Source organism: Lampris incognitus, chromosome 18 (genome assembly GCF_029633865.1).
Source record: "Lampris incognitus isolate fLamInc1 chromosome 18, fLamInc1.hap2, whole genome shotgun sequence".
In the NCBI taxonomy this organism is placed as follows: Eukaryota; Metazoa; Chordata; class Actinopteri; order Lampriformes; family Lampridae; genus Lampris; species Lampris incognitus.
The window spans coordinates 8,510,581-8,582,669 of record NC_079228.1 but is presented as its reverse complement, the minus strand read 5'-3'; the positions used below and the strand labels follow the sequence as shown (position 1 = coordinate 8,582,669).

General features: G+C 45.3%; 1 protein-coding gene and 2 long non-coding RNA genes across 3 annotated transcripts; 1 reads left to right on the top strand and 2 right to left on the bottom strand.

Moving 5' to 3' along the window:
* Positions 1-380: 380 nt before the first annotated feature.
* Positions 381-989, bottom strand: LOC130128262 (uncharacterized). The gene is made up of 3 exons (XR_008811905.1): positions 879-989; positions 582-676; positions 381-488 (listed from the first exon to the last, which is right to left on the bottom strand). It is a non-coding gene; the product is annotated as an uncharacterized LOC130128262 (long non-coding RNA).
* Positions 990-10,999: 10,010 nt separating this feature from the next.
* Positions 11,000-13,998, top strand: LOC130128191 (uncharacterized). The gene is made up of 4 exons (XR_008811893.1): positions 11,000-11,039; positions 12,989-13,105; positions 13,775-13,857; positions 13,985-13,998. It is a non-coding gene; the product is annotated as an uncharacterized LOC130128191 (long non-coding RNA).
* Positions 13,999-33,361: 19,363 nt separating this feature from the next.
* pdik1l (PDLIM1 interacting kinase 1 like) lies at positions 33,362-64,591 on the bottom strand. The gene is made up of 3 exons (XM_056298574.1): positions 64,396-64,591; positions 56,094-56,389; positions 33,362-36,760 (listed from the first exon to the last, which is right to left on the bottom strand). Exons 2-3 carry the CDS (start codon positions 56,376-56,378, stop codon positions 36,020-36,022), a joined length of 1,026 nt encoding a protein of 341 aa, XP_056154549.1. The 5' UTR covers positions 56,379-56,389; positions 64,396-64,591; the 3' UTR covers positions 33,362-36,019.
* Positions 64,592-72,089: the final 7,498 nt, after the last annotated feature.

Here is a 72,089-nt window from a genome sequence, read left to right as displayed (position 1 = left end):
CCTGTAATGTCTTCCTTGTATATTTTTCTTCCCCAATTCCTTTTAATATGACCCAATATGCAAGTGCGAGTTTCTTCCTTCTTAACTCCAGTGGTGTCTCTCCTGCTTCTGTTAGTACTGTATTACTGGGGGTTGACTTAATAGCTCCTATACATATTCTAGTGCTCTATACTGTAGTCTGTCCACTTTTTGTAACAAAGTATTTGCTGCTGCTCCCTATACTACACAACCAAAATCTATGACGTCCCTCTCCACAGCAACGCCCTTCAGCTCCTCCTGGGGAGAAAAACGAGATAACCGGGACAATATTGGTGAGTAAATCGTGATATCACGATGATTTAGAAATCAGGCATATCACTTAATACCATGAGGGAAATGTACATGGAAAGATGACCCGTGTGATTTCTAGGTTATCCAATGGACTTGAAGTGGTCCTCATCAATACTTGAGTAGATGAGACCTCATGGAGGAGAAACTGCAAGGTCCTTCTGCATGAGAACAAGCAAAACTCAGCAGTTGAAGCATTTCGTTCTAATTTTTGGATAAAAATAAAACATATCAGTGATCAGCTCAGAGGATACCTGATGGATGTCCTGCTGAGGAACCCAGGCTCCATGCTCAAGTCCATGAAACTGATGCTATCGTGGAGGGAGCAACTCTTTATCACCGTCCATACCTTAACAAAAGGCAAGAAAAAAAGTCAAATTCCAGTCCAACAAATTTATGGAGCAGTTTTAATTTCTAGTCCAGAGGAGCTAGTAGTGGGGATTGCCAGTTGATGCTTATGGTAACACTGAATCCTCAGGGCAGCTGGTATTGACAGGTGATTGCTGAACACCCCCCCTACTTTTTCTCCCAAACTGTATCCGGACAATTACCCCACTCTTCCGAGCCTTCCTGGTCACCGCTCCACCCCCTCTGCCGATCCGGGGAGGGCTGCAAACTACCACGTCTCCTCCGATACATGTGGAGTCGCCAGCCGCTTCTTTTCACCTGAGAATGAGGAGTTTCACCAGGGGGACTTAGCGCATGTGAGGATCACGTTACCCCACCCCCCAACAGGCGCACCGACCAACCAGAGGAGGCGCTAGTGCAGCTACCAGGACACATACCCACATCTGACTCCCCACCCGCAGACACACCCAATTGGGGGTCTGTAGGGGCGCCCGGCCAAGCCGGAGGTAACACGGGCATTCGAACCAACGATCCCCGTGTTGATAGTTTCGATATATTTTCAGACAAGATATAGGATGAGACGGTACCGTTTATATCGATATAGTTTGTTGCGTAAAATACATAACCCGTTTCTAACACGTGGGGCGTCCTGACGGACGACCTAGACGAGGTGGGGCGAGGTTCTTAACACGTTTCTTGTCATTTTGACCGCCGCGGTTTTTAAACTATATTCTGTCAAGATAGATACCCAGTTGAGATATTAATGCAGTACATATGTTAGTATGTCTGTTAAGGAACTAACTGACACCAAAATTAACATTTTAACAACGTTTAAAACCGTTTTTCAAACAACTTAAAATGGCCGCCGTCCAACGCCTGTAAGCACTGCAACACCTCGGTGGTTCATGGCGCGTCTGAAATGGCGGCTGTTACCAGACATGTTGGCAATAATCACAAATCAAGTTTAGACCATTTCTCTGTACTGGGGAACGCTAGTGTGTTTCTAGGACAGAGCAGCGAACCCCCCCCCCCCTCCCCAACAAAAAAAAGTTTATTCACAGCAAACAGGTAAACAATTACCATGCAGAGGAAAAAAACAAAACAAATTTGTACAGAAAGTTTGTGTCCGTGTATCTGCAAGGTAAATACTCCCTTTTCAGGACTTTTACACTGACAGCTTGGTCAGACTTCCTGCGTTTGTGGTCGTGGGATGAATTTGCACTGGCTTTTGATGGTTTTATAGAACTAGAAAAAGAGGGAAAATGGAAATAAATAAATCCATAGTGTAATGAATGAAAGGTCACGTGTTTAACTTGACCTACTCACGGGTGTACGTGCAGTGCGTGTGACGTATACAGGAAGTGAGACGCGCATGTTATGAAGGTTGTATGTCGGATGAACGCTAGTAAAAGCTACACAGTTAAGAACCTACGAAGTCGGCTCGTTCTTGAATTATTCTTATGTCAGTAAGACAAGGCGTCTACGGACATTACATGGTGTCAGAATAGTCTGTGTATCGGAACACGAGCGGTCATGCCGAAGTTTAATCCGCCGAGTGAATTCAAGTTTGACTGCCCCGTTGAATGGCCGGAGTGGAAACAACGGTTTTCGCGCTTCAGGCTCGCGACAAAGCTGGATAAAGACGACGGGGAGATTCAAGTGAGTTCGCTGATTTATGCAATGGGCGGCGAGGCTGAAAAGATATTCAGCTCGTTTGACTTCGCGGCGGAGGGTGATAAAGTGGACTATGATATCGTACTGGAAAAGTTCGACGACTACTTTATTGCCCGCCGTAACGTCATACCCGAGAGGGCGTGCTTCTATCAACGTAGCCAGCAGCCAGGAGAGACAGCGGAGATGTACATCCGGACATTGTATGAGCTGTCTGAACACTGTGAGTTTGGGGACAAGAGGGATGAACATATCAGAGATCGTCTGGTAGTGGGCACAAAAGATAAGGTGCTCTCCCGTCAGTTCCAGCTCACAGCGGACCTTACTCTGGTGAAAGTCATTGAACAAGTGCGCCAGGCGGAGGCAATAACAAAGCAGCTCAGCCTCCAAGCTAACCAACCAGAGGCCCAGCTGGCTAACGTTAATGTTGTCCGACGGCGGGACGGACGCGAAAAGAAAAAGGGCGGACAGCGTCATGGTGGCAGCAGACCTGCAACCAACAAAGTAGATGAATGCGGGAGGTGCGGCAAGACGCAGCACACCGATGAGCGGAAGTGTCCTGCAACGAACAGTAAGTGCAACAAGTGTCATAAAAAGGGACATTGGGAGCGTGTATGTCACTCTAAAGCGGTGAGAGAAGTCACTGAAGAGGTTAAACAGCTGTACTTTCTGGGAGAAGTTGGCAAAGAGAGCAGTCAGGAAGATTGGACTGTTAGTTTAACAATAATTGATGTACCAATAACCTTTAAAATTGACACGGGGGCTGACGCTACTGTTATCAACCAAGGGACATTTAAAAAGCTGAAGCCAAACATAAAACTGGGACCTCCTGACACATGCTTCATAAGCCCAGGTGGAAACATCAGCTGCATAGGACAGTTTCAAGCCACGACCAACTACAAGGAGAAACAATACTCCTTTCCAGTGTATGTGATCAAGGGGAGAGGCAGCTGTCTGCTGAGTCGTCCAGAGGCAGTGGAGATGGGTCTAGTGAAGCGGATGAATGAGGTCAGTGGAGTTTTCGGTTCAAGTGGACTGCTGAAAACAGACCCAGTGAAAATAGCTCTGGTGGAGGGTGCCCAGCCATACGCGGTGCATACAGCCAGACGGATACCGCTGCCACTTGTACCACTGGTTAAGAAAGAACTGCAGCGCATGGAAAATGAGGGCATTATTGAAAAAGTGACTCAGCCCACAGAATGGTGCGCCGCTATGGTGCCGGTGCTGAAACCGAACAAGAAAGAGGTTCGCTGCTGCGCTGACCTCAGGAGGCTGAATCGAGCGGTGAAACGTGAGAAATACGTGCTGCCCACTATGGAGGAAATAATGCCAAGGCTCGCAGGGTCAAAGTTCTTCACAACGTTGGATGCAGCAAGTGGGTTTTACCAGATCCCCTTGCATGAAGACAGCAGGGGGCTCACCACTTTCATCACCCCATTTGGGAGGTATGCTTTCTGCCGCCTTCCATTTGGTATAACGAGTGCCCCAGAGATTTTCCAGAGAAAGATGGCGGAAACTCTGACCGGGCTAGAGGGCACAGAGGTGTACATGGATGACATCCTTATACATGGAGAGACTGAGGAAATCCATGACCGGCGCCTAGCAGAGGCGCTGGGGGTCATTGAAACAGCAGGTCTCAAACTGAACCAAGCGAAATGCAAGTTCAAACAGAAACAAGTCCGCTTCCTTGGTCATATCATCAACGAGGCAGGCATCAGACCTGACCCGGACAAAGTGGCCGGAATAGAGAACTTTCCTCAGCCCCAGAACGTGACGGAACTCAAGAGGTTCCTCGGGATGGTGAACTATTTGGCAAAATACGTCCCAGAGCTGTCCACTGTAGGTCAGCCGCTTTATGGACTGCTTAAAGCAACGACAGAGTGGCTGTGGGGACCTGCACAGAACACAGCATTCCAAGACCTTAAAGCAGCACTCGCCACCGCCCCGGTACTCACCTTTTATGACGTCACTAAGGCTACGGTGGTGTCAGCAGATGCCAGCAGCTACGGGCTGGGAGGCGTTCTGCTCCAGCAGCACGGGGAACACTGGAAGCCCGTGGCCTACTGCTCCCGACGGCTGAGTGACGCAGAGACAAGGTACGCACAGATCGAGAAAGAGTGCTTAGCCAGCGTCTGGGCATGTGAAAGGTTCGAGAAGTACTTGTTTGGGCTTGACAATTTCAGATTTGTCACCGATCATAAACCACTAGTGCCTCTCATGAACAGCAAAGACTTGGATAATGTGCCCATTAGGTGCCAGAGACTGTTAATGAGGCTGATGCGTTTCAATGCAGTGGCTGAATACGCACCAGGCAAAACTTTAGCTGTGGCTGATGCACTCTCCAGAGGCCCAGAGCAGTGCTACGGAGATGGTGCTTCTCATGATGATGTTGCAGCGCACATTGATGCCATCGTGTGCCAGGTGCCTGCCACACCTCAAAGGATGCAGGAGATAAAACAGAGCACGGACGGGGATCTGCAGCTCCAGACAGTGTTGGGCTTCATCAGACACGGCTGGCCTGAGTATGTCGATAAAGTGCCGGAGACAGTCAGAGACTTTTATCAGGTGAGAGGGGAGTTATCTGCGGTAGATGGTTTAGTCATCAGAGGCAGTCGTATCGTCATTCCCACAGAGATGAGGGAGGTGATCTTAGACAGAATACACGACGGGCACCAGGGGATAGTTAAGTGCAGAGAGAGAGCTAGCCAGTCAGTGTGGTGGCCCAAAATGACAGAGCACATTACAACAAAGATACAGCAATGTCAATGCTGCAGAGAACACAAGAACACACAGAGAAAAGAGCCTTTAATGTCAAGTGAGCTCCCATCCAGACCATGGCAGAAAGTTGGCATAGACCTGTGTGAGTACAAAAAGCAAAACTACTTGATAGTGTCTGACTATTATTCCAGGTTTTTGGAGATCCTAAATCTACCAACAACTACTAGCAGTCAGGTTGTAGCTAGGCTGAAGGCTACATTTGCACGTTTTGGTATCCCTGAAATTGTAGTTAGCGATAATGGGCCACAGCTAGTTTCAGAAGAGATGAGGAGGTTCAGTGAGGATTATGATTTCATCCATGTGACTTCAAGCCCACACTACCCCCAGAGTAATGGACAGGCAGAGAGGGCTGTTCAGATAGCCAAAAGCATATTAAGGCAGGAAGACCCTCTCCTCGCCCTGTTGACATACAGAGCTACACCCTCTTCTTCCACTGGAGCCAGTCCAGCGGAATTGCTCATGGGTAGGAGACTCAGAACCACCTTACCCACATTGCAGCATAACCTGAAACCGGCCTGGCCTAAAGAGGAACTGATCGAAACCGCTGACGCCGCAGCCAAATCGAGGCAGGCTTTCTACTACAACCGCAGGAACGGCGTGCGGACACTGCGCCCACTGAACTCGGGTGACGCAGTACTCACCAAACTTGATGGACAGAAAACATGGACAATGCCAGCAGTTTTTCACAGTCAGAGCTCCACTCCCAGATCCTACATAGTGGAGACAGCTCAAGGTGAACATTACAGAAGGAACAGGCGCCACCTGTTGGCCACACCCAAAACACTCACCTTTGTCAGAAGGGATCCTGACCATGTCACTCCAGGGGAGAGTGGAAACACGGATGAGTCCCGAGCAGCAGAAATGCCAACTTCCACACCATATGTTACTCGCTCTGGCAGGGTGAGCAAGCCTGCAATCCGGCTGGATTTGTGAGGCGTATGGACTTGTGTACTGTGGGGGATTTTTTATTTTTTTTGTGAAAAGGGGGGTGATATACAGGTTAGAAAATCATCTTAGAGGGGGAGATGTAATGAATGAAAGGTCACGTGTTTAACTTGACCTACTCACGGGTGTACGTGCAGTGCGTGTGACGTATACAGGAAGTGAGACGCGCATGTTATGAAGGTTGTATGTCGGATGAACGCTAGTAAAAGCTACACAGCTAAGAACCTACGAAGTCGGCTCGTTCTTGAATTATTCTTATGTCAGTAAGACAAGGCGTCTACGGACATTACACATAGATTTAGTTTAAACCAGTGGTAGGTCGCTAATACAAGGCGCTGGGGCGCTGCCCCCTTCAAACACCAAGAGATGTAGCTGCTCGCATCCAGTTTAAGACTCTGGTGCTAGCCTACAGGGCAGTGAAAGGAACAGCTCCTTCCTCTCTCCAGGCCATGGTCAAGCCCTACACCCCCACCCGACCCTTTCGCTCTGCTGCCTTGGGACGCCATGTTGCCCCGTCGCTCAGAGGCCCCTACTGCCCATCGACCCGGTCACGGCTCTTTTCTGTCCTGGCCCCACAGTGGTGGAATGAACTCCCCACGGAGTCGCTGCCCATCTTTCAGTGCAGGTTGAAAACTCACCACTTCAAGAACTACTACCCTGTTACTTGTTCGTAGCACTTATTGTATTCACTCATTTAAAAAAAAATTTTCTTGCGCTTTTACTTTAGCACTGGTTTTGCTCTTAGATGCTTGTTTAGAGAAAAGATGCACTTATGACCTCAGAGGACTAGTAGTTCTCCTGATTTCCTACATTAAATGCACTAATTGTAAGTCGTTTTGGATAAAAGCGTCGGCTAAATGACTGTAATGAAAATTATGTTAAATATAATTTAGTTGTATAGTTAAAATAATTATGAAATAATAAAATATTGGCTCCAAATGGTATTTGGTTGAGTTCTGTCTGAATACATATACTTCCTGGTTGAGGGGCGCCGGCCAAACGATACCTTATGTAAGCCCTCAAACTTGTGGTGAGCAGGTGACCTGAGGCTGCTGTCTGATTGGTTTCTTCAGATTTTCCATGGGGCGCAGTTCTGTGTCGCCCCAGACACTCCCACTCTTATTAGTTAGTGAAACATGATATAACGTAAAAAGCCGATGTAGCCCTAGAATAGTCTACAAACCAATGTGTAAGATTTTAAGGTTTTCCCTCCATACTACTCAAATCGGTTAGCATTACATGACGTTAGCATCGTTAGCATATCGGTCGTCGTTAGCATTACACGAAGTTAGCATCGTTAGCTTATCCGTCGTCACATAATTAACTTCGTTACTCCACAATACACGGACATACCATAAATACTGATACTTCCCAGAGCACATATACACATTTAACACACCTGCGAACACCAACAGTTGATCTGAAGTGACACGTCTTCTGCTTCTTCTGCATCGTCTTCTTCCTTCTTCTCTCGATATAATGGCGGATCGCACACAACTTCAACGTGCCTACCGCCACCTACTGTACAAGAGTGCGTAAAATCATGTCATTTCACCCTAGTTGTTAAATTAGACCCATCAAACTTGTGTCACTTAAGCAAGTAAAGAGTGCCTTCCTGGTGATTTTACTCCCCTGTTCCTCTCCTTCTGTTCCCAGTTTCCTCATCAGATTCCACTACCGTCCCGCCTCTCGGACTATAACCTTTCTCTTTCCACTTCATACATGTTATAACGCAATATTACATGTTCAGCGTTTTCTTTAACTCCACAGTTCTCACACTTACCACCGTCCCCTTTGCCCATTATAAACAAAGTGCCATTTAATCCTGTGTGATCCAATCAGTCTTGTTACTATGATTTTCTCCCTTCTGTTCCATTCTTTATAGCTCTTTGTTATGACAGATTTTTGTATTTTGTAATACCCCCTTCCTTTCTGATCTTCCTCCCAACTTTTCTGCCATATCTCCATTTCTTTCCTCTCAATTACTGCTTTTCCTTCTCTTTTTCCAGGTTGAACTGATATTGTTATTTCCTTTTGCAATGCCCTTTTTGCTAGTTTATCTGCACACTCGTCCCTTTCCGTCCCTCATGTGCTGGTACCCAACAGAATTGTACATCTATACCACCTCTGTGAAGTCTTGGCAAATTATGGTAAAGTTCAATGATTAACATCTTCTCTGACAGTTTTTGTTCACTGTATACTTTCCAAGACTGCTATTGAATCTGTGCACATCACCACCCTATCAGGTCTGACCTCTTCAACCCACTGTAACCCAATAATGGCTGCCACTCTTTCTGCTGTATATACTGATAACTGGTCAGATATTCTTTTGGAAATAGATATTTTAAACTCAGAGACATACACACCAATGTCCACACATTCATGGTATGTCCATGTATTGTGGAGTAACGAAGTTAATACCAATTCACACATATTCATGTTTGCTCTCTGAACCATCTGTGTAAATTTTGGGATAACTGTACTGTTTCTCAGGTACAGACATGTTTTAATGCCCTCTTCATTCATTCACAATTCTCTTTTCTTTTCCATAATACGCATGTCTATCTTTACTTCTGGGGACAGCCCAGGGGGTACGCTGCTAAATGGGGTGGACCTGGTGAACTCTAAGGCCACCATTCCATATGTCCTCTCTCTTTCGTCTCTTGCCCACCCAAACCCATACTTCTGGAACTTGGAATATTCACAACAAGCCAGTAATGTCTTCTTTGTATGGTTTTCTTCCACACTTCCTTTTAATCTGACCCAATATGCAAGTGCGAGTTTCTTTCCTCTTAACTCCAGTGGTGTCTCTCCTGCTTCTGTTAGCATTGCATTACTGGGGGTTGACTTAATAGCTCCTATACATATTCTAGTGCTCTATAATGTTGTCTGTCGACTTCTTACGATGATGTCTTTGCTGCTTCTCCCTATACTACACAACCATAATCTATTGTTGGCCTTCATAACTGCCCCATAAATATCAAGTAATGACTGTTTATCTGCCCCACCCCCCACCCCGTCGCAGCCAGCCACAGCTCGTAATAAATTTGACTATTTATGTATGTTTACTATCTAGCCATAGGCCCAGGTACTTAAATCCAGTCATACTGTCCAACGGCTGATCATAGTGTAACGTGCATGGATATAAGTAGACACGTTAGCTCTTGGCTAACGGGCCGGACCCTTTAGTCGACTGGTTAACATTGTTGCCCGCGGTACAGGAGTTAAGGGTTCGCGTATTTGAAAAAAAATGATTTTACATGAGGAGTACCATAATCTCAACCCACGACATGTAAATGTTCTCCAACTTCAGTTTCTGTCAACAATGCAAGTGTCTGGCCTACTTTTACATCTTTCATATTGTAGTGAATTAGGGGGGCAGTCCAGGAACCGCCGCAGCCGGGAGGCGAACCCAGAACTCCCGCACGACAACATTAACCAGTCGACTAAAGCATCTGATCCGTTAGCCAAGGGCTAACGTGTCTATTTATTCCTGTACCTTACAATATCAAGGAATCTTTCTGCTGCCTCCACAATGTTCCTGATTCTGTCACTTTTCTTTTTCATCTGTGATGCAACATTAATGGTGTGGCACATGAAGGCCACAAAATTCACTTTGTTCACCACTAGTGTTTCCTTGTTAACTTTACATTTACGATCACAAACACTTTGCATAGTTGTTTGGGCTTGGTTTTGGGCCTGGTTTTCAGGTGTGTTACTGTCAATTTGTACTGCCCTTCTTTGAGCTATTCCACTAACATCCCAGTTGTTTGTTCCTACTCCCCTTACTTTCTTTACTGTTTCTGCGTATGAAACTTTGTCCATGATCTTAACTTTCTGGACTTCTCTGGCTTCTCTCTGCACTACACAGCCTCAATATGCAGCACTGTGCTCTCCTCCGCAAGACAACATTTAACCTTGGCATCCTTTTCACAGTTTCCACACTCGTGTTGGCCTCCACATCACGCACACCTTAGCTTGCCTTTACACTGTTGTGCTGTGTGTCCCATTCTTTGGCATGCATAGCACCTCGAGTGGTTTGGCAAAGTATTCCCTCACACTGTAGTTCATGTATCCCATTTGCACTGATTTAGGGAGGGTTTTCTCAAACTGAATTACAACTGATGGGGTTTCCTTCAGTGAGCCACCCCTTCTTCTTTTAAGCCTTGTGGCATCAATTACTTTTCCTCCTCGCATCTAATTTTTAACATCTTTCATAGACATACTTAGTGGGACTCCTGAGATAACTCCTCTCAACTTTGCCATTGCTCCTGGGATATGAGCCTTCATCCTTTCCCCTTTTAGTGACGACATTCTAAATATATTTTCTTGCTGTTGTTTGCTAGGTGCATGTATCAGCACTCGTTTGTTGTTCATAAACCTAACGTGTTTGATTCAGCCGATCTCTTCCTCGATCGCTCTGGTAAGTTTAATTGGGTGATAGTGCCCACCATCCTGACTGAATTCGATTATTAATTTCCAAACGGTTTCTTGTGTTTGATCCATAATTATATGCCTTTCATTCTGACTGGTTCTTGATTTAAAAAACTTTTTTTTTTTGCATTACCACCTTTTTCCTCACTGTCAACCGACCAACTTCTCACATGAGAGAGAAAACGCTGAACATGTAATATTGCACTGTAACGTGTATGAAGTGGAAAACGAGAGGTTACAGTCCGAGAGGAGGGACGGGAGTGGAATCTGATGAGGATACTGGGAACAGAAGGAGAGGCAGAGGGGAGTAAAATCACCAGGAAGGCACTCTTTACTTTCTTAAGTGACACAAGGTTGATGGGAAGAAATAGGGTGAAATGACATGATGTTACACACCCTTGTACACTAGATGGCGGTATGCACCATAAAGCCGTTTCCGATCCGCCATTACACCGAGAGAAGAAGAAGAAGACGAAGCAGCAGAAGGGGAAGAAGCAGAAGACGTGTCACTTCAGATCAACTGTTGGTGTTCACAGGTGTGTTAAATGTGTATATGTGCTCTGGGAAGTATCAGTATTATGGTATGTCCGTGTATTGCGGAGTAATGAAGTTAATTACATGACGACGGATATGCTAACGATGCTAACTTCGTGTAATGCTAACGGCGACCGATATGCTAACCATGCTAACGTTATTTAATGCTAACGGCGACGGATAAGCTAACGATGCTAACGTCATGAAATGCTAACCGATTTGAGTAGTGTGGAGGGAAAACCGTAAAATCTTACACAGTGGTTTGTAGACTATTCTAGGGCTAGGCGGTACGTCGACCTTTGACGTTATATCGATATATTTTCAGACAAGATATAGGATGAGACGGTATATCGATATAGTTTGTTGTGTAAAAAACATAACCCGTTTCTAACACGTGGGGCGTCCTGACGGACGACCTAGACGAGGTGGGCCGAGGTTCTTAACACGTTTCTTGTCATTTTGACCGCCGCGGTTTTTAAACTATATTCTGTCAAGATAGATACCCAGTTGAGATATTAATGCAGTACATATGTTAGTATGTCTGTTAAGGAACTAACTGACACCAAAATTAACATTTTAACAACGTTTAAAACCGTTTTTCAAACCATTTAAAATGGCCGCCGTCCAACGCCTGTAAGCACTGTAACACCTCGGTGGTTCATGGCACGTCTGAAATGGTGGCTGTTACCAGACATGTTGGCAATAATCACAAATCAAGTTTAGACCATTTCTCTGTACTGGGGAACGCTAGTGTGTTTCTAGGACAGAGCAATTAACTTTTTTTTTTCCACAAAAAACTTTTTATTTATAGCAAACAGGTATACAATTGTCATACAGAGGAAAAAAACAAAACGGATTTGTACAGACAAGGGGAGTTCAGTGTCGACTCGTTTTAAGTCCTGTCAGAGTTCATATAAAATGTACTTGATTTAAAATATCACAAGTCTTTATACTCACCTTGATTTTCAGTGAAGGTGCCATACTGCTGGAGTTCAACAACAAGTGGATGAAGGCAGGGTTTGGAGCCAGACCATTTAGTTTTGTGGATGTGGAATTTACCAAGAATAACCGAAAGCTGAATTACATAAGTAATATTATTTTCCGTCCTATAAAACACAAAATATAACATCACATCAAATACATTAATCTGTCCCTTAGTACCCACTTTACCATTTACAAAGTCTTGCCTGTCAATCTCGGTAGTAGGCTAAATGTTCAGTTGCAAGTCAAAGCCACATGTGAGATGTCACGAGAACTTGTATTAAAACAGATTAAACGGATCCAAATAAAAAGTAAAGACGGTGTTTCCTCCCCTGTTTTAAAATATACTGCTGCTACACAATATATCAACATGCAAATGAAACTTCGCAAAGGACATGACGCGACCAACACAAGTCATAGTGACATGGCGCGCACGATCACGCGCAAGTTACGAGCGGCCATTTTGACCGCTCATGGTCGTTTTAGGTAGATCTTATAGCTTTTTTTGTGCAATTGATCTGAAACTAATTTTAAATACAAATATATGCAGTTTTAGTAGAATTCACGGAGCGGCAGGTCTGTATCTTTGTTTCGTTTTTTACACAAAGTTTTAATGCGGTTTGCATTCTTCGACATTGGCTTATTTTTATTCAATATAGGCTATTTTAGATATTTTTACATTTACATGTTGGTGTATTGTGCAGCTGTATATTTTAAAACAGGGAAGGAAACCCTGTCTTTGCATTTTATTATTTTTTTGTAAAAATGTTTTATTGGCATTTTAGGAAAACGTAAAACAATGCATCAGCACGAATTGTTCCATTATTGAACCTGTCCAGTACAGGGCGCTGGGGCGCCGCCCCCTTCAAATATCAAGAGATGAAAATCTACTTAAACATGTTAAATATAGTTTAGTTGCATATCGTCATCTGTAATTTTTTAAGAAATTATAATTTTACAATTTCTTAAGGTTGAGGTGTGGCACTAGAATGATACAGCCCTGTGATGGCCTGGCGGCCTGTCCGGGGCATCTCCCTGCCTTCCGTCCAACGACTGCAACCCCGCGACCCTGAGAGCACGATAAGTGGTTTGGATAATGGATGGATGGATGTATAATGCAAATAATGATGAGATAAAAGTGTTTTCAGTCTGTCAGCGCCTGTCAGCAGCATTAAATATTGGTTCCAAATGGTATTTGGTTGATTCCTGTCTGAATACATATACTTCCTGGGTGAGGGGCGCTGGCCAAACGATACCTTATGTAAGCCCTCAAACTTGTGGCGAGCAGGTGACCTGAGGCTGCTGTCTGATTGGTTTCTTTAGATTTCCCACGGGGCGCACTTCTTTGCAGCCCAGACGCTCCCAATTTTATTGGCAGTGAATTGGTATTGTTTTGTTTTTTGATCTAATGTGATTGGACGATTCTCGTGGCTGTCAATCATGTTCACACCCACCACGACGCTTCGTCTCGACTGTCAATCATCCACTGTCTATGAACCCTGATAAAATCTATAGGCTCCATTGTCCTTCTTAATAACTCTGTGTGGACATTAAAGCAGCTGTCAGGTGTGCTGCACCAAGGTACATTGTGCCCCCCCCCCCAAATTTTTTTTAGCACCAGCCGCCACTGGTTTAAACGCGCTGAGTGATACCGGGGTGTGTGTGACTGTTAAGTGGAAGTTCTTTTGCTCAGTGGCGTGTGGTGTTGTCACAAACTGTAGTTGAAATAGAAAACATGTAAGTTTTTTTGACACAGGATACAGGTGCTCAGAAATGGACAAAGAGGATCAACAAGTGGTTAAAAGCGGGCAGAGCGGCCAAGAAAGGGAAAGCATGAAGGTGTGTTAGCTGCTGATGAGCACTGACTAATTTCATGGACTATCGATGGTGTTTAGAAAATGAGTTGATATTTCATCTGTGTGGACTGTATGGAAAACGTGATACTTATGACTTGTTCCTGGCACAGAGGGCGACTCTTCTGATGATGCCGTGCACAGTGTCTCAGCTCCTGTCCACTGCAGAAGTCAATGGTGCTTTCCGAATTGGCGACTTGGAGCTCAACCAGGTAGGAAGAAATGAACAAAAACCTCAAACCTAAACTGTACAATGGCTAAGATCAAGTTGTGTGAACTTGTGTGTGTGTGTGTGTGTGTGTGTGTGTGTGTGTGTGTGTGTGTGTGTGTGTGTGTGTATGTGTTAAAATAGATATCTGTAGTGGGCGTTGTCAGAAGATGTGTTCCTTCGGAGGTCAAAATCCAGTACTCTGTGGATGACATGACTGGCCCACCTATAGACGTGACACAGAATTCAGAGGCGAGTACTTTCTACAAAGATGTGTCGAGAAATACTGCAAATTGTCCTTGTCAAACATCTGTTTTTTGTTCCTACCAGGCTCCAGGTGTGCCGTGCAGTTCAGATGTCCTTGGACAATATGTGAAGGTTATAGGACGTCTCAGGAACATTCAGGTAGATGAAGGTATATTTTAGGTATTAAGTAAATATGAGTACGTCAGTAGTTTTTTTGTTTATTCAAATGATTATCATATGGCCTTGTTCCTGTATTCTACATTGTGCAACAAGTAGAATCTGTCGTACTTTGTTTTTTTAATAACATGGAGTAATTTTCCCTGAGAATTAGGGACAGAGATCACTGCTGGCAGGGAACGTCGTCATGTTTAAAATCTCAATGAAATCACATCCCACATGTTGGAAGTTGTCCAAGCCCATATGCAGCGTTCCAGAAATGCTCGTGAAAGGGTATTGGAGCCGGTGTTCATCTAAAAAGAAATCCTTCGAACTTGTACTTATGTGAAAACACTGACAAATCACTGACAAATGATGGATGCTTTTTTTTTTTTAATTAGGTGGGTGACATGCATACCAACAGGATGGATACACCTGGAATGGTCAACAGTGACAGACATGTTGATGGAAATTCTAAGGAGAAGGCTCCTCAGAAGTGGACAAAGATGGCAGGAAACTGAAACACAAACAAAAGTACTTTTCTTTGCCTCATGAAAATGACTGCAAGTACACCTGTTGTAGAGATTAGGACACTTGACCGTTGAAAAATGCTTGTAGCAACAAATGTGATCATTTTTGTTGCACTGAATGGCACACGTGGCGGCACGGTGGCGCAGTGGTTATCGCGGTCGCCTCACAGCAAGAACGTCCTGGGTTCGAGTCCCCGGGGTAGTCCAACCTTGGTGGGTCATCCCGGGTCGTCCTCTGTGTGGCGTTTGCATGTTCTCCCCATGTCTGTGGGTTTCCTCCGGGCGCTCCGGTTTCCTCCCACAGTCCAAAGACATGTTAGGTCAGGTGAATTGGCCGTACTAAATTCCATCTTGCTCCTACTGACTTTCATTCCTCTTCTCTTCAGTGCATACCTCCACCTCTCCAGGCTCTCTTCAACCTGCACCCTACTCTCACTACAGAACACAATGTCATCCGCAAACATCATAGTCCACGGAGACTCCTTACCTGATCTCGTCCATCAACCTGTCCATCACCATTGCAAACAAGAAAGGGCTCAGAGCCGATCCTTGATGCAGTCCCACCTCCACCTTGAACCCATCTGTCATTCCTACCTCACCACTGTCACACTTCCCTCATACATATGCTGCACCACTCCTACATACTTCTCTGAAACTCCCGACTTCCTCATACAATACCACACCTCCCTCCTCGGCACTCTGTCATATGCTTTCTCTAAATCTACAAATACAATGTAACTCCTGGCCTCCTCTATACTTCTCCATCAACATTCTCAAAGCAAACATCACATCTGTGGTGCTCTTTCCTGGCATGAAACCATACTGCTGCTGGCTGATCATCACCTCCCCTCTTAACCTAGCTTCTATTACTCTTTCCCAAATCTTCATGCTGTGGCTGATCAACTTTATACCTCTGTAGTTGCTGCAGTTCTGCACAGCTGACAATCTGACATGTTTTATTCGTTTATTCAAAGATCATAATCCCATGCCTGTACAAACAGTTTTAAAGTTTCTTTTTAAAATATTGAGTTGATATTTAAAAGTCCATTCATCAGAACTCTTTTTTTTTTGGCCACCCGGATGTGGGACGGGGAGACGAGAGACTACAATTTTGCACTTGAATGCAGTAATGTGGGTCTGTATGGGTATTGTAGTTCTACTGTTTTTGTACTACTGAAAGGTGTGAATATGAAATTAAGCATATTACTATGTATCTGGGGACCAGGAACGTGCCTGTTTTGACAGACTTGTGCTATTCTGACTGGGGGAAATGGGTGAAATTCTTTGACTTTGCTCAGTGGTGCCCCCCTTACCACGTAATGGTACAGATTAGTGTTGCATGTATTGTTTTTAAAAACACTGGAAATACTTTTTCGAGCTAGAAGTAAAAGCCTTCCTGTTTGTATCAAACAATGTTTCTAAATTAAGAGAAGGAAACTATAATTTAAGAGGGTTGTGTATTGTTGAAACATGTAAAGTGAGAACCAGTGTAAAATACACGTGTTTCAGTTTTGGGAGTCAAGCTATGAAATAGTCGTAATGATGAGTTGAAATTGTGTAGCTCCCTGTTGAGATTCAGAAAATCTTCAAAATTCAAAATAATTAAGGATTACAACTTAGTATAAATTCTTTTTTTTTTCTTCCTTTTGTAATTCTGATATTCTAGGTTAATTTAAGGGCTGTATAGGATAGGCAACAATAAGCCTTGGGCTTCAGCGTATTCCATTTTCGGTCATTGATTGATTGAGTTTTGTTGTGTGAAATGGACCAATGTAAATATGTACGATGATGTTTGAGCAAAATAAATCATCCATTCAAGACGACAGTTATGTAGAGGACCTACCTGTGAAGGAGGCTGTCCTTTCACCTGTCCCAAGTGAGCACAGCAGGACCAGTGAGTAGGGGCCTCAGCAGCCTAGATGACAGAACAGACAACCTAAGTTCTTCACATGTGATCGACGTGGCTCACCAGCTTGCTGCAGTTTGAGGACACCGCCACATCATACAATCTTAAGGTGCCATGGACACAGACTGTGCAGCCAGACTACTACCAGCAACCCTGTGGACATGGACGGTAGGAACATTGTTATCACACTCGCCACACATCGCTGAACTGAGTTAATGGTCATACATGACACTCAAGACAAAGTAAATGGACTGTTGAACACAGAATTAGCATTCAAAGGGATGGTTGAACATTACACACTTGTATATACTGTCATTACAGCTTAACATACACACCTAAAGTAAACCAAACCGTTTTGGACAGTCATATCACTCATAGACCTTTATCAAAGGAGGGTGTAGTTGCTTTGGACCTGCTGTACTAGTAGAACTATGTTACAAGCCAGCAATGGACTGTGTTAACTGTATGTAGCTAAATGGAGGCTGTGGGTATCACAGACCAAAAGAGAATGTGAAGGACTCTGGGTATTGACCCATATGAAAGAATGTACCAGAAGAGTTCCAGTCTGTAACCGAACTGTGAAAGTGACTGAAAAGAACTGAATGTGTCAAAGAAGTTCCAGTCTGTAAACCCGTGTTTTGTACATGTTTGAGGGTATTTGAGCACTTCAGCTTAAATGTAATGATGTTGAAGAGAACATTAATGTTGAGGGGTAGTATGTGACCGATGGAATAATGTTCATTACCAGCATTTCATGATATATTTTATCCTATGTTTAAAATGTTTGTCGTCAGCTGCAGCAGTTTGAGAACAGTAATTCCTGTTTCCCTATGTTTTGTGTTGATAATGTCACCCTAACACCAGCAGCACTGAGTAGTTGTACTTACCAGAAGGCTCCAGCAGAGGGAATGTAGCGCTGCTGTGCTCAGCGCTGTGTATAGAGACGGTCTTGCCGATTGGCTACACGGGCGCCATATTGCCTACCAACTGGTAGGCAGCCCTATGCGCGCTATTCAAAATCGCCCTGACTTCATGATCTCTCAAGTTGCACTTCCAAAGAAATAAGGGAAAACAGAGACGGGTTGCCGGAGAGGTTCTCAGGTACGGTGGGCGTGTCTATGGTGCGGTAGGCGCGACAAACGCAGCGATGGGCATGATGGAAAGAACGGTCAAGCGGGTACATTTCGAGTATTGCGAGTGTGGTTGAAGTCAGCGTGAGTAAACTGGACGGCACTGGTGATATACTAGCTATACCTACAACATGCGCGGATCCAGGGGGCCCACCCGGACCGACCGTGAATTTTTCCCCCAAACGGCATAACAATAGGGAACACATTTACCTAGAGCAGTGAGACTCAAGCCGCAGTTCCTTTATGACTAGTTGTTCTTTTAAGTCCTACTTAAAAACAAAAATCTAAAAAATCTTAAAAAAACTAAAAAACATTGTCAGCAGAATTCATCAATGTTTCGTTCTCATTCATTCACAAGTCACATCAAACGCTCCCCAGAGGCGAAGCTTCTGAACAGGCAAGCCAGGCAACTGCTCGGAGCCCCAGGCAGTAGGGGGCCCCCGAGGGCTGACAGAATTTACTCCAAAGCAGTGACCGCAACCCCCTCTGCCTTAAACAACCAATGGACGATATGCAATGACATGACAGTTATTTTGTTAGTTAACCTAGCTAGCTAACAGTAAAGGAAAGGAACACTCAATTAGTGTTTTCTCATGTTTTTCACACTAACAGGTAAAGTGCTTTGAGTGGCTGTTGCAGCTAGAAAAGTGCTATATAAAATGCAACTTGATTGATTGATTGATTGATTGATTGATTGATTGATTGATTGATTGATTGATTGAACAGGCGTTCTCCTAGTGTCTCATTGCTTCATTTTGCAAAAAATATGCACTTTGCAATATATTTGATTTTCAAAAGCTCAGAAACACTGCTGGTGAGCGTCTATTAACTTAGCTAGCACAGGTAGCTAACATAGCTAACTTTCTAGTAAGATCTGGTGTTCTGTATGAACTAGCTAGCAAGCTACGGTAGCGAGCTAGTTGTGTTAGATTAAACAACTTCCTTGCTCTCCCTCAACTTTCTTGCTCTAACTGAGACCTGGATCATGCCAGAAAACACTACCACACCCACAGCTCTGTCTGATGTGTACTCTTTTTCTCACACTCCCAGAGCTGGGTGGTACCGGCCTGCTAATCTCCCTAAAATGGAAATACTCTTGTTTCCATTCCACTATTTTCTCCGCCCTCTTTTTAATTTCATGCTGTTACTGTCTCTTATCCAGTCAAACTCACCATCATGGTTGTGTACCGCCCACCAGGCCCCCTTGGTGAGTTTCTGGAGGAGCTTGACACACTTGTCTCGCACTCCCCTGTTGATGACTCTGCACTTATCCTTCTCGGTGACTTCAACATCCACACTAACAACCTAGATCCTCTTCTCTCTTTCCTCTCCTCCTTTGACCTTCACCTTTCACCCTCTCCTCCTACCCACAAGGCCGGCAACCATCTGGACCTTATCTTGACTAGACAGTGTCCTATTTCCAATCTCTCTGTTACTCCTCTCCAGCTCTCTGACCACTATTTCATGTCCTACTCTCTCTCCCTCTCTTCACCCCCCTCAGCCCGTTCCCCTACCCCCATGGTTTCCACCCGTAGACACCTCCGCTCTCTCTCCGCCACTGATCTTTCTTCCTCTGTTACCTCTATCCTCCCTACACCTGAATCTTTCTCTCTCCTACCCCCCGACACTGCTACTGGTCTTCTTCTCTCTACCCTCTCCTCTTCTCTGGACAATCTCTGTCCCCTCACCTCCAGGCCTGCACACCCAACTCCACCTGCCCCTTGGCTGACCGACTCAGTACGTACTGACAGATGGAGCCTAAGAGTGGCAGAGCGCAAATGGAGAAAAGGCAAACTCCCAGAGGACCTTCTCAACTACCAGTCTCTTCTTTCCATTTTCTCCTCCTCCCTTTCTGCTGCTAAGGCTGCTCTAAAATCCTATCCTCTGCCTCTAATCCTAAGAAACCATTTGAAACCTTCTCTACACTTCTTCAACCCCCACTCCTCCTCCTACTTCCTCCCTTCTCCCTGATGACTTCGCTAACTTCTTTGACAAGAAGGTAAATGACATCAGATCCTCCTTTTCTCAACACCCGGTTAGTGCCATTTGCACTATCCCACCCTCTGCACCCTCCCTCACCTCTCCACGTCCCACCCTATCCCACCTCACTCCCCTCTCCCCTGACAAGGTTCTAAACCTCATCACATCCAGTCGCCCCACCACATGCTCCCTTGACCCGGTCCCCTCCCCTCTTCTTCAGTCTATAGCACCTGAACCCCTTCCCTATCTAACCCACCTCATCAACACCTCCCTCCAGGCAGGATGTTTTCCATCTACCTTCAAGACTGCTAGAGTCATCCCCCTTCTCAAGAAACCATCACTTAACCCCTCTTACGTCAAAAACTACAGACCAGTTTCCCTTCTACCCTTTCTATCCAAAACTTTCGAACGTGCTGTCTTTAACCAACTTTCTGTGTACCTCCACCAGAACAACCTCCTGGACCCCAACCAGTCTGGGTTCAGGGTGGGTCACTCGACAGAGACGGCCCTCCTTGCAGTGACAGAATCGCTGCACTCTGCGAGAGCAAACTCTCTCTCTGTCCTGATACTCTTGGACCTGTCAGCTGCGTTCGACACAGTGAACCACCAGAACCTCCTCTCTACCCTCAAGGGGCTGGGTGTCACAGGCTCTACACTCTCGATGTTTGCAACCTACCTGACGGGTTGCTCCTACCAGGTGACATGGAAGGGATCTGTGTCGGAGCCTCGCAGACTGACTACAGGCGTTCCACAGGGTTAAGTTCTGGGTCCTCTCCTTTTCTCCCTGTACACAACATCCCTGGGTTCTGTTATTCGCTCGCATGACTTCTCTTACCATAGTTATGCTGATGACAACCAGCCGATCTTGTCCTTTCCTCCCTCTGACACACAAGTAGAAACATGCATTGCTGCATGCTCGACTGACATCTCAGAGTAGATGGCGACACATCAGCTGAAGCTCAGTTTGGACAAGACAGAGCTGATGTTCCTCCCGGGGAAAGGTTGCCCGCACCGAGTCCTGGCCATCACCACTGACAACACCGTGGTGATGTCAACTCGGACTGTGAGGAATCTGGGTGTGATCCTGGACAACCAACTGTTTGCTGCAAACGTTGCATCGGTTGCTCGCTCCTGCACATTTCTCCTCTATAACATCAGGAGAATTCGCCCATTGCTCACCGACGAGACGGCACAGGTGCTCATCCAGGCTCTGGTCATCTCCCAGCTGGACTACGGCAACTCCCTCCTTGCTAGCGCCCCGGCGTCGGCCATCAGACTTCTGGAGCTGGACCTACTGGCTCCCAGTAGCTGCTCACATCCAGTTTAAGACTCTGGTGCTAGCCTACAGGGCAGTGAAAGGAACAGCTCCTTCCTATCTCCAGGGCATGGTCAAGCCCTACACCCCCGCCCGACCACTTCGCTCTGCTGCCTCGGGACACCTGGTTGCCCCGTCGCTCAGAGGCCCTTACTGCCAATCGACCCGGTCAAGGCTCTTTTTTGTCCTGGCCCCACAGTGGTGGAATGAACTCCCCACTGATGTCAGGACAGCGGAGTTGCTGCCCATCTTTTGTTGCAGGTTGAAAACACCTCTTTAAGAACTACTATCCTGTTACTTGTTCGTAGCACTTATTGTGTTCTCTCATTTCAAAAACAAACAAAAAAAATCTCTTTCTTGCACTTTTACTTTAGCGCTGGTTTTGCTCTTAGATGCTTGTTTAGATGCACTTATGACCTCTGATGACTAGTAGTTCCCCTGATTTCTTACGTTAAATGCACTTATTGTAAGTCGCTTTGGATAAACGCGTCGGCTAAATTACTGTAATGTAATGTAACAACAAAGTTTGTGTTTATGAAAGAATACCCACATTTCCATATGAATTTGAATATATAAGTTAACATGACATTTGAGCTGTCAGTGGAGTAAGTAGCTTCGTATAACTACTGTAGCTAGCACAACTACCCATGTACTACAATAACAATAAAAACCAATATATTTTGAGGTTGAAAGTGGGTGCTCTTTTCCTTTTAAACCATGGTGAATGCAATGAAAACAGGGCACACCATTAGCAGCCACCAGCCAAATGCTGGTAAAGTGGCTGGCCTGCCTGGTAGATTTGCTTCACTCACCACCAGCAAAACAACAACAATGGTAGCCTATGAGTGGCTGGTATACATAAAATCATTCAATAACCATTTGGCTGGTGGACAAAAGTAAATTTTGCACCCTGTATGCTATGAATAATGAAAGGAGAACATTTAAATGCTGAACCTGTTGAATTCTAATTCTACAATATGAAAGCATTTTGAATGTATTAACATTCTACTATAATTATCACTTTCTTATCTCTTCTCAGGATCATTATTAAAGTTTCTGGCCACCCCACCTCCTGCCTATAATGCGCAGGAGGATACACCAACCGAGGGAGATGATCAAGTGCAGGAGGATACACCAACTGAGGGAGATGATCAAGTGCAGGAGGATACACCAACCGAGGGAGATGATCAAGCCCCCTTTCCGAGTGCTTATACTGATAACTTTCCATCAACGTCTGACTCCAGCGTGATAACGGCCACCCCACCTCCTGCCTTTCATGAGCAGGAAGATACACCAATAGAGGCAGATCAAATGCCCTTTCAAAGTACTGATACAGATAACTTTACGTCAACGTCAACCTCCAGCGAGACAGTAACACCTGCCCATCATGAAGATGACACGTCATTCTCTACCTCACCAGCAGTATCACCACCACCACAAAAGGTTTGACCTCGGAAGACCCTGCACAATGGCCAAGTGTCCTAGGCCATACTGAACTGTGCGAAATGGTAACGAGGACCTATACAGGTCAAAGATATAGTGTTCCCCCAGAATTCAGAGAAAAATCCATGTAGATTCACAAAGGAAAACTACGAAATGGTCATGAAAAATGGGGAGAAAATACATTGAACATGGCTTCTGTATTCAGTTAGCACAGACTCAGTCTTGTTTTGCATGTAAACCTTCTGGAAAACAGGACAATGCACTTACCAAAGGGGGATTTAGAAATTGGAAGAACATAGCCAGTCATTTAAAGGAACATGAGTAATCAAAGACACACATTACCAACATGACGAGTTGGCATTAACTCCAGACAAGGATCAAAACTAAGACAGCCATAGATCAGATCTACCAGGATTTGATGCATCTTGAGGTGCAGCACTGGAGAGGTGTAATTCACAGAGTGATTGCCATAATATGTCACATAGCTGTAAGGAACCACGCTTTGAGAGGGCATACAGATGTCCTATTTGACCCACATAATGGCAACTTCCTGTCACAGGTGGAATTGATGGTATAACTCCATCCAATCATGAATGAACATTTGAGGAGGATTCAAAACAAAGGTGCACTACCTCAGCAGTGAAAGTCAAAATGAAACCATAGCACTAATTGGAGACAAAATAAGTGATGAGATAGTCAGACAGGTGAAAAAAAGCAAATTACTTTTCTGTCATAATGGACTGTACTCCAGACATTAGCCACACTGAACAACTGTTGTCTTGAGAGTGGTGAACTGCGAGTCATCAGTTGATGCATCTACAGTCCATCCAGAAAGTATTCACACCCCTTCACTTTCCACACATTTTGTTGTTACAGCCTTATTCCAAAATGGATTAAATTCCTTTTTTTCCCTCGTCAGTCTACACACAATACCCCATAATGACGAAGTGAAAAAGGTTTTGTAGAAATTTTTGCAAATTTATTAAAAATGAAAAACTGAAATATTGCATGTACATAAGTATTCACACCCTTTACTCAGTACTTGGTTGAGGCACCCTTGGCAGCGATTACAGCCTCAAGTCTTCTTGGGTATGAAGCTACAAGCTTGGCACACCTATATTTGGGGTATTTCTCCCATTCTCTGCAGATCCTCTCGAGCTCTGTAAGGTTAGATGGGGAGCGTCGCTGCACAGCTATTTTTAGGTCTTTCCAGAGATATTCAATGGGGTTCAAGTCTGGGCTCTGGCTGGGCCACTCAAGGACATTCACAGACTTGTCCCGAAGCCACTCCTTCGTTGTCTTGGCTGTGTGCTTAGGGTCGTTGTCGTGTTGAAAGGTAAACCTTCACCCCAGTCTGAGGTCCTGAGTGCTCTGGAGCAGGTTTTCATCAAGGATCTCTCTGCACTTTGCTCCATTCATCTTTCCCTCGATCCTGACTAGTCTCCCAGTTCCTGCCGCCGAAAAACATCCCCACAGCATGATGCTGCCACCACCATGCTTCACTGTAGGGATGGTATTAGCAAGGTGATGAGAGGTGCCTGGTTTCCTCCAGACATGACGTTTGGCATTCAGGCCAAAGAGTTCAATCTTGGTTTAATCAGACCAGAAAATCTTGTTTCTCATGGTCTGAGAGTCCTTTAGGTGCTTTCTGGCAAACTCCAAGCAGGCTGTCATGTGCCTTTTGCTGAGCAGAGGCTTCCATCTGGCCACTCTACCATAAAGGCCTGATTGGTGGAGTGCTGCAGAGACGGTTGTCCTTCTGGAAGGTTCTCCCATCTCCACAGAGGAACGCTGGAACTCTGTCAGAGTGACCATCGGGTTCTTGGTCACCTCCCTGACCAAGGCCCTTCTCCCCCGATTGCTCAGCTTGGCTGGGTGGCCAGCTCTATGAAGAGTCCTGGTGGATCTAAACTTCTTCCATTTATGAATGATGGAGACCACTGTGCTCTTCGGGACCTTCAAAGCTGTAGAAATTTTTTTGTACCCTTCCCCAGATCTGTGCCTCGATACAATCCTATCTCGGAGGTCCACAGACAATTCTTTTGACTTCATGGCTTGGTTTCTGCTCTGACATGCACTGTCAACAGTGGGACCTTATATAGACAGGTGTGTGCCTTTCCAAATCATGTCCAATCCATTGAATTTACTACAGGTGGACTCCAATCAAGATGTAGAAATATCTCAAGGATGATCAGTGGAAACGGGATGAACCTGAGCTCAATTTTGAGTGTCATAGCAAAGGTGTGAATACTTATGTACATGCAATATTTCAGTTTTTTATTTTTAATAAATTTGCAAAAAAAATTTACAAAACCTTTTTTCACTTTGTCATTATGGGGTATTGTATGTAGATTGATGAGAAAAAAAGGAATTTAATCCATTTTGGAATAAGGCTGTAGCATAACAAAATGTGGGGAAAGTGAAGGGATGTGAATATTTCCGGATGCACTGTATCTCTGAAAATTTCATAGGATTTGTTGATGTTCAAGACACCACTGTAAAAGGTCTGTGTGACACACTTCTGGAGAAGTTGGACAAGCTCAACTTGAACATTGCAGACTGCTGTGGACAATCCTATGATAATGGGAGCAACATGATGGGACATAGACAAGGGGTTCAAGCAAGAATATTGCAACCGAGTGTGAAGGCACTGTGTGTCCCATGCAGCAGTCGCACTCTTAATCTGATTGTAGCAGATGCAGCCAAATCTTCAGTAGTGTCCGTCTCCTTCTTTGGTGTTCTTCAGAGATTGTACAATCTTTTTAGCTCCTCTGTGCAACGCTGGGCAGTGGTGTATTACAACCTGCCAGAGATCATACAAGCACTGTCTACTGTCCAAACCCTGTCAGTGCAGAAGAAGGACTCTGAGACAATGTCCACAGCAACCAGCATAAAGGGTGAATTCATGACATGGAGATTTGTACTATGTATTGTAATCTGGTACAATATATTGTATCAGATCAACCACGTCAGCAAGATTTTGCAGAGCTGTAGTGTTTCTCTTGAAACATTTAAAAGAGAAACAAGTGCAGTGAGACTATATCTGGAAAAATTCAGGGAAAGTGGTCTTGCTGCCTCTCAAAATGATGCTAGAGAGATAGCAGAAAACCTAGAGATTGACAGGAAATTTCCTGAAAAAAGACAGCGGATGGAAAACAACCCGGCAGTTCCAGTATGAGGGCAGAGAAGAAACGCAATCCACTCCCGATGAGCAGTTTAAGAGAGTTTTTTTCCTCCCTAGTGGAGACAACCCTCAACTGCTTGAATGACAAAATTTCAAAACTGGAAGATGTTATGGTTTTCTGTTCTCAAATATGTCAAATACTATTCAGAGTGGCAAACTTGCAGACAACTGTAAGAACCAGGAGAAAACACTACATGATGTAGATTGAGGATTTTATTCTGGAGATCAGGGCTGCTGTCCATACCTTTCCTGAAAATGTATCTTCCTCCCCAAGAGAGATGCTTGATTACATTTACGGGCCCGTAAGCAGCATTTTTAGTCTCTCTACACTCAGTTCCTAAGAGGACAAAAATGTCCCTATGAGGTTTAAAGGTGGTTGTTGCGCTTAGACTGCGGGTTTATATATTTTGGAGATATATACATTCACTGGCCACTTTATTAGGTACACCTTGCTAGTACCGGGTTGGACCCCCTTTTGCCTTCAGAACTGCCTTAATCCTTCGTGGCATAGATTCAACAAGGTACTGGAAACATTCCTCAGAGAGTTTGGTCCATATTGACATGATAGCATCACGCAGTTGCTGCAGATTTGTCGGCTGTACATCCATGATGCGAATCTCCCGGTCCACCACATCCCAAAGGTGCTCTATTGGATTGAGATATGGTGACTGTGGAGGCCATTTGAGTACAGTGAACTCATTGTCATGTTCAAGAAACCAGTCTGAGATGATTCGAGCTTTATGACATGGCGCATTATCCTGCTGGAAGTAGCCATCAGAAGATGGGAACACTGTGGTCATAAAGGGATGGACATGGTCAGCAACAATACTCAGGTAGGCTGTGGCGTTGACACGATGCTCAATTGGTACTAAGGGGCCCAAAGTGTGCCAAGAAAATATCCCCCACACCATTACACCACCACCAGCAGCCTGAACCGTTGATACAAGGCAGGATGGATCCATGCTTTCATGTTGTTGATGCCAAATTCTGACCCTACCATCCGAATGTCGCAGCAGAAATCGAGACTCATCAGACCAGGCAACGTTTTTCCAATCTTCTATTGTCCAATTTTGGTGAGCCTGTGCGAATTGTAGCCTCAGCTTCCTGTTCTTAGCTGACAGGAGTGGCACCCGGTGTGGTCTTCTGCTGCTGTAGCCCATCTGCCTCAAGGTTCGACGTGTTGTGCGTTCAGAGATGCTCTTCTGCATACCTCGGTTGTAATGAGTGGTTATTTGAGTTACTGTTGCCTTTCTATCAGCTCGAACCAGTCTGGCCATTCTCCTCTGACCTCTGGCATCAACAAGGCATTTTCGCCCACAGAACTGCCGCTCACTGGATATTTTCTCTTTTTCGGACCATTCTCTGTAAACCCTAGAGACGGTTGTGCGTGAAAATCCCAGTAGATCAGCAGTTTCTGAAATACTCAGACCAGCCCGTCTGGCACCAACAACCATGCCACGTTCAAAGTCACTTAAATCACCTTTCTTCCCCATTCTGATGCTCGGTTTGAACTGCAGCAGATCGTCTTGACCATGTCTACATGCCTAAATGCATTGAGTTGCTGCCATGTGATTGGCTGATTAGAAATTTGCGTTAATGAGCAGTTGGACGGGTGTGCCTAATAAAGTGGCCGGTGAGTGTATTTTGTCATATGTTTATATTGTTTTTAAGTTATTTACTGTGTTTTATTGTTCTATATATGTATATTGTGCCAACTTATTTCTTATTTTCTTTTGATGTGAGTGGCAGCATTTGCACTAGCCTTATAATTTATATATTTATAGTGTGACAATGTTCTGGTTTTTATTCTTTATATTTTGAAAGTTACATCATGTGCGCATTTGGAATCAAAAATTTTTATTTCTTATATTTTTTGTTGGTGTCAGATTATTTATAACAGAATGGTGATGAACGCTAGTTGGGGGCCCCTCCTGAGAATTTTTGCCTGAGGCCCCAACAGACCCTAGCATCGCCATTGCCAATAACAGTCCTTCATGACAATGTGACGTCATGGCTAGTCGGATTCTGCACACTGACAACAATTTTTGTGGTCATGCCTGCCTTTACTGAGACAAGAGTGTCGCAAAACTTGAGTCCTTTAGGCCAGTGTTTCTCAACCGGGGGTCCGCGGACCCGTAGTGGTCCGTGGTGTAATTGCAAGGGGTCCGTGAAAATAAAATATCTTTAAAAAAAAGATCCTATGACATTTATAGAAATAGGATTATTTTACTCAAATGTGACAGACCTTTATCTACCTAAACTATAAAGGGTAACAGGACTTTTTTCTCTAATTACATCTGTTTCACAAGTGTAATTTATTGTATTTTAATAAGAGATCTCGCTCCCGTTTGCATTGTTAAAAGTTACTGCTTCAAAATTCTGTTGTTACATATATCTGAAAGTTACTGAATACATATTTTGTTACATATATCTGAAAGTTACTGCTTAAGAATTCTGTTTTGTTAACTATATCTAAGTTACAACTGAAAGCTCTTATTTTTGCCCCAAAGAGTGAATAAATGCTATAATGCAATTTAAAATGCAGTTTCTACTGTTTCTATCAAATTGCAACCCCCCTCCCCCAAGATCAGGTGGAGGGGTCCTCAGGGTAGATCAAAAATACGTAGGGGGTCCAGGACCCCAAAAAGGTTGAGAACCACTGCTTTAGGCCACTGTGGGTTCTCACGAGGCTCGAAAATCAGAGTTTTATTCTCCTTGAAAGTTGGAGACTGTACTCGGCGTTCAATTTGGATTGAGCTACATTTAGGCACACTGACTCTCATTTGCTGTTCTCACATTGTGCTCACACTGCTGCCCTACACTCACTGCATTAATAAAGGCTTTTGCTCTATTCCCGCTAAGGAAGTGCAGTGGATTAACAAGGAGGAAGTGAGGGCAGCTATGAAGAGGATGGAAAGTGGAAAGGCAGTTGGTCCTGATGACATACCTGTGGAGGCATGGAGATGTTTAGGAGAGATGGCAGTGGAGTTTTTAACTAGATTGTTTAACACAATCTTGGAAAGCGAGAGGATGCCTGAGGAGTGGAGAAGAAGCACACTGGTATTGAGTTTCAAGAACAAGGGCGATGTGCAGAACTGTAGCAGCTACAGAGGTATAAAGTTGATCAGCCACAGCATGAAGATATGGGAAAGAGTAATAGAAGCCAGGTTAAGAGGAGAGGTGACGATCAGCGAGCAGCAGTATGGTTTCATGCCATGAAAGAGCACCACAGATGTGATGTTTGCTTTGAGAATGTTGATGGAGAAGTATAGAGGAGGCCAGAAGGAGGTACATTGTGTCTTTGTGGATTTAGAGAAAGCACATGACAGAGTGCCGAGAGAGGAGGTGTGGTATTGTATGAGGAAGTCGGGAGTTGTAGAGAAGTATAAGTAGGAGTGGTGCAGGATATGTATGAGGGCAGTGTGACAGTGGTGAGGTGTGCGGTTGGAATGACAGATGGGTTCAAGGTGGAGGTGGGATTACATCAAGGATCGGCTCTGAGCCCTTCCTTGTTTGCAGTGGCGATGGACAAGTTGACGGACGAGATCAGGCAGGAGTCTCCGTGAGCTATGCTGTTTGCAGATGACATTGTGATCCGTAGCGAGTAGGGTGCAGGTTGAGGAGAGCCTGGCGAGGTGGAGGTATGCACCTCCACCTCCAATCCCTTTCAGACCGCGCCCTCTACATAAGATATAGTCCGCCTGTGTGCACTTTCCTCCACTCTTATACAACCCGTGTTCCCCCCTCTTCTTGAAAAGCTACAAAACTAACAGTCCACTGAATTAATAACAGTCATTTCGGCAAACCTACATACAGAATAATCCACAATGCCCGCTGTATGGGTTTCACTCCACACTACTCTATATACCACAGAGCGGTTAGCATTACATGAAGTTAGCATGGTTAGCTTATTCGTCGTCGTCAGCATTACACGAAGTTAGTGTAAACTACTAATAAGACACGTTAGTCCCTAGCTAACGGATCTTACCCTTTAGCCGAGCGGTTAGTGATGTCGCCTTGTGGTGCAGTACACCCCGTATCGAATCCCGCACCGGGCAAGAAAATAACCGGTTACATTGGCATCGTTAGCTTATTCGTCGTCACGTCATTAACTTCATTACTCCACAATACAGGGACACATCAATACCGATTCTTTCCAGAGCACATATACACATTTAACTAACACATCTGTGAACATTAGTTGTTTGTATGAAGGGACTCATACCTGAAAAGGGAGTATTGGTCCTACAGATACACGGACACAAACTTTCCTCTGGTCACGTCTGTAACGACTGAGGGGAGAAAGCGAGGTGTCCTTTAACGTAGCTCAACAGCGCTACCCTCCCCCTGCTGGAGCCCTCTGGTAACTACAACTACTCAGTCCTGCTGGTGTTGGGGTGACATTATCAACGAAAAACAGACGGAAACACAGGAATTGCTGTTCTCAAAATGCTGCAGCTGACAACGAACATTTTAAACACAGGATAAAATATAACATGAACACGCTGGTAATGAACATTATCCCATCGGCGCCCGCGAGTCCCAGAAATCAGGTGAATTGAATTGCATTAATCAGCCACCCGGCCTGTCGGGGTCAAAGATGACGTTGTCCATGCATGCTGGTATCAGACCACTTTCCACATGTATCTTTCTTCAGCCTTTTGGTTAAGGTCGGGGTCAGTTTAGGGTCATGTCCTTAGTGACTTCATCCAGGAGCCCTACCGGGATCTAAAAAGGGGCATTGTGTATAGCAGTGGTTCTCAACCTTTTCGGGGTCCTGGACCCCCTGCGTATTTTTGATCTACCCTGAGGACCCCTCCACCTGATCTTGGGGGAGGGGGGTTGCAATTTGATAGAAACAGTAGAAACTGCATTTTAAATTGCATTATAGCATTTATTCACTCTTTGGGGCAAAAATAAGAGCTTTCAGTTGTAACTTAGATATAGTTAACAAAACAGAATTCTTATGCAGTAACTTTCAGATATATGTAACAACACAGAATATGTATTCAGTAACTTTCAGATATATGTAACAACAGAATTTTGATGCAGTAACTTTTAACGCAAACGGGAGCGAGATCTCTTATTGAAATACAATAGATTACACTTGTGAAACAGATGTAATTAGAGAAAAAAGTCATGTTACCCTCTATAGTTTAGGTGGATAAAGGTCTCAGTCACATTTGAGTAAAATAATCCTATTTCTATAAATGTCATAGGATCTTTTTTTTTTTTAAAGATATTTTATTTTCACGGACCCCTTGCAATTACACCACGGACCACTAGGGGGTCCGCGGACCCCCGGTTGAGAAACACTGGTGTATAGGATGTATTAAAAACATACTTGGGGCCCATTTCTTGAAAACCATTTCAGTTTATTTAAGAAAAAAAAACACCAGTCAACAATGTTTGACAATTGCATCATTTTTTGGGGGGATAAATTCTATTTAATCTCTTCAAAATATCTTACAATGACATGACAGCAAAAAAGAAATGTCATACAAAATTGTGAGTGCTCATGTTCACCGGGCCGCAAATCAACCCAATGCAGCGTACTGAACTAGGTTCCTCGTTTCGTCCTGGATTTGCACTTCTGAACTGGTACCGGACGCTGAGCGAGTGTCTTTCATTGTCAGTGTCAGGCGGAAAAGCCAGTTTGATGCACACTGTACACACCAGATTTTGTTACACAAAATCACAAACAAACGATAGGCCAATTAGAAAACATACAATCACCACTAGCACACCGACGGTATTAACTGTAGTCGCAAGTCTTTTCAAATGACCGAACTGGAGTCGACTGAGCAGTTTGAGAAAGTCAAGTTGATCACAGCAATTTACATATCAAACAAATTCTGCTCTCGAAAACCCCGAGCACATCCACGGTCCAATGTCCATCGTCGTTTAGATCCCCTGTAGTTCCTATACAGTATTTACACATGTGCAAAGAAATGTTGTAAGAGCAAATCAAAGCTGAATCTCTTGATACCTCGACCGGGCGTTTGGTTGGTAGATGTCTAAGACAGTTAAAAGAAAGCCGAACGTCTTCCATTTTGTTTGAAGGGGGGGGGGGAGGGGGGACTGGCCTTGGAAAAACTTCCCGTCATCCTCTCCTGCCTGTAGTGCTGAGGATATGGGTGACCTGCTTTTGGATTCCAAACTCTGCAGCTCGCGCAGAGACGGACACGAATAATTCGGACCCGCGTTCTAGAACAAAAACAATGCGGTCGTTAGCAGTGTAGGTGAACTTGTCCCATAAGCATTTCATGTACTTCTTATTTTCCTCCCAATTCTACTTGGCCAATTACCCCACCCTTCCGAGCCGTGCCGGTCGCTGCTCCACCCCCTCTGCCGAGGGCTGCATACTACTCCTGACTCCTCTGATACATGTGGAGTCACCAGCCGCTTCTTTTCACCTGACAGTCAGGAGTTTCGCCAGGGGGGGGGGGCGTAGCGCGTGGGAGGATCACGCTATTCCCCCCCAGTTCCCCCTCCCTCCTGAACAGGCGCCCCCGACCGACCAGAGGAGGCGCTAGTGCAGCGACCAGGACACATACCCACGTCCGGCTTCCCACCCGCAGACACGGCCAACTGTGTCTGTAGGGACGCCCGACCAAGCCGGAGGTAACACGGGGATTCGAACCGCCGATTCCCGTGTTCGAAGGCAACGGACTAGACCGCTACGCCACCCGGACGCCCCGCGCATTTAATGTACTTAATGCTGAAGTCAGGCGGCGTTTCACAACTCAGACTGAAGTGCTGTGCCCAGGGCCCTGAGGCATGTGGAGCACAGCTTCTGAGAACAGCTTAAAGGTGGTTTAAAGGACTTGTAGGAGGCCGCTCCTGTGACAGAGAAGAAATGACATTTTGCAGGAAGGGCTGTACAATTTTGAACGTAAGGCAAAAAGCCCAATCTCAAGAGAGGAGATGCTGCAAAAATAATTCAGTGATATGGGTACTTTAAAGGCCATCTTTCAAATAAATATTAGTAATGCATCGAGGGAAATTAGATTTCCCGTGAACGTTTACAACAAATGACAGAGGAGGTGGCAGGGGCGGTGCGGCTCAGGAGGTAGAGCGAGTCGTCTAGTAATCTGAAGGTTGCTGGTTTGATCCCCGGCTCCTGCAGAGTGCGCCCTCAACTGTCCTTGAGCAAGTCATTGAAGCCTTAACTCAGTGTTTCTCAACCCTGTCCTCAAGGACCCCCTATCCTGCATGTTTTCTTTGCAACCCTGAACAGGTACCTGTTTGTAGTTATTCAACCAATCAGCAATGAATTTTGTCAGATGTTGCACACCTTGCATAATTAAGTGCTGCGAGATGATTGGTCGAGTAAGTACAAGCAGGGCTACCTATGCAGGGTTACAATGAAAATCTGCAGGATAGGGGGTCCTTGAGGACTGGGTTGAGAAACACTGCCTTAACTGCTCCTGATGAGCAGGTTGGCACCTTGCACGGCAGCTTCCACCATCAGTTTGCCGTAAATCCCCCTTGAGGAAAATGTGTAATTTGTGATACTGGGCTATACAAACAAAATGGACTTGACTTGAATGGGTGAATGTGAGGCAAAGCGCTTTGAGTGGTCGGCAGACTAGAGAAAGCGTTGTATAAATGCAGTACATTTACCATTTAAGCTAAGGGCTTCAGAAGAATATTTTTACAGGTTCATGCAAAATCTGTAAAAGGTGCACAAATTATGACCTGAAATGGAAAAAAAAAGGGGGGGGGTCCTCCCAGCATGATCCTCTGCCAAGTACTGCAACAACTTAATAGGCTTAGAATTAGTCAGTTGGAAGCATGGAGAAAGGGATTACTGGTAAGATCCAGAGCCGAGGGAAACGGGGAGCACTGACACAGTGAGAAGAGATCAGGTTAAACACAACAATATCATGTCTCAAAAAAACCCAGAGATCCTCCAGCTCAGAGGATTGGGTGTGCTGGTGTCCTCTCTCTTTCCCTGAAGGTGAGAGAGCATTGCATGCATAAGTAGACTGTTGGTTGACAGCGCGTCCTCCTGGTAAACAAATGCCGATTGCTGTTATCGCTCCAAATACAGCCCTGCAAAGCTTCTTGCTATGATGATGGGGTGGATAGTTATGAAGGTAAAAACATTAAAAAAAAAAGTGCATTCAGTTAGTTTCAGTGAAGTCTTATTCCCACCCCTTCACTCACGCAGGTCTCGGTCACAGCTCTCATTACAATACCAGCAGCACACTCTTCAGCAAAAAAAACAACATTTAGGCAACACAGGGAGTTCTCTGCATGGTAAGCGTACGCGGTTTGTTGTCTTTTTTTGTGAATTGGGGACATGATTGCAAACCTCCAGGAAAAAAAAGCTCATTCCTTAAACTCGCTGACTTAAGGCCAATTGTTAAGACATTCTAGTAAACTTGTTGGGGTGTGTCTCGAGTCTGCAACTAAGACCTCTCCTTCCACCAGCTTAATTCCAATGATGTTGGCTTGGAGCCTGAACTGGGCGGAAAAAACAAAACAAAAACAAAACAACCACAAGCACTGGCTCACTGGACACTCGTCGATAACCGGTCCACACCCATAGAACCCAAAGGAGTAGCCCTCAGAAAAGCTTATCTACCACCACCAGTTTAGCATTTTTCCCACCAAAGAGTTCACAGACCCTGGGCTGCTGAGCAAAGTCTTGCTTCAAAAAGCAGATGTTTGTGTACAAATTCTATCATGCAATGATTTTATTGTTCTACCTGAGCATTAAGGGCATGTTTATAATATGCCAAAGCATTGCCTGTTGCAGCTGATAATACTGATATATCCTTAAATAAAAAGCCTTCATAAAAAATAATGCTGATATCTATAGCTGGCATATGTGTCCAATAAGGTGACCACATGACGAGTTGTGAATGATGCTAGTGCCCTGGTGGTAACAGACCAGTGTGTGACTGGTTTCGAATCAGGCTGCACAGCGTTGCCCCATGTTGTGTGAACACAAGTCTTCAAAACATCCTGCAGTGAGGTGTGTATGTTTATACCGGCCCTTGTAGTAAATCTGCCTATATCATGATGATCACAGGACATCGTCTCATATTGCATTGGAAATTCAAATAGCACCAATTCTACGATGTAATTTGTAGACAAACATCCTTTTTTTGGGGGGGGGGATTCCCCCTTTCCCTTTTCTCCTCAATTGTACTTGGCCAATTACCCTATTTTCCAATCTGTCCCGGTCGCTGCTCCAACCCCTCTGCCGATCCGGGGAGGGCTGCAGACTACCACGCACCTCCTCCAATACACGTGGAGTCGCCAGCTGCTTCTTTTCACCTGACAGTGAGGAGTTTCGCCAGGGGGACGTAGCGCGTGGGAGGATCACGCTATTCCCACCAGTTCCCCCTCCCCACTGAACGCCCTGACCGACCATAGGAGGCGCTAGCGCAGCGACCAGGACGCATACCCACATCCGGCTTCCCACACTCAGACACAAGCAATTGTGTCTGTAGGGACGCCCGACCAAGCCGGATGTAACACGGGGATTCAAACAGACGAGCCCTGTGTTGGTAGGCAACGGAATAGACCGCTATGCTACCCAGACGCCCGTAAACAAACATCATTGAAGACACAGTGACATCAAACAAGAGCGTTAACCTACTTTGTCTGCTCGATCATGTTTCAAATTGGATTGTCTGTTGGAATTTTGGGGTCATTTTGCTCTACCAGCATGCTTCAGCTTCCTCTTTCCTCTCTGTGAGTGGGAAGCGGAAGCTTTGATGAGCCTGAGAAAAAGCTGCAGAGTCCACCAACAGCACTGGGTGTCAGAAAACAGCTTCCCTCAGTACTGACATACAGCAAGCATACATGTGCATGGGCACTCTGGTGGATAGTGATGAACAACCTTTTCAGGGAATACTTTTGAGGGCTGGTGGACATTGTTGAAGTTATGTTACAAAAGATGGACTACTTCTAATTGTTGTTCCCTTGTTAAAAAAAAAAAAAACACCATTGCGTTCCCACCGAGGTAAACAGTGGCATATAAGACGTGTATGTGCTTGTCTGGCTGAGTCAATGGTGCTCTTTGGTCATGCATCACGTGTCCCAGTCAAGCTCTCTACAGGCTATACGGACCAATCTGAGCTCTAGTTCAAAGGCGTCAGGCCGCTCCTGAGGGTTGGCAGACAACATTTCCCTGATCAGCTGCTTCATGTGGGTGTTCATGCTCTTTTTCCTGGCAGGGATCAGCAACTCCATCTTGGGGTTCTCCAAGAGAGCCTCCCCTAAGGGCACTATCTCTGAGCCTTGCTGCACATAGCTCCCTAGTAACTCCTTCTGAGTCTCCACATCTACGAAGGTGATGCGCTCCACCATGGCCCAGATAATTACCCCCAGGGCAAAGATATCTGCCTTGGCCGTGTAGTGGCCCTCCCACACCTCAGGAGCCATGTAGAAGTCTGTGCCACAAGCTGTGGACAGGAAGCACTTGTTGACGCTGGCGGGCTCCTCAGGGTTCAGCCCTGAAGTGGAGCAGACTTTGCTCAGGCCAAAGTCGGCCACCTTGAGAGTAGGTTCAGGTGAGCCAGCTGGCGTGCAGCCCTGTGAGATGAGAATGTTATCTGGTTTGAGGTCTCGATGTATGATCTGGTTCCGATGCAAGAAGGCCAGGGCACTGCCTAGCTGTAGCATGAAGCTGGTGTTGGTCTTACGGCTGGGCTTACGAGACAAAAGGTAGGCATTCATGTCGCCCCCATCACAGAAGTCCATGACAAACCACAAGTAGTAGGCACAGCAGGGGTCAAACGTGATCTCGCCCTTCAGAGAAGTCTCCACCAGCTGCAGTGTAGAAACATAAGAAAAGGTCAACATTAGAGCACTGGTGTTTGCTGGGTAATAACAAGACTATTTAACAAGGAGCAAAAAGAAAGCAAAGCATTACCATCAGATGAATATGCATGAAAAAAGAACAACAATGGGAAAAATGTGTCGTTAGCATTATAGTTGACGAGTGCAAGGAGAGGAAATGTGACACTTCTTGACAGACAAGCAACGTTTCTCTGGCGTTATATATACCATCCTCCTTTGTGGGTTGTCTTGGGCTTTTTTTTTTAATCAAAGCACTGTCTTATCTTTAAAGCCTTCAAGTTGGAGGAACTCGCTTCACTTTATCTCTCCACAGCTCCTCTCTCTTTCTGATAGCTGACCACAAACCTATGAGCTTCCATCAACTTCAAATGAAAAGAAAGGCATAAAAATTATTATTATATGCAATTTCTTTTGTTTTGTGGGAGAAAGCGTAATTCCAGTATTTTTAAATCTGGGCCCTAATTTTCCCATCATTTGGGGTCTAAATGACTAGGGGCCAATTTTTGTTTTGGAACTGGTCCAGTATTGAATGAAAATGCTTCAGCCGGCCATCGGTTGCCGGTTTCATATGCATATCACTGACCACATATGAAACAACCGGCAACCGATCACGGGTTTCAGTCGATGACTACTGCCAGCCAAAGAAGCTGGTTCACCCTCTTCTGCCTGTTGCCTCTCTCGCTCTCTCTCATCCCGTCTTCAATTTCTAGTGTAACCTACGAAAAGACTCACTGGCCGATCGCCAGAGGATTGGCCCCCTTTAGTCGAGCGGTCAGCGACATTGCCCTGTGGTGCAGTACACCCTGGATCGAATACTGCAGTGGGCGGAAATATGCCTCGGTTACATTGGTGGTAGCGGTGGGATCCGGAAGCGGTGCAGATCCTCTTAAGTCTCTTCGGAGTGCGGGTTTCTTCCGGGAGAAGGTGACTACTGTAACCTACAAAAAAGACTCACTGGCTGATTGCCAGGGGGTTTGGCCCCCTTTAGTCAAGCGGTCAGTGATGGCGCCTTGTGGTGCAGTACACCTCAGTCGAATCCCGCACCAGGCAAGAAAATAGCTCGGTTACACTAGGAGGTCTTCGTCCATATACTCTGGCTCAAATAAATATGGGCAGCCATAGAATTCAAATGCCTCATCCACATTGTCAAACGGTCGAGGCTAGTTCCCATCGATGCAGAGAACGGAAATGGAGTAGAGAACGGTCAACTGAGCATGCGCGAAATGCCTCTATCATGCCTGCACACGCCCCGCGTGGCATCCAGGCGCTAGGATTCTAGGGGGACCCACCCCTACTCTGCGTCTGATTAGCTAACTTTAACCCTAACCCCGCCCTAACCTTAACCTACCCAAACAACGGAGGCAACGAGTACTTGCGCATGCTCAGTTGACCGTTCTCTGCATCGACGGGAACGAGCCTCTACCATTGTCAAACTTAGCTAAATATTCAGCCATGACTTTGGACATAAAATTACCGCTAGGGTTTCAGGCTACGCCACCTCAAATGAACGGTCAGCTATGGTAAGAGTCGGCATGACTGCTTGTTAACATCCGAAACCACGCCCCTGCGCGCAACTAGGAGCAGCAGTAAAAGGGATGTTACAGCGGAGACCGGAAGAAGCGAAACGTTCTACCTCTGAAAGGATCCTTTCTGTAATGTTGTCAGACACTTATAATAACAATCTGAGCTTGTCGGTAGCAAAAACAAGCACTTTAAGTGGACGTACTTTGACAGGCGCAATTGCACCCGAGGATTACATCGCAGCCCGTTTGGTGGCTGCCGGCTGAAGCGTTTTCACTCGATACGGGACCAATCCCAAAAAATGGTGTCACTATCCGTCATTTAGACACCAAATGATGAGAAAATAGGGCCCAGGTTTAAAAATATCACAATCACCCTTTAAAACCTCCCACAGACTGTGCGATTTTAGCAATCCCTGTTGCAAGCCACACTGTGCGATATGGATCTAATGATCTTGGGTACGACATCAAGGTTGATGTATGTAGACCGTATTGTGACGTGGTTAAATCATGGACTTCTTAGACACCCTTTCAGAGTTAACAAGCAAGCTTTTAATGACCGCAAGTCAAGCAAGTCAGAACAGACACAAGTTTGCATGGGTCTTAGCTCCGCCCTTTTCTTGGCCACCGAAGCGACCCTATCTATTTGCCTACTCTTGACCCTCATGGTGGGAAGTAGCATGTTATCTAATACAACTTCTCTCATAACGTCCCCATTGCCTTCCACCACATCACCGCTATCTGTAACAGATATGTCCGTTTTTAACATGTTCCATATCCCATAACATAACCAAAACATTGACAGCTCAGTTGCATTGTGGGTAATATGTGAATGAACCTCGGAGCAGAAACACTAGTAGAATTCGCCACAGTATGACAACGCCTACTGAATCGCAGGCTACGACGCAAATCCATAAAAACGTCATCGGCGTGCGTGCCGCATCAGCGTGCGTAATCCATCTACTACGCCATTGGTAGAGCAACATGGCGCCAAGCAGGAATCGAGTCCTTTCAATAGACGCCGCAGCTCGTTTTACTCGTTTTGTTGCTCGTTTTGTTGAATCCATCACATTTTGGTCACAGATACTAACAGTGTGTTTGTTTGTGTTTGGTGTCGTGTTGATCCGTGCGTCATTTCCTGCTGCATTTCTATTGGTTGGTTAGTAGACGTAGGTCGTAGCAGCAGGCACATTGCGAGATGGTCGTCCTATGTTTCTGACACTGTTGTACTTTTGTCCCCAGGTTATCCTCGGTCACAAGACCTTAATGACCGCCGTCTTTGAACCTGTCTCACCAGTGTAACGTAGGACCACCGTTTTGGAGCTACGACCAAAGACATTGCCACGTTTAGTCATCTTTCATCTGAGACGGCCCAAATCGCACAGTGTGTACCGACCTTGAAGGAGATTTTCTGCATTTTAATTAAAAACACAACAAAGAGAAAATGTCTGGAAAATGATGAATTACTGTATATCTTAGGTAAATGGGCTTCCGTGGGCCAACAAAGTCCCCAGTTCTACTTAACAGGTAGGGTTGGGCAATAATTCAATATTGTCTTTCAGTGATATCGTATCAGGATGGAACTCACATGATACAGTTTTGTTTTTTTGTCTAAATTCACAATAACTAAAATGAGGTCCGAAATATTTAAGAAGATTATTTAAAAACTAGTTTGTTTTGATATCACATTTTAAATCGTAGATTGTAAAGCACTTCGAGACTACTTTCTGATTTTGGGCTATACAAATAAACGTGACTAGACGACATTACCCAACAGTTCAATGTGATTAACCTCAGCTGGATTCTTAAAAATGGTATTTTTGCATATGAAAGCTGATATCGTGATATATATCAATATCATGTAAAATTGCTCATGATAACAGTGATATTATTATCCATAACCAGATAGCAAAATTGCTGTGGCCCGGACCCGTCCCATACCCGACACTTCATCCGGCCCACATACCACATGGAATGATGGCACTTGGGCGCTCCTGTTTGCCAGATCTGGGCCAGAACCAAGCCACGGCAATGCCGCATGGGCCACATATTTGCCAAAGGTGGCCCATATTTGTTTTGTGATATTTGGGCCATATTCACCATTTACCACACGGGCCACTTCAGGGTCACATCCAGATTATATGCTGCCGAGAACGCCACATCTTTGCCAAAAAAAAAGGCCCACATTTGATTTGGCATATTTGGGCCATATTTGCTATTATACATGTGGGCCACTTCAGGCTCACATCCTTTTTGTCAGGGCCAGAAGAAGACCATCAGTGCCGCATCATAGCCTGATGTGGCCCACATCCGGATGCTATCTGGGTATTGTCTGGCACTATTGACAGGCTTTAGAGTAGGGAATGCTATGGGAACCCTTTAAACTAAAAGGGTGATTTGCCACTGACCAAAATTAATAAGTGCAAAATATCCCATAGTTGCTATGGGCGGATAATTCTCCTCATTTCTCATTTGTTTGCTCTAAGCACACACTGATACATTACAGAGAAAGGAAAGCTAGAATAAAGGATTTCTAGGAAAGAGTCCAGTGCCAACATGGCAGAAAGCTTAATGAGGGGTCAGACAATAATCCACGTGCTATTGAGAGACTATAATCAGCCAATGCCGGGCACTTCAAATGCTGTCGGCCATCAGGGAGGCGCAGGAACATGAAAGACTACATGACAGACGGGTATGACTGAGGACAGCCCCCTTTAAAACATACGTAGCATTGAGGCCAGCACCTGACAACACATGCACGTGCACACAGGATCAGGGACGCAAGGGATACAGAGCTCCAAACGGCACCATCTCTCAAATCTGCAAATTCCTGCACACACACGCACAAGAAATGAGGCAGAGCTCATTTATAAACTGCACAGTCTGATGCACTTGATGGACAGCATTCATTTAGAGCCCGGACACAAGAAACAACACTGGCTGACTGCAGATGGCTCATTTTGAACCGAGTTACTGAGCTGGAAAACACACAAGCTATTTATGTTAAAGCTATTTGTTCATGCAGCCTCCATCTGTGCAGAAAAATGTGCTCCGTCATCAAACAACGGCAATGACAAAGATCTGTCAAAAGGGCGGGAGGATAGACAGAATAAAACTAAATATTTCTGTAAATAGTCGTGTCAGATTTTGCACTGAGTCAATATGGGCTGCCTGTTTGTTGCAGGAAAGTAGAGAACTGGGCCATTTAAAAGAAAAAGACACAGCTGAGTTTCTGCAATGGCTCTTAAAATTTGACTTGTCACATCATGCCAGATTCCTTCTACTTTGTACTCGGTCAGATGGTTGCCAGCATCCCCACATCTGCTGCACACAACCTCGAGGTCTCATTTATTGCCAGAAAAGATCAGCCTTGTGGTCTTCCACACATATCCTCAAGTTTGATTTTCTACAAGTGTTCTGATGCAAAAACAGGTAGTGCAAAATGAGTTTGCAAGGAGGACATTAAGGTCTACATTTTGGGAAACTTTTAATGCGCCACCTCATCTATAATTACCAAAACTTAATGCACGGGCACACGCCAATTTGTCTCCGTTTAATATAAGTGCCCCCAAATCCCATAGCTAAAGCTGATGTGAATTTAATATGGTTGTCAACGTCATCTATATTCCCTCCTACAGTACCACCTTCCAGACAGCCAGTGATTTCCCCACCAGCGCATGGAAAAGCCTGCCAAAGTGAAAAAATAGATAGAGAGCAAGGTCCAAGCGAAATTTAATGTGAAACAAGTTCTGGTACCCTTCCACACATCTTAATAACTTAATTCCACATTTCAATTCAATTCAATTCAATTTATTGTCATTAAAAACAATGTGTAGGCACATGTTAAAAATAAATTGAGGGCTATGGCTTCACCAAACAGTGCAAGACAGACACAAACACAGCAAACACAGTATGAGATATACACACATGAAGACCAAAAGCTAAAAATAAGTTAAAAAAGAGCAAGTGTACAAAATATTTAAAAATATCTACGCTCCACTTCCACCCCATTGATGTGTATGGGGGAGTGGCTGCAGCTTCTAGACCTCCTGAAGTCCACAATCAGCTTCTTCGTCTTCTGCACATTGAGGACAATATTGTTGGTAGTACATCATAATGTGAGGTGCTGAATCTCGTCCCTGTAGGCCGTCTCGTCATTGTTGGTGATCCGGCCAATGACTGTGGTGTCATCTGTCATCTATACATTTGAAGGGTGAGTTGGCAGGCAGTCGTGGGTAAAGAGGGAGAAAAGGAGGGGGCTCAGAACACAGCCTTGAGGGCCACCTGTGCCGAGGGTCAGGGTGGAGGAGGTGTGGTCACCTAACCTAACAGACTGAGGTCTGTTGGTCAGGAAGTCCAGGGTCCAGTTACAGAGGGAGGGGTTGAGGCCAAGGGAGAGGAGTTTGATGGTTGGTTTGGCGGGGATGATAGTGTTGAAGGCAGAGCTATAATCTATAAACAGCCTCCGGATGTATGTGTTGTTAAGTTCTTGGTGGGTCAGAGCAAAGTGCAGGGCAGTGGCAATGGCATCCTCAGTAGACCTTTTGGGATGGTAGGCGAACTGATGTGGGTCGAGTGTGGGGGCGGGGGGGGGGGGTAATGTTTTTGATGTGAGCCAGAACCAGTCTCTCAAAGCACTTCATGGCAATGGGGGTGAGTGCTATGGGTCGGTAGTCATTCAGACATGTGGATGTTGGTTTCTTGGAGACAGGAATGACAGAGGTGGTCTTAAAGCATGCCGGGACTATGGATTGGGACAGTGAGAGGTTACCATAGTTGTGAGGACCTCAGCCAGCTGGTCGGCACATTCCCGGAGGACCCGACCCGGTACGCTGTCCGGTCCAGCAGCCTTCCGTGTGTTCACTCTGCGCAGTGATTCTCTGACCTCTGCGATGGATAAAGTGAGCACCTGGTTTTCTGGGTGGCTGGGGATTTTTGTGGCTGGGTCAGTATTGTCCTTGTCGAAGCAGGCATAGAAATGATTTAGCTTGTCTGGCAGGGAGGCATCATGGACAGTGGGACCGCTATTGGAGCTTTTGTAGTCTGTGATAGACTGAATGCCTTGCCACATTTGCCGGGGATAGGAGTTATTGTGAAAGTGGTCCTCTATTTGTAGGGAATATGTATTTTTGGCTGTTCTGATGCCTTTTTTGAGGTTGGATCTGGCTGCGCTGTAGGCCTCACAGTTACCTGACTTGAACGCTGCGTCCCAGACTTTCAGCTGCCGGACCTCACTGGTCATCCAGGGTTTCTGGTTTGGAAAGGCGCAGATTGATTTTTGTTGTTGTGACACTCTCAGTGCAAAAGTTAATGTAGGCTAGTATGGCAGATGTCTGTTCATTAATGTCTATATGGGAGCCATGGGTAGCTGAATGTGCAAAAATACTCCAGTCTGTGTTGTCAAAACAGTCCTGGAGTTCAGAGACTGCTCCTTCTGGCCAGACAGTGATTGTCTTTACTGCTGGCTTGACCCGTTTTATTAAGGGTTTATAGGCTGGGACCAGGAACAGGCAGAGGTGGTCAGAATGCCCCAGGTGGGGACAGGGAGTAGCTTTGTATGAGTCCTTATTGTTTGTATAGAGATGGTCCAGGGTGTTTTGTCCCCTAGTGAGGCAGGAGACATGCTGATGGAATTTGGGCATTACAGCCCTGAGGTTAGCCTGACTAAAATCCTCACCTATGATAAAGACATTGTCCGGGTGTTTGGTCTGTTGTCTGCTGATGGCCCATTGTAATTGCTTAAGTGCTACCTTAGCATTAGCATGTGTGGGGGGGGGTGTATACAGAGGCGATGGTAATGGCCGTTAGCTCCCTGGGCAGATAAAAAGGCCTGCACTGAATCATAAGGAGCTCGAGATCAGCAGAGCAATGCCTTTCAACGATCTTTATATTGTTTCACTAAGAGTTATTGACATAAATACTCAAACCTCCCCCGTGGATCTTGCTGGAGTCCGCTGTGCTGTCGGCACGGAAGGCTGTGCGGCCCGCTAGCTTGACTGCTGAGTCGGCTATGTTGCTGTTGACCCAAGTCTCCATAAACATCAGTAGACAGCAGTTCTGCAGCCTTTTCTGAGAGGCCAGCCTGAGTCTTATCTCGTCCATTTTGTTAGCTAACGATCGGACATTAGCCATGAAGATGGTGGGGAGGGAAACTTTGAAGGGAGCGCTACTTAGCTTAGCATTTAGCCCGCCTCGTTTCCCCCTCTTCTGTTTACATTGCCGACGGGGGCAGCGTTTCCACTGCGAGACCGGTGAGCGGATAATATCGATGGGGAAATTGTCCGTGATGGTGGAGGGGAGTGGGTAATCTGTTCTGAGGTTTAAAAGTTTACCCCATATGTTGGATGGCTCGACAAAAGTAGATCTTTTTCATCCCACTTATACAACATTAAGGATGGGCACTATGGCCAAAATCTTTTTTTTTGGGGGGGGGGGGAGATTTCCCCCCCTTTTCTCCCCAACTGTACTTGGCCAATTACCCCACTCTTTTCAGCCATCTCGGTCACTGTTCCATCCCCTCTGCTGATCCAGGGAGGACTGCAGACTACCACATGCCTCTTCCCATACATGTGGAGTCGCCAGCCGCTTCTTTTCACCTGACAGTGAGGAGTTTCACCAGGAGGATGTAGCGTGTGGGAGGATTACGCTATCCCCTTCAGCCCCCCCCCCCCCCCGAACCGAATAGGCGCCCTGACCGACCAGAGAAGGCGCTAGTGCAGTGATCACTAGTGATCCCATCGGCAGACATGGCAAATTGTGTCTGTAGGGACGCACGACCAAGCTGGAGGCTGGATGTAACACGGGGATTCGAACTGTCGAACTGTCACCTCAAACTCAATCAAAAATGAGTGTTGTGTGCTGCAATCTGTTGAATTGGTTCTTTAAGTAAGTTCACTGTCAAGCAAGTACTCCAGAACCAGAGTTCAACTTGGTTTACTTGGTACTGAGAAATGTTCCATAAAGGGAAAAGCTAACATCGCTGAAACACTATAGCCAGAACTCTGCCACTGGACAAATTTCTACAGTCACACACTATATGCCATCATACCATCAAACTAACCCCTTATGGCATGTCTAGTAAAGTCAAGCTTTAGAGGATATATGAGTTAAATATCTGTCCTGTTGCTCATAAAATATTTCCTTGTCTTTTTCCCCCTCGTCTTCTTGTGATTTCCCTACATGATATAATGAACAATAACTATGAGCTGGCAGAAATAAGATTAATTAACATACAAATCCAAATAAATCTAGCATCATGAAATTAAAAAAAAAAGTGAATGAGTTTCTATTCAGAGGTCAAACCATCTGTGAACACTGAACCAGCCAAAGAACACATGTTGCTGTATAACCATCCCAGTCAAACTTAGTGACTCAAACCCATCACACCGATATAGCTCCCCAGCATGGACAATGACTACAACTACACTTCCCTGGAGCTAGAAATCTCTGCATTATCAGCCACTCGCTAATACAAACAGTATGTTGTCATTACAAGCAAAATGTGGCCCAAATCCGATTTATTTGCCACATGTGACACAGATCTGACTTTTTCAGAGCAGAGTGAATGAAAAAAATCTGACTTTTTCCCAATCAGATTTGGGCCACTGACAAAGTGGGTGAGAACACACCATTTGTCCCATCATCAATCTTAAATCATTTCCAGGTGTTGGCTTTCCCTGCCAGTGGTGCAGCCTAAACTCAGGGGCTGCTGATCAACTCCAAGGGAGTGTATAAGCCACAGTTTTGGAGTTGTTAGGGGGCTGTAGGATGTCAGGGTGTAGGATGTGCGCACAAGATGGTCCAATTGTTATGAGGTGAGTTTTGTTCTATTTCTTTGTAACTTTAAAGCTCAACTGTTCTGAGTTGAGTTTCGTTCATTTGTTAGTTTGAGCTCAGTTATTGAGAGTTGAGTTTGTTCAGCTCATATGTAGCTACACCCTGTAAAGAAATCCTTTTATTATATAGAAACTGTTGAGTCTGCCTCCTACACTTTAGCCACTCGGCCCAGGCTTCCCCACAACATCCTTCTGTTTTATTACAATCTGATCCGACTCAGAATACTTTATTCATCCCCGAGGGGAAATGGGATCCTCCTTTATTCTTCCAACTGCCACAGAATTCTAGAATATTGTGCCCCCGAGTCAGGGTCCTGACTGTACTACATTCCAAAATGAAAACGTAAACAAAAATATTGTCCAAGTATATATGAATTACTTTTTTCTTCTATATGGCCTTTAATGACTGTGAAATGACAACTAAGTAACACACCCATACACTGTCCTGCTACTGTGGAAAGGCAATGGGGTTACTTAGAAGGGAAGCAGTACAGCCTGCTGGTGGTAGCATCGGAGCCACATAGCCACTCTTTCTCTATATACCGCTCCTGCTGGAATGATCGGATGATTTTTTTGCCCTTTACACTGGTAGAGGTCAGGAAGAGCTGGTGTAGGCCGGCCTTGCTTGATGACAAGTCATTTTTGCTGGTAATCCAGTTTATTAACTCTGAAGACATACGATGGTCAACATTACTGATTTAGCTCTGAAGTGTTGCTAAGCTGCTCAAATTCAAATGAGCTAACTTGCTTTATTGATTGCACAAATATCTATGACACTGTCGCAATTTAGCACCTTGATGGTTCCGACTGGCTCGCACTCCCGCCATAAGCAGTGCCTTTCCTCGTCCGCTGATTTCACCTTAAACTACGCATGTGTAAACTCAAATTCATAACGTTAAAGGCAATCCTGAGCCTACCTTTCCCATGGGGAAAAAGTAGGCGAGCTTGTGTGCTATATGGCGTTTCGCTCTTAGTTTAAGGACTTAAAAAGGACAAGGACAAAAATATTAAATACGTTATAACACAGCATACTTATAACTAGAGAGATTTTGATATGACTTTGTTGCATGGTTATTTTTATTAAATTATCACGACTACCCTGACCGCACATCATTGCTACCAGCAATAACTGCTAATCCATCATATCATAACATCTTCTATTACAGTATGGTACGGACAGTCAAACACAGAAAAAACCTGCAGCGCATTGTCAACAAGGCATCCAAAATCATAGGTAACCCACTCCCCTCAGTTGAATCTCTACATACTAACCGGACTGTAAAGCGAGCAAAGATGATCACTTCCGACCTCTCACATCCTGCTCATCACCTCTTCCAGCTCCTTCCCTTAGGGAGGCGCTACAGGTCACTAAGACTAAACGCTTCACAAACATTTTTTTCTCCCCCTCGCCATCAGGACTCTGAATTCCTCCCTATCGTCCCCCTCCTTGCACTAATGACACCATTCACCTAATTGTTATGCGTGTTATGTTGATTTTTGTTATTGTGTAACTGTATTATTTGTGATAATGTGGAGTGTCCGTTGTCCATGTATGTATTGTGCTGGAGAGTTTGTGTACCAAAAACAAATTCCACCAGCCTTGGCCGTGTAGCTATTAAAACAATCTAATCTAATGCAGCAATATCTTTGGCTCTTTTTTGCCTTCTCATCCTCAAGAGCTGACTGTCATCCAACTACCAGAGCAAATCACCTTCGCAATGAATGCTTGCACCGCTGCGTCACTCATGTCATTTTATGTTTTGTTTTGTCAGTCTTGCAGTTGTTTTTGTTGTTTATACGTGCAGCCGGATTGCATTATTTGCTGTAAATGAGCTTGAGTGTTTCACATTGCTATATATGGGTCATTTTACGAACGTGAACGTGAACAACCAGGTGGCTACTACCGCTCCTCCTTTGGTGTTGGTCCGTGGATGTCACTGCCAGCTGTTTCCAGCTTCCGCCTTCGTGAGACGGTTTCATGAGATACATTTTATTTTCCTTCTACTTCTCTATATTCTGTCCAAACCTCTTCATTTGTTCTGATTTAGCCATTTTCTGTGCTTGGTTCACTACAGCTGTGGTTAAACCCCTACTTAAAACACCGCACCCCGATCTAGGGTCTCTTAATTATCGACCAGTCTCTGATCTTCCATTCTTTTCTCGAGAGTTGTGTATCAAGAACTTTCGTCCCATATAGAAGAAAAACATATGAACCTTTCCAATCATCTTTCAGGCCGTCACTCCACTGAAACGGCTCTGACGGGAGTGGTGAATGACCTTTTTACTATCTATGGACTCTGAATCCACTTTTGTGCTTCTACTACTAGGCCTCAGTGCAGCCTTCAACACCACTGATCTCTGTATGCTATTAGACAGATTAAATTGTAATTTTGGTGCCTCTGGCTTTGCTCTCTCTTGGCTTAAGTCCTACTTATCTGGAAGAACACATTGTCTGCTATAATAATATTACATCAAAATGATTTGATGTTAAATATGGTGTACCTAAGGGCTCAGTTCTTGGCCCTCTACTTTTTGTCTTTATATTTCACCTCTCAGCCAAATTATACGTAGTTACGGAATAAATTTCAATTGCTATGCTGATACTCAGCTGTATGTGCCTATAAGGGCTGATGACCATTCTCAAATGACTAATTAGAGGCCTGCTTGGCTGCTGTGAAAAAATGGATGTCACTAAACGTTCTGCTTTAAATTCGGTTAAAACCGAGATGCTGGTCATTGGGCCTGCTAGACACAGACACCAATTTGATCAAGTAACGATAACAATCAACAACTCTGATTTCACAAAGTGTGGCAGCCAAAAATGTTGGAGTCACATTTGATCCCAGCCTTTCCTTTGATAAGCACATTAAAGAAATCACCAAGACTGCCTTTTTCCCCCCCCACTTATGTAACATGGCTAAAATAAAGTCTTTCTTGTCCATGGCTGATGCAGAGACTCGTGCATTTGTTTCATCCAGACCTGATTACTGTAATGTTCTGTTTTCAGGTCTGACACATGCTAGTACTAAAAGTCTTCAGATGGTTCAGAATGCTGCTGCTAGAATCCTAACTAAAGCTAGGAAATTTGACCATAATACATCAATTCTCACCTCCCTTCACTGGGCTTCCTATCCAATGTTAGATCAGACTTCAAGGTGCTTCTGACTTATAAAATCCTAAATGGGTTTGCCCCATCTTACCCGTCTGCTCTCCTTAAATTGTACATTCCATCTTGAGCTCTTCACTCTCAAAATACAGGGCCCCTTTTGTGTACCCAAAGTTAAAAAGAAGTCTGCTGGTGCCAAGTCAAGCCCCATTCTTGTGGCATAACCTGCCTGCTGCAATCAGACAATCTGAGTCCTTTAAATCCAAACTTAAAACTCATCGTTTTGCCTTGGCCTACAATTGGTTGTCTTTAAGTTGAGTGCTTCACGACCTGTACTGCATGGCGGGTTGGTTTCTGTCTCAATGAATTTACCAAGCACTGTTCTGCCGATGAGATTATAGCATATTTTATTACTTTATTGATCCCCATGAGGAAATTCTTCCTCTGCATTTAACCCATCCTAGCTTTGTAGCTAGGAGCAGTGGGCAGCCGCCGTGCAGCGCCCGGGGACCCACTCCTGTTCGTCTTGCTATGCCTCGGTCAGGGGCACAGACGGGAGTACTAACCCTAACATGTGTCTTTTTGATGGTGGGGGAAACCGGAGCACCCAGAGAAAACCCATGGGGAGAACGTGCAAACTCCACACAAAGGACCTGGGATGACCCCCTCCCCCCGAACCTAGGACCTTCTTGCTGTGAGGCAACAGCATTAACCACTGTGCCACCGTGCCGTATAGATTGACTAATGCAAACTGTTCTCTTCTCTCACATCTTTTCTCTCCCTCTGTCTTCTTCTTTCTCTTGTTTGTGTGTGAATGGTGTGATGTGAGTCTCCCCTGTGCGCACATGCAGTCTGTCCTCCTCCCAGGTCTCCATGGTGACGGTGGCCCCCTCGATAATGCTTAGCATCCCCCTCATCACATTTTCTTTTTATACATCTTATAAATCCATATAATTTTGTTAACCTGTTAAAAAATTCTCTCACTAAGATGCATGACTAATCGGGTCCTGGGCTGTTCCGGTGGCGTTTGGACACCACTTGGCATCCTCCTCATCATATTCTATTTTATAATTCTGTTATCCTCTTTCAATTGTTGTATTCTGTAAATTGTGTAAACACAACATCCATTGCATGGTGTCCATCTTGGGAGAGAGAGATCCCTCCTCTGTTGCTCTCCCTGAGGTTTCTTCCTTTTTTTTTTTTTTTTTTTTAGAGAGTTGTTCCTTATCCGATGTGCGGGTCTAAGGACAGGCTGTTGTGTTGCCGTAAAGCCCCTTGATGCAAATTTGTAATGTGATAATGGGCTATACAAATAAAATTGACTTGACTTGAACAGATCGGATCAGGGCAAAAAAACTGCATTGAGGCCTGCAATGTGAACGTAGTCATAGCCACAGTAGACATTAGGCCTTCATTCTGCTCTACCTTCTCCTTAATTGATTTAAGGGTATAAGCACTGTCCATCATTAACTGTATATTATAATAGCTTTCAATATTCCCTTTTCTTTCTTTAGCACTACGATGATTGTATTGTTACACAAATATGGAGTCAAAGAGACCTGTCTGGACAGAAGGAAGTGCAGACTTGGCGTGATGGGAGAAGAAATGCATGCTGTTTTTATTTCACTCGTCGTTGGCAGCAACCTTACATATTACACTTCGAGAGCACCAAATAAACTTTTTTTTTTATTATTTGAACACAACCACTTTCCCAGCCCAGAGCACAAGGAGGAAGTTGAGGCTATTAATCTGGTATCTTTCTGCATGCTCAGTAATCCAGGTAAGGAAATCACAGGAAGGTCAGCACACAACATCCAGATGAACTGATTCACCTTCCTGTGATATTAATCAAGTAAGAACTAAATTTTGTATAACGGCTCATCAAACGTCACACTTTGTACTTTTCAAATGTAGTGGAAACTGCTTCTGGGGATTACATCTGTCCAGGCCGATATGATCGATCACTTATCGAAATCAGGTTTTGTTTTTTTGGATGACCATCTAATTGACTTGTGTACTCAATGTAATGACAATTTTAAAAAAAAAATATTTTTTTTTACCAGATTTAACGGACTGGAAAACAGCAGCCTACTGTCATTGTACCGTAACATATTAGCTGTTTCAAACAGGAATTTCAAGATGGACGCACAGTAACATGGCTTAGCGTTACATTTTTACGAACGGCTGGCCGAGGCCTAACCATGAAAGAGAGCCAATGCCACTTCAGACTACCAGGTGATTTTGGAGGCGGTTTTCAGGACCAAGGTGGCACCGTTCATGGGAGTAAATGGAAAAACATTTTGACGGAGCAACCTTGGTTAGGACATAGAGGTAGAATTGTATATTCATCCATTATCTAAACCGCTTATCCTGCTCTCAGGGTTGCGGGATGCTGGTGCCTATCCCAGCAGTCATTGGGCGGCAGGTGGGGAGACACCCTGGACAGGCCGCAAGACCATCACAGGGCCCACACACACACAAACACACACACACACACCTAGGGACAATTTAGTACGGCCAAGTCACCTGACCTACATGTCTTTGGGCTGTGGGAGGAAACCCATGCAGACACGGGGAGAACATGCCAACTCCACACAGAGGACGACCCCCAAGGTTGGACCACCCCGGGGCTCGAACCCAGGACCTTCTAGCTGTGAGGCGACCGTGCTAACCACTGCGCCACCATGCCGCCTGGAATTGTGTATTGAATGCTGTATATGGTATTGTTACTGAATTTGGGGGGGGTAATTTTATTTCCTGTTTTTCTTAAAAATTTATTTTATCATTTCTTTTTCTGTCCGTTCTCTTTGAAAAACGTTGATAAAGAGTAACCTTGGTTTCAAAATAGTTTATTTCCCATCCATGAAAGAGTTAAAATCGCCACTTTCCGCAGACTGATCAGAAGAAGGTGATTATTTAAACTGTGTGAGTGTAGGACTGACTCCACACGGGGACTTTTGACCCGTATATGCAGCTGATCACTACAAATAGTTTCGACTGCACGTAGTACAACTAAATCGTATGAACGTGTGCATTAGACACATTGTGACAGTGTGTGGGGGAATGTGGGGTTATCGGGTGTGCTCGGGTGACTTGTTGGTTCCATCTGGACTTCCTAAGGTGCTCTTTGGTAGCAAGGCTCATGGGTCACCTTACAGAGAAATGGAGGTTACTCCAAACCAAAGCACTCTTTCATGCATTGCAGGTGGCGTCAATGTTCAGTACCTGCACTGTCGATGGATAACCACACTACAGAAACACCCACGTGTCCATCAACACAACAATCTGTACCACGAGATGAAGACTTACAACAATGAAATGAGGAGCAAACATAGACGACACAAAAAAAAGAGTGCAGGATTTTACAAATGTCATCTAAAATCTATTTCTTCATTTGGCCCTGGGAAATCTTTGGCCTGATAGTTTCAAATCTGACACGTTTAACGTCGAAGTAAAAACTTCCATCTTTCACCTTTGTGACAGTATTTTCTTTAAAGTCTCAACACCTTGCAGTTTTAAAGACAAAGGCTTACTTTGGTGTGTTTCTTTGTCGTTTTTTTCTTGTGGATTTTTCCCCTTTTTTCTCCCCAATTGTACTTGGCCAATCATCCCACTCTTCCGAGCCTTGCCGGTGGCTGCTCCACCCCCTCTGCAGATCTGGGGAGGGCTGCAGACTACCACATGCCTCCTCCCATACATGTGGAGTCACCAGCCACTTCTTTTCACCTGACAGTGGGGAGTTTCACCAGGGGGACATAGTGTGTGGGAGGATCACACCATTCCTCCCAGTTCCCCGCCCCCCCAAAACAGGCGTCCCGACTGACCAGAGGAGGCGCTAGTGCAGCGATCAGGACACACACCCACATCCGGCTTCCCCACCCATAGACATGGCCAACTGTGTCTGTAGGGACGTCCGACCAAGCCGGAGGTAACATAGGGATTCAAACCGGCAGTCCCCTTGTTGGTAGGCAACGGAATAGACCACTACGCTACCCGGACGCCCCTCTTTGTGGCGTTTTGCCTGCAAAATGCTCTTTGTCTCCTCCTGGTTCTACACACATGGAAACAGCCACATGGACACGTCAACAGATTCAACAAATTCCGAGTTACGGTGAATGAAACCATTAGAGTCACATCCCTTTTCAGTTTTCAGATCATTAAGTGTTGAACTCAAGTGACACCATCCTAACTGGCTATATAAATCACATCTATAAGTCCCAACAGCATCAGTGTTTAGCTATATTTTGGATTTAGAAATTATCGTTGCCATCAGTTACTGTTTCACTAGTTTTGGCTGTTTTATTCTTCTACGTTTTTTAAATTTCTTTTCATCTCATTTTCTAATCTTTAATTTCTTTATCTTACTCTGTATTTTCTTTTTATGCTTTAATATAAAGCACTTTCATATGCCTCTGTATTTGAAATGTGTGATAGAAATAAACTTACCTTGCCTAGACACAGTCAGACAATAAGTGGACATGAAACCTACAACCCTTTCAAATACCTTCGGTGGGCCACATCAAAATAAGCTACTTTGTAAAAGAAAATACAAAAATATAAAATGATTATTATCAATCATTTGTCTGACATAGTATCATGATATAGGGAGGATATTGATATTTTCTTTCACCAACATATATTTTCAGTGCAGAGTCGAAACAAACTGTTGACTAGAAGTAATCCATGTGTTTCCATGCATATACACCGGATCAGCCAAAACATTAAAACCACTGACAGGTCAGTGAATAACATTGATTATCCCGTCACAAAGGCACCTGTCTATTAGGCAGCAGGTGAGCAGTCAGTTCTTGAAGTTGATTTGTTGGAAGCAGGAAAAATGGGCAAGCTTAAGGATCTGGGTGACTTTGACAAGGGCCAAACTGTGATGGCTAGATGACTGGGTCAGAGCATCTCCAATACGGCAGGTCTTGTGGGGTGCTCCCAGTATGCAGTGGTCAGCACCTAACAAAAGTGGTCCAAGGAAAGACTGGTGAAACGGTGACAGGGTAATGGGCGCCCAAGGCTCATTGATTTGTGTGAGGAGCAAAGGCTAACCTGTCTGGTCTGATCCTACAGAAGAGCTACTATAGCACAAATTGCTGAAAAAGTTAATGCTGGCTATGACAGACAGGTGTCAGACCAAATAGTGCATTGCAGCTTGCTGCGTATGGGGCTGCATAGCCACATGCCAGTCAGAGTGCTCATGATGACCCATGTCCACTGCCGAAAGTGCCTACAATGAGCACGTGAACATCAGAACTGGACCATGGAGCAATGGAAAAAGGTGGCCTGGTCTGATGAATCACGTTTTCTTTCACATCATGTGGATGGCCGGGTGCCTGTGCGCCGTTTACCAGAAGAAATGATGGAACCAAGATGCACAATGGGAAGGAGGCAAGCCAGAGGAAGCAGTGTGATGCCCTGGGCAATCTTCTGCTGTGAAACCTTGGGTCCTGGCATTCATGTGGATGTTACTTTGACACATACCACCTACCTCAACAACGCTGCAGACCTAATACACCCCTTCATGGCAACAGTATTCCCTGACGGCAATGACCTCTTTCAGCAGGATAATGTGCCCTGCCCCACTGCAAAAATTGTTCAGGAATGGTTTGACAAACATTACAAAGAGTTCAAGGTATTGCCTTGGCTTCCAAATTCCCCAGCTCTCAATCTGATTAAGCATCTATAGGTTGTGCTGGAATAACAAGTCCAATCCATGGAGGCCCCACCTCGTAACTTACAGGACTTAAAAGGATCTGCTGCTAACATTTCGGTGCCAGATAGCAGAGGACACCTTCAGAGGTCTTATGGGGTCCAGGAATAGTTTGAGGAACATGACAAAGAGTTCAAGGTTTTGCCTTGGCCTCCAAATTCCTGAGATCTCATTCCAATCGAGCATCTGTGGGATTTGCTGGAAAAACAAATCCAATCCATGGAGGCCCCACCTCGCAACTTACAGGGCTTGAAGGATCTGCTCCTAATGTCTTGGTGCCAGATACCACAGGACACCTTCAGTGGTCTTGTGGAGTCCGTGCCTCGACGGGTCAAAGCTGTTTTGGCAGCACGAGGGGGGCATACACAATATTAGGCAGCTGGTTTTAATGTTTTGGCTGATCAGTCTATGTTCAACCTTTTACCAGATGATGGGTAATTCTACACATCACTGACAAAATCTGTCAAGTTACTTTCAAGCACACGTGCAGACATGTGAGCAAGACTCAAGTTTCGTTTCTATTTTTGCAGCTAGAAGCTCTATCAAATTTGACAAAATTCTAAAGGAGAAAAAAAAAAGTCTAACAAACATCCTTAAATTATTGTGGCAATCAAATTCAGGGGAGTTGCCTGCATTAAATGCCAAAATACTGTTAAATGTAGCCAGCTGAAAATGAGCAAGAAATTGGTTATTTGGCAGGCAGCCATCATTAAGAAAAACACTAGTCATCCAAACTACCTGGAGCCAGCCTGCAAGTGTAAACAATGGAAACTTTTAGTCTTCCCCTGGTGAGTCAGGTTCTACTATTGCTGACCTTTACAGAGATGACCAGAGTGAAATTCTCACTAGCACCGTTTCACAGAGAGTACAGGCTAGTTGTAAGCCTATGCAAGTAAAGCAGGACCACGTGCTTGTCATCTGCGAGCACACAGATTCTCTGCTTTGGTCACAGAAGATCTAATCATTGCTGAAATTATGGTGGAATACCCTATTACTCTGTATCACTTGGGACTACTCAAAGAGCAGCAGCTTCACACTGAGAATTAAAGTGAAGCTAAATGAATCCGGGATGTGTGTCAGGCTACCACCGCTGAGCCGCCTACAGCCAATTCTGCAATCTACTCACCTCCAGGTACAGTGGGGAGCTGGAGCCATGGCTCATCCTCTGGGCAAGCTCGTCCCGCTGCAGCACACACTCCTCTAAGTGAATGACATTGGGGTGCTGGCTCTGGATGCTGCTCAGAGCCCAGAACTCTCTCAGGGCAAGCTCCACATTTTCCGGGGAGTGGCAACGGATCTTCTTCACAGCCACACGGACGCCTGTGCGCTTTACCACCGCCTCATAGACAACGCCGTAGCTGCCGCGCCCCACCTCCTGGATTAGCTCGTACTTCGGCTGGCTGCTTACCATCCTATTCCTCACTATGGAGAAAGAACAGGAGTCTTGTTAAGACTAATATGGGTCAGGAAGTCAACAAAAGGTGACCATTTGGCATCTTCAAAAAATGCAATTAGTTTTTTCTCCGGCAACTCCACCACAGGGAAAGGAATATTACCCACATTACCACCATCTGTGCAGCTGTTTTCTTTTAGTTGTTTCCTTTGCTTTCCTCTTTCTGTGGGGTCAAAACTACGATGACCTGGAATTAACTTCGTGAATTCAAATTACAGTCAATAAAATATGTTTTGTTCCCCATCTTTCTCTACCAGCCTCAAACTGGGGTTGTGAACAAACTGCTGCAGCAGCAGGCTGGATATGTATCTATCGTGCTCTTTGGAAAGAAGGGGAGCAATCAATAGGCTTTGTCCAGATAGAGGGAGCAGTTTGTCAATGTTCAATTACAGTACACAGAACAGAAACAAAACTCAACAGTGGTCTTGTGCCTCAACATCTCTGTCATTTTTATGCAACAATGTTATTTGCAAGAGCTTACAAATGGTTATTAGTTACTATTGGTTATGCGGAACATTTTGCTGAAGACAACACTTTCAGCCCTCTGTGATAAATAATTGATATATATAGATAGATAGATAGATAGATAGATAGATAGATAGATAGATAGATAGATAGATAGATAGATAGATAGATAGATAGATAGATAGATAGATAGATAGATAGATAGATAGATAGATAGATAGATAGATAGATAGATAGATAGATGATATAATAATACTATAATAACTACTACTACTACTACTTTCGGCTGTTCCCGTTAATGGGACCCCTAACTCACACATCTGTTTCCATCTCTTCCTGTCCTCTGCATCTTCCTCTGTCACACCAGCCACCTGCATGTCCTCCCTCACCACATCCATAAACCTCCTCTTTGGCCTTCCTCTTTTCCTCTTCCCTGGCAGCTCCATATTCAGCATCCTTCTCCCAATATACCCAGCATCTCTCCTCCACACATGTCCAAGCCATCTCAATCTTTCCTCTCTTGCTTTGTCTCCAAACCGTCTGACTTGAGCTGTCCCTCTAATATACTCGTTCCTCATCCTGTCCTCCTTCATCACTCCCAATGAAAACATAATAATACTATAATGTATATGATATAATAATAATTGCAATGAATAACAATTTAGGTAGTAGCTCAGGAGATAGAATAAGTCGTCTGGTAGCTGGAGGGTTGCCGGTTCAATCCGCGGCTCCTCCCGGCAAAAGTGTTGAGTTGTCCCCGAGCAAGACACCTAATCCCCAACTGCTCCGGATGAGCTGGCTGTAACTTTGCATGGTTGATACTGTCATTGATCTGTGTGTGTGTGTGTGTGTGTGTGTGTGTGTGTGTGTGTGTGTGTGTAAAAATGTGAGGTATTAACTGTAAAGCAATTTGGTAAAAAGTGATATACGAATTTAGTCCAAATCTACTTCCTCCCGTAGTCCAAATACCTGTAGGTCAGGTGAATCGGCCATACTGAATTGTCCCTAGGTGTGTATGTTGACCCTGTGATGGCCTGGCGGCCTGTCCAGGGTGTCTCCCCGCCTGCTGCGCAATGACTGCTGAATAGGCTCCAGCATCCCATGGCCTACATAGGATAAGCGGTTTGGATAATGGCATGGGATTTAGTCCATTCCATTTAATAAATTAGTCTAGCCTGATTAAAAATGTTACAAGTTTTATTTCAAACATTAAATGCTAACAAAGGCAACTTTTATCGACTGCGTTGAGCTGACATGTACGCCCCAGTAAATTAATGGCAAAAAAATCAGTGTAATAACGTTAAAATATATATCAATTTATCACAATTTATGAAGAACACACAACTGATAACTGTTTACAATATATTTCCATATATAAATGAAATGGGCTTCAAATTATTGGGAGTAGAGGCTTCAGGACATGTAATTTTTAATGAACAGTTTGTCCGCCCGCCTTTATTGTAACAACTTACACGTCTTCTGAAGTCATTAGACTCCATCCATCCATCCATTATCCAAACCGCTCATCCTGCTCTCAGGGATGCTGGCGCCTATCCCAGCAGTCATTGGGCGGCAGGTGGGGGGACACCCTGGACAGGCCTCCAGGCCATCACAGGGCCGACACACACACACACACACACACACACACACATATCTACGGACAACTTAGTACGGCCGATTCACCTGACCTACAGGTCTTTGGACTGTGGGAGGAAACCGGAGCACCCGGAGGAAACCCACGCAGACACGGGGAGAACATGCAAACTCCACACAGAGGACGACCCCCAAGGTCGGACTACCCCGGCGCCTGAACCCAGGACCTTCTTGCTGTGAGGCGACCGCACTAACCACTGCGCCACCGTGCCGCCCCCATTAGGCGCACACTGGTAAAGTGTTCCTAAGCTGCATCAAAACGTGGCGTTTCATATGTCGTCCCCAGTGAAAGAGAGATTCCCCTACCAAAGGAAATTGTCCAGTAGGTGAGACACAAGAGTTAAAGGTGGGCATCAGCGGATGCCAAAATTAAAAAAATTTCGCTCAACAGTTCCCGTAACCGATTCTCAGGTTTTTGTCCGTATTCTTTCCGTTTGTGTCTACACGACGTGACAAGACAAGACTGCATCGGGGATGTTGTACAGACTATCACGTGCACAAGTCTGCAAGCAGGAAGACTGCAGGCGTAGTGCTGGCATGTGTACTTAGCGCACAACAGAGAGGCGCTACAGGCCAGCGGGCTGAAACAAGCCGCGGCTGCTTTTTAATAAAGACGGGGGAGCACACGCCACGTACATGAGACGCCAAGCGTGCTTATTTCCTCACAAGAGAGCTGCTGGATCACTGCAGCGAGCACGCTGTTCCTCTCCAGCCACCACCCCCCCCCCGCCAGCATTCTTTTATTGGCTTTTAAAATCACTTAATTAACCAAATGTGGTAAAAATGAAAAATAAGGTTTCGAACAGCATGGTGTTCATTTCCAACATTCTTATACGGAACTGGTGACCAGATTTCATTCAGCTCAGTTAATGCTCTCATCACAGACGTTGGTGTTTTGGGGGGGGGGGGGGGGTATAAAGTAAAAGTTCTGTCAAAACTAACCCCAAAACTTTTCTTTATCCAGAACAATGAATAGTAAGACTGCGGATGTCAGAGGAAAGGCGAAGGTGGGGCTTATTTTGAAAACAATTAACATTCTTTTGGCCAATTAAAAACAAAATCCCACACATGGCAGGCTTAGCACGCAGCGAAACCGGAGGAGCGTAACGCAGCAGAGCGCGGCGCTCCGCCAGGCCCATCTCCCCTTCCTCCGGCGCTCCGGCTTGGCGACAAACCAGCCCGTTCCCTCCGCCTACCGGGAGGAAGGGGCCCTTATTAAAATACTTCAGATGTGTTTCACCATTGCGGTTTGCATGATATAAAACGGAGAAAACATAGCTCGGCCATGGGAAATGTTTTATTGTATAGACGAAAGGTGACTTCCAGCTGCGACCGAGATTAACCCTTCTCTTGAAATTGTATTTTTACAGCGCAGTTTTAACGTTGGGAGTCTATGGCCCTTCCGCGTCTAATCCCCGTCATGACGTCAATTAAACAAACATGGCGGCGAGGTGAACGAGGCCAATTATTTATGGCTCATCCCGTGCTCCCCCAGTTGTCCTGCACCGAGATCAGCAGTGGAATGAATGGCTGGCTTACGAAATACGACCGACGTCTCGTTTACTTCCAACACACACCCGAATACATAATGTTATGCACCCCCCCCCTTTTTGTCCACGGCCAAATACCCCACTCTTCCAACCCATCCCCCCCCCCCCAGTCGCTGCTCCACTCCCTCTGCCGATCCGGGGAGGGCTGCAGACCACCACATGCCTCCTCTGATACATGTGGAGTCCCCAGCCGCTTCCTTTCACCTGACAGTGAGGAGTTTCACCAGGGGGATGTAGCATGTGGGAGGTTCACGCTATCCCCCCCAGTTCCCCCTCACCCCTGAACAGGCACCCCGACTGACCCGAGGAGGCGCTAGTGCAGCGACCAGGACACATACCCACATCCGGCTTCCCACCCGCAGAGACAGCCAACTGTGTCTGTAGGGACGCCCGACCAAGCCGGTGATAACACAGGGATTCGAACCGCCGATCCCCATGTTGGTAGGCAACGGAATAGACCGCCACGCTACCCGGACGCCCGAATACATAACGTTTTGATGCTGTCGCTGTCCAATCTAAGTCAGCCGTGCGCATGCATGCTGCAACAGAGCACAGCATTGGTCGAGCAAGCTAGAGAATGAATGGAGAGAGGGAGCAGCGATGTGCTGATGCGTCCAGTAGTTTGCAAGATTAGCTACGGACACAGACACACACACACACACACACACACAAAACAAATAAATCCAAAGATACTGTCGTACTATCTGCTGAAAAACAAACCCATTTTTTCTCCTCAGCACTCCCTAGGCCCTACCTCCTGAACACACTGTAGTGTGCAGCGTCCAGCTGGGGTGGCAGTGAGGAACATTTTGACATATCACCGGACTGGCGGCCTGTCCAGGGTGTCTCCCCGCCTGCCGCCCAATGACTGCTGGGATAGGCTCCAACATCCCCGCGAGCCTGAGAGCAAGATAAGCGGTTTGGATAATGGACGGATGGATGAATACAGAACTGATCAGTGATGTTTTTGTCTGTACAATTCTTAAATAAAGCCCAACAAAGTCTGACTGAGGTCTGGGTGTCAAAAAAAAAAAAGAAGAAGAAAGAAATAGCTTCGAATTAAGCTGCAACAACCCGTTCGCTTTTGGTGCGAATAGGTCAACATGGGTCATCTGACCTGGGCCTGGGACCCTGGTCACAACTAGGGTTTTACAATAGTCTGACAATGCCTGGCTTTGGTATGAAAGGGGGAACAGGTATTTAGTCTATACAGGTTTTGATCATGGAACCTTACTGTTTCTGATTGAGGCACACATCCATACATCCATTGTCCGAACTGCTTATCCTGCTCTCAGGGTCTCGGGGATGCTGGAGCCTATCCCAGCAGTCATTGGTCGGCAGGCGGGGAGACACCCTGGACAGGCCACCAGACCATCACACAGGGCCACACACACACACACACACACACACACACACATTCATACCTAGGGGCAATTTAGTATGGCCAATTCACCTGACCTACATGTCTTTGGACTGTGGGAAGAAACCGGTGCACCTGGAGGAAACCCACACAGACACAGGGAGAACATGCAAACTCCACACAGAGGACGACCCGTGACAACCCCCAAGGTTGGACTACCCCGGGGCTCGAACCCAGGACCTTCTTGCTGTGAGGCGACCGCGCTAACTACTGCGCCACCATGATTCTGTTCTACTCCACTGCAAAGATGACTGAATATAACTGTAGAGTGTTATCTGTTGCAGGTTTTCACAAGGTCTCTGGATAAAGAAAAGACATCCTCAAGTCACGGACTGCCTGACCAAACACCACACTGTCCATTATAATGAATCTCTACTGTGAATAAAAACACTGAAATGGGCACTTTTAATGACATCAAAATGTGATAGCTCTGTTTAGCAGTGACACCAAGGCAACAAGCCTAAGAAAAACCTTTTTGCCATTGATGTGATGGGTCAAAACGGGTAATCGCACTTGGGTCTGGGACCTAGGCCGCGACCAGAATTTTACGCTAGTCTGACACACCTTAGCTTTTTCATAAAAGGGGGTTGGTACACAGGTTAACTCTGAGCAGGTTTTGATCAAGAAATCTGAACAAACACCAAACTGTCTGCCACGTTAATCTCCACTATGAACAAAAATATTCAAAACGCCACTATGAATGACATCAAACCGCGGCCATCATGTTTAGCAGTGACATGTATGGAACTGAAGCTGCGGCTCGGGGTCTTGTGTGAACCTCAACAAACCTGGCCTTTACCTGTGACCAGAGTCTGGTACAAATGTTCAGCAGCATGTTTAGTGTAGAAAAGGAGCATGAGCATCAAATTCATCTTCTTCCCTCACAGTTATCAAACATGATAATAACGTCCCTCTGATGGCCGAGAAAGAGGAATTCTATACTAGCACAGCTCTACTGCCTGTAAGTGAGTAAAATAACGTAACGCACAACACAGAGAATCTACCATGTGTGTTTTTACAATCCTCATTTGGCCTTGTATCAGCCTGCTCTGTAAATCTGGACATCCTCCCAAGTGTCACTAATCCTTATTGTGCAGCTTTTACAGTCCTTCCACCTGGCACAGCACAGAAATACATTATGACTTCCATGTGGATACTGAACTGAAACTGAGTGTTTCGCTGGCATTTTTGTCCTCACAGCAATAGCTTTAAGTAGGGAAGTAATCTGGGTTGTGGGATCCACATACTGTGCCATGTTTCCTCACAAACTGCTGTTTTTATATGAACGCTATCACCAAAGAATAATTTTACTATCCGACTAGCCCACATGTGTTTCCTTAGGGCGGGGGGCGTCAAACTCCAGGCCTCGAGGGCCGCAGTGTCTGCAGGTATTTGTTGCAACCGTGCACTACACCACCTGATTTCACTAATTGGCTCGCCTCCTGGATCAAGGAGGGGAAAGGAACTAGTTTATCAGGTGGTGCAGTGCACGGTTGCAACAAATACCTGCAGACACCTGCGGCCCTCGAGAGTTTGACACCCCCGCCTTAGGGCTATCCCATTAGGCCAAGTAATGCATTGTTCTGGGTTGGGCTGTCGGACATGTTCTTCCGAGCGAAAGATGAGGAAAAACTCCAATCATCGGGGGAGCCGTCTCTGTGGGAAAAGGTGACGTGCTCCACCTGCCACCTTGGTAGACATGGTGACCTGCTATCACCCAGATAAACAATCCGTTATCCGCCTTAAAGCTGTTCACACAGACGGCATTCTCACAGCAGTAAGTAGGCACTCACGACAACGTGACACGATCAGCCAGTAATAGACAAACCATAATAACCATATGGTTATGGCCATGTAATGCGAGCTAACGATATCGGGAAATAGTCCCGCGGAGCACGCTGGAAAACAAGTCACCAAATGGCGTGGCTGCCTGCCTGTCAGTCATCCTGGTTGAAGGCACCTTGACAGCAGCGTTTCACACGCCAAGGGGGGCTAAGTCGCTTACGTTAAAACACACCGGGGGCAACCGAAGAGACGTCCCCTCCCGCACTTAAAACGTACCGAGACTCTCCCTTGTGCTTACGTAAGCAGCGAGGTCACACGGGGTCAAAAAACGTCAAGTGTGGCGAACAAGCTAGCGTAGCAGCCTTTAGCTTGACGGACGTCGGGACGCGCTAGCTTGGACGTCGCCGGCGGAGCCGCACAAACTTGCGACCCCGCAACGCTGGCGCTTTCCAAGGGCGTTAAACGGCCACCTCGCTGTCCAAATAAAATGTCTGCTTCGGAACAAACTTAACCGCAATTATAGTCGCCACCCTTACGCGTTTAATGCGACGAATAGGGGGGGGGGTGTTCAACAAACAGAGGGAACGGCGAAGTAGCTCAAGTTAGCATAGACGAGACAAAACGCCATCCTCTTGGCTAACAAGCTAGCAAGCTATCCGGCCTGGCTAACCGCTCGCGTTGGTCGGTTAAGCTAGCTGACCGACGCGAACGCTAGCTAACAAAGACCGCAGTTTTCGCAAGCACAATCGGCGCTAATGTACGTCGCGTAAACCCAGCTAATTAAGACATTAAATAGGTTTCTGCTCACTCGGTGGCACGGGGGCCGGTGGGAGAGCGGTCCAGGACGGGCGTACGGCGCGGACATGGTGATCGTCCCCCCCCCCCCCGGACGTGGTGCGTGTGGCGCGGCCGTCGACACCGCGCTCGGCCGGGCGTCTTCACAAGCCAAGCCAGTAGGCGCACACACACCTGCGCCCCGACACGCAACGCCCGGCTTGAAAATAAATAAATAAAGACCTCGCCCCCCCCCCCCGCCGCCGCCGCCCCCGGAGAAGAAGAAGAAAGTACCTGGGCTGGGTTATAAACCCGAGCCTTGGCTTACCTTTTTGTTCTCCGATCAAGCTTTCATTGGTTGTCTGTCACTTTCCCTGGCAGCCATTACCGCCGCACGCCAACCCTTACAGTCCGGCGCGCGGGGCGGGGGGCGGGGGGGGGAGCGTGCAGCTGCTTAGACCGACTAGCGCGAACCCCGCGCGCGCACAGCCGGGCTTTTCTGCCCCGCTCGAGCACACAATGTGGAAAAACGCTGCCCTCCCCCCCCCCCCCCCCGATCCCCGGCCCCGTGACCCGGCGTCAGAACGCTCCCAAAGGTATGACTGGATATTTCTCCATTAACTTGTTAAAATGGTGGGAAACGTGTCTCTCAAGCCCGCTGCTGCTGCCCAACGTCAAAGCGGCTTAGCGCTGCCATGTTGTGGGACAGGTGGCCTCCGCAGGATCCACCGGGGGGGGGGGGGGGGAGCTCGACACCGGGGCTGGGTTAAAGTCTCCAACTACTGTGGACGTGCTTGCCAGCGTCTCCGTGACGTCACAGAGCCCCGTTAAATATGCAGGGGCGTGGAGAAGCGTGTTGCGTTTCTTTGTTGTCTTTAACATGGACCTGCGTTTGTGTCTGAATAAAGTAGGATTTGTTGTTGTTATAAGGTCCCTATCCGGGTCGAGCCAAATCAGGAATCAGGAACACTTTGTCGTTTCCATCCATCCATCCATCCATTATCCATGCCGCTTATCCCAGTCGGGTCGCGGGATACTGGAGCCAGCAGTCATTGGGTGGCAGGTGGGGAAACACCCTGGACAACGCCGCCGGGTCATCACAGGGTGTGTGTGTGTGTGTGTGTGTGTTTGTGAAATGACAAATAGTGTTTTTTCATATACCAGCGTGCATGAAATGAAATGCTAGCGTAACCGGTTATTTTGTTGCCCGGTGCGGGATTCGATACGGGGTGTACTGCACCACAAGGCGACATCACTAACCACTCGGCTAAAGGGTCAGACCCGTTAGCTACGGACTAACGTGTCTTATTAGTAGTTTACACTAGGTTTTTTTTTATTGTTTATTTTGACTTAAAAAGAAAAATAAAGCACTGATTTTTTGTCTTTTATCTAGGTCTATGTCTTCACACAATGATAGACGAAGTGCCCCTTTTCATTTCACTGCATGTTTTACCTTGTGTTTCTGTGCATGTGACAAATACAGTAATAAAGTACTTGAACTTGAACAATGCCGTTTCCCCCAGCCCACAGCAATACAACACAAACACAACACATTGTGGAGTTAGAAAACAACGAGACAGGAGACGTGAGAGTAGACGTAGTCGAGGTAGTTTACTAGCTCCAACTTAGCATGTCATACATTCGACAACGACACTGAACTGTGAACCGGAAGCGGAAGTGCATTATTTGACCCCTCGCCTCTTCCCTTAAAGGTACACCGTCCTCTTAGGTGAATGTCTCTCGTTATATAGATGTGGGTCACCGCAACATCCAAAAACTACAAGAACACACATATCCAAACTAACACATATATCCAAACTATAATACATACATACATATGTAACCCGCACTTTGCGTTCGGCCGTCGTCTCCCTACACGCCCTGGGACTCTGCGTTGTGTTTGTTGTAGTATGATGTTTGCGTGGAAAAGGAAGGAGGCGGAGGCTTGGGATCGTGGCTGAGACCTGGACACTTTATTGGCACTCGCTTACACTTCACCTCTCATCAATCAGCTGGCCGCTGGCCTCCTCATACTCACAGCTTCCGGCAGAAGAAACAAAAAAACATTTTATCAACGTAGCCTTTTGCCCGGGACAAGACTTAGGGGTACGGTGTTGCAAAAGGGACAAACATCGCCATTTGCGGCATTCCCAGGGGAACATACAGCGTAACAGTGCCACCCTGTGGCGGATTTACATTACTACCTTACTCATACATACATACATACATACATACATACATACATACATACATACATACATACATACATACATACATACATACATAAAAATCACTGTCCAGGACAACGGACGCCAGCCAGGATGACTTGTTGTAACGGCTGGTCTGCGTGGGCTAGCAGTTAGCTTAATCCGCCCCGCTTCTGCGTCCCGTCAGACCGCAATTGGCGCCTCCTCCTCAGGCGCAGCTCCAGGCAGGGCCCACCGGACGAAGCAGACCAAGCTCTGCCAACCAGACACCCTCGACACACCTCCCCGCACTCCTCACGACGACATCAAAAAAACACTGTCAACGCCAGGTGAGGCCGCCGCCAGACTGCCCTCGGCGTTATCGGACTGGCGGTCTGCATGGGCTAGCAGCTAGGGTAGCTTGCCCCGCTCTCCCAACCGATCCAGCGCCAGCTCTCTCTCGCCAGTACATCAAACGAAGACGAAGCCTAGACGCAGACGTGAACAAAGACACTGCATACTTGATCGAATGCCTTTGGGGCATTCGATCAAGTATCCTGGCAATACTCACTTAAAACACTGAAATGATTCCAATTTGGCCCTAATTTCATAAAGTGGATACAAACACTAGGTTCTAATCAAAAAGCTGCTGTTAAAGTAAATGGGGCTCTGTCAAACCGATTTGCACTAGAACGTGGCTGCAGACAGGGCTGTTCTCTATCACCCCTGTTGTTCGATATTAGTATTGAACCACTAGCACAGCTTATCAGAGATGACAATAACATAAAGGGACCAACAGTAAATGAAGAACACAAATTATCCCTATACGCAGATGATGTGCTTTTATATATAGCCAAACCTACAACAGCAATCCCACGCTTAAAGGATCTTATTACAACATATGGGTACTTCTCAGGTTATAAAGTAAATGTGGACAAAACAATGGCAATGAATATAAGTGGTAGTATTCCTCAAGCGGTCAAACTCCAGAGTGGGTTTAAATGGCCTAAAGATGGCATTAAATATCTCGGTATTCAAATCCCCCCATCGCTAGGAAAGTTAAATGATGCAAATTACAAACACACAATTCATAATATCCGTAAGGATTTGGACCAGTGGTCAACACTTCCCCCGTCTCTGTTGGGCCGGATTGAGAGTATACGCATGAATGTGCTACCTAAGCTTCTCTATCAATTTCAGATGATACCTATTGATATTCCTAAATCTATATTTGATAAATTAGACAGGCTCATTTCAAAATGTATATGGCAAGAAAAAACGACCAAGAATTAGACTAAAAACATTACAGCTATCAAAACCGCATGGAGGGCTCAAACCCCCGAATCTAAGATATTATTTTTGGGCTGCACAGTTAAAACCTTTAACAATATGGATTCAGGATCTTACATGTACTCGTTGGCTTAACATAGAAAAAAGCTTGTGTGTGAAGCCCCTACAGCCCTTGCCTTTCCTAGATGTCCCCTTAAAAAAACTCAAATGGGTGAATGGACTAGAGTTACACTAAAAATCTGGAGGAAAATAAAACTGTCATTTGGATTGCCTAAAGTAATTTCTGCTCTAACTAGTATCGGATTTATAAAGGATTTTGTACCCTCCCATATAGACGTAGGTTTTAGAATATGGTCAGAACATGGTCTCAGTAATCTACACCAACTTCATAAGGATGGCCTCCTTAAATCATTTGAACAGCTGAGAGAGGAGTTTATGCTTCCTACCACAGATTTTTTCAGATATTTACAATTAAGGAACTTTTTAACAAAACATAAACAGTGGGATCGCGTGTTGGTGCCCACTCCAATTGAAGAGTTCTTGATAAAATCACAAACAGGGATCGGGGATAAGAAAGTCATAAGTCATGTTTACCAAATATTTTTAGGCTTGAATCTGAATAATACACTGCAGATAAAAGGAAGATGGGAAACTGAAATGAATACAGATATACCACAGGACATGTGGGAAGAAATATGTACTGAAGCAAATCTAGTAACCAATTCAAATACATGGAGGGAATTCAAATGGAAGGTAACTATGAGATTCTTTCAGACACCAGAAATAGTGGCTACAATGGGCCCAACACACTCAAATAAATACTGGAGAAATTGTGGAACACAAATTGGCAACCATACCCACATATTTTGGACATGCCCTAAATTAAGAACATTTTGGGAAGAGGTGTTTGAGGCAATTAAAGAAGTATTCCACCAAAACTTCACAAAAGATCCAAAGATGGCATTATTGGGATTAATGCCCCATCTCCAAAGTGTGCGGTACTGTAGTCACAGAAATCTTGACAGGCTGGATGGCACCAGTAGTTTAGCTTTAGTTTTAGGGGAAACGTACAGCAGTAGGCTATAGGCAGTTACAAAGAAGGTCAGTTATGGTGGGCTTCACACTGATTAGAATATTTTTGAGCTTTAAAAAACAAATGTTGAGAGTTTAAACGATAGATTTACCTATACGTGGTTAAAAAGATATGTAAATGTAACTACTAGGGACTGAGGAAATTGTGCGGAATACAAGGGTTTGGTTTACCAGGGGTTTTTAACACTGCAAGAAATGGAGATCACGAAATCATTTCTTTATTTTTACTTTACTGATTTGAAAATTAATTTACTGATTTGGAAATCTTTTAACGGACCTTCTCCAGTCTACATAAATGACATGTTACATAAATATGTCCCTGCAGAGGCCTCAGATCTACAGACACTCTTCTCCTAAACAGTACAAGAACATTCTCAAGACTCCTATGGTGAGGCAGTGTTGTGTGGATGTGGTCCTAAACTGGGGAATAATAACTGGACTGAGAGCAGACACTTCAACAGCAACTCTTAAACCCTTACTCAAAACACGTCTTTTGGATTGTGCTTTTTACCTAAGGTGGCCCCACCCACTACTATCTGCTGTTAATTCATTATGAGTTACATCTGTTTAATCGAATCTATTTAACTTTAATCACGTCATCATATACTATACATTAAAATCTTCTTCCTTCTATTTTATAAATGTTTATTTCTTTTTATATATTTTTATTTTTTATTCTACATATTTACTGTTTTCTTTCTTTTACCATTACCCTCTTTTTATCTGTCCATTGATGTGAAGCGCATTGCAGTGCATGTTACTGTAAGAAATGTGCTCTATGAATAAAACTCGATTGACTTACTGAACGCAGGAGGAAAAGATGGCCCAGTTGGTCCAAAACAGATTGTATCTCTGAGAAGTCAGTCACATTCTGTGACGAGGGCCTCCAAACTGAAAGACTCGCTGAATAAAGTCAAAACCTCTGAACCACGTTAGCCCGAAATGTCTCTCCACTTTAGCCGGAACCAAGAGATTCCACCAGGCTGCTGATGGTCTGCAGTCATGCTAGCGATATGTGGGTACCTGCAGATTGTGATGGCTAAAAACAAATTGGTAACACTTTAGTATGGGGAACACAGAAAAACTTAATTACTAGTGAATTAGTAATGATCAAGATGTCACTTTAGTATGGGGAACATATTCTAAGTAACAAAAACTTAATTTACAGTAATTTAACACTATGAACACTTGTAGTTTTGTGTTTTGTTATGTAAGAACAGAGCATATTCATTAAGTGTTAGTAAGGGAGAATAACTCTTCTTGTGGTACTACCACCTTATAAAGGCCATACTAAGCAAAGCATATTGAGATGGTACTACTAATAAGCAATACTTCTGGGGTTATAGAGGGAAAACTCATAGTTAATGGCTTACTGGTTGTATAATAAGGCCATGCAGAATAAGACATTAATGAGTACGTAATAATGACCAATTAAGAGCCAACATGTTGCTAATTTGCATGCTAATAAGCACCTAATTAATGGTGACTACGTTCCCCCATACTAAAGTGTTACCAACAAATTAAATACACGTTGGTTGATAAATCGGGCACTGAGAATGACTTCTCCACCTGGTTGTGTTAAACCTGAGTTTTGTTGACTAGCCATCCATCCATTATCCAGACCGCTTATCCTGCTCTCAGAGTCGAGGGGAAGCTGGAGCCTATCCCAGCAGTCATTGGGCGGCAGGCGGGGAGACACCCTGGACAGGCCGCCAGGCCATCACAGGGCCCACACACACACACACACACACACACACACACACACACACACACACACACACACACACACACACACACACACACACACACACACACACACACACACACACATACCCAGGGACAATTTAGTACGGCCGATTCACCTGACCTACATGTCTGTGGACTGTGGGAGGAAACCGGGTCCGCTCCTGTTTGCCAGATCTGGGCCAGAACCAGCAGCATGGCCAGGGTAAATGAAGTGTGTGTGTGTGTGTGTGTGTGTGTGTGGGTGGGGGGGGGGGGTGTATAAAAATGAGGGGTCCTGGGAACACGCCCTATTTGGGGACACGCCCTTTACGTTGGCTTAGAAGGCCTCTCCTGATCCTATGTTTGCCAGTGCTAAAATGGGCAATTTGGCCACTTTGTAACAGTTATTCCATAAATCAGCTGATATGATTATCTACCATTGTTTATTTCTCTGCCAACGTAGACAACAACAATGATACGGGCTTTTAAAGGGAAGCAGATTTACAACGCCGTGTCGTGTATCTCTTGATAACTATGGCATTGAGTATTTTTTTCGGTTTCATACAGCAAACCTAAAGTAAGTAAGTAAAGCACGGAGCACAGTAGTAAAGAGCAACTGTGGCTTACTCTCTTCTTCTCTTCTCTTTTACGTTACACGCAACAGGGCATTCACAACACTAGTGCCACCTGCTGGCGTATGCATAGAACGCAACAAACGTGTCACGTGGTACTGCGTAATTTGAATGGGGAAGACTATTAAGATATTGCAGTTTCTACCGACACACAAAGAGGTCAACTTGTCATAGTTTAGATCAATAAAGTACCTCATCATGTGGATTAAAACGCCTACTTTTTGGATTAAATTTGGAATACCATCCATTGCTTCCAATGTCTGTGTGACGAAAGCGACCCAGTGCTGACGTATGACACGTTACATGTATGACACATTACATCACATCACATTACCATTACAGTGACCTTGAATAAAAGGAGCAGTTTCGCTATAAACGGCCATCACGTAATTCACTTACGCAACCTTCTTCCAGCATTTCTCCGAAAAATTCTTACCCTACTCAACTCATACCCAGGCATTTTCTCCTCGGTTTTGAAGGAATCTCGAGGACCATCTTTTAACAAAAGTGTGTGTGTGTGTGGGGGGGGGGTTAATGCCCCCCCCCCGTGGCCACGCCACTGGCCAGAACCAAGCCATAGCAATGCTGTATGTGCCACATATTTGCCTAAGGTGGCCATATTTGTTTTGTGATATTTGGGCCATATTCACCATTTACCACACGGGCCACTTCAGGGTCACATCCGGATCACATGTTGCCCAGAGCAACGCATCTTTGCCAAAAAAGGCCCACATGTGATTTGGCATACTTGGGCCATATTTGCTATTATACATGTGGGCCACTTCAGGCTCACATCCCCTTTGTCAGGGCCAGAAGAAGGCCATCAGTGCCGCATCAAAAGTGGCCCACATCCGGATGCTGTCTGGGTGGAGGAAACCCACGCAGACACGGGAGAACACACAGAAAACCCCCAAGGTTTGGACTACCCCAGGGCTCGAACCCAGGACTGCAACTAAAAATAATTGACGATTACAATGAAAAATATACCTTTTAAAAGGTATTTCAAATACACAGGACCAAATGTAAAACATGACATCAGGACATTTCCACCCATGACACTAGCAGTTGAAGCTTTGCTGCCTTTACTACTCCGTGTG

Excerpts from the sequence above, each read along its gene's own strand:
- pdik1l (XM_056298574.1), bottom strand. The coding sequence starts at position 56,378 with ATGGTAAGCAGCCAGCCGAAGTACGAGCTAATCCAGGAGGTGGGGCGC. Across the intron at positions 36,761-56,093 it reads GCTCCCCACTGTACCTGGAG|CTGGTGGAGACTTCTCTGAA; the intron begins GTGAGTAGATTG and ends TCTACACTGCAG.